Below are 72,089 nucleotides of genomic sequence, written 5' to 3' on the forward strand. Positions count from 1 at the left end.
CAATACCTTAATCCACTTAATGGATTAACTGGGTGGTAACTGGGCAGAGTATGGGTGGAAGGAGCATGTCACTTGAGGTGCGCCTTTGGGTATGTATTGTCCCTGGTGAGCAAAGTGCTCTCTCTGCTTCTGAATCACCAGGCCCTGAGCTGCTTTCCTCTGCATCTTTCTGCCATGACGTCCTGATTCACCTCTGTCCCAGAGCAATGGAGGCAACCATCTAGGGACTGAGATCTCTGCAACTGTGAGTGTGAAATAAACTTTCCTCCTCTAAAATTGTTCTTGTCAAGTCTTTTGATCACTGTGACCAAAAAGCTGACTATGCACAATGGAGGAAAGTCAGTCCTTAAATAATGGCTCTGTGGAAACTGGATATGCATAAGAAACAAATGAGACCCTCAGCTCCCCCCAGTTACAAAGATCAACTCAAAATGGGCTCAAAGCTTAAGTGCAAAACCTGTGAAATTGCCAGAAGAAAACATGGAGAAATACTTTAGGACCCTGGTCTGGGAACAGGTTTTTTGGATATGACCTTGAAATCCTAGGCAACCATATGTATATCCATAAGACACTCATTAAAACAAAACAAAACTATATGTAATTAGCAGAAGATCAGTGGAGTAGAGAGAAGGGAACAGGAGAAAAGGGGAGGAAAGGGGGAAGGACTGGGGGCTGAATTAGAGCAAAATATATTCCCTGCTTTGACAATCATGACAAAATGAATCCTAATGTTATGTATAACTAAAAAGAACCAATTTAAAAAAGAAGAAATAAAAAAGCAACAAATGTAAAAATTGGTAAGTGGGATTACATCAAACTCAAAAATTTTGACACTGCAAAGAAAATAATCAACAGGATGAGAAGATAAGCTACAGAATGGGAAAATATTTAGAAAGTTAATTTAGAAACTATACATTTGAGAAGTGGGTAATATTCCAAATATGTAAATGATTCAAACTCAATGACAAACCAAATAAGCCAATTTAAAAATGGACTAAAGGGCTTAATAGACATTTCTCAAAAAAGACAAATGGCTAACAGAACTGTGAAATACTGCTCAAAAAATTACTAATCATCAGGGAAATGGAAATAAAAACCTTGATGAAATGCCACCTCACTCCAACTGCACAGAGGACAGCATGCTACAGATGTGGAGAAAAGGGGACTCTCACCCGCTGTTGGTGGGAATGTGCACTGGTCAGCTCCTCCTTGCTGTGGCCAGCACCCCTGCTAAGAACAACCCAGAGGAGGAAAAGTTTATTATGGGCTCATGGTTTCAAATGTTCAGTCCAGGTCAGCTGAGTCTACGGCTGTGGGTGGAGGTGAGGAAGAACATCATGGCGGAAGGGTGTGGGGAGAGAGCTGCTGAGCTCAGGGCAGCAGGAAGCAGAGAGGGGGCAAGGAGCCAGGGACAGATGTAGTCCCAGTCATGCCTCCAGAGACTTGCTTCTCCCAGACCCTCCTCGCCTGCCTACAGTTGCCACCCGGCAGTTCCTTCAGATTATTAATCCATCACATGGATCAAGGCCCTGGTGAGATCAGAGCTCATCCTCCGAGCCTTCCACCACTGAACACTCCTGCAGGATGCATGAGCTTTTCAGGAATGTGACTCTGGTTCTGTCTTTCAGACATCCTGGTGACTGATGTGCCTGTGAACAGCCTCTGCACAGAATGTTGTCCTGCTACAAACTTCCTCCAGATCCATTCAGCCATCATATGCTCCTGGGCAAATAAACATAGGCCTATTATTGGTCCATGCTCTAACAACAAAACAGGATAATCCACATACGTCAAAAAGTAAACAAATATAAACAAAAAGTAGCAAAACCTCTCAAACCCTGTGATCTGGAATTTTCAACATCCATAATTTTTGTAAAATCCAAAATGATATCCTCAATATATTGCTATGAAAAAGAACTCACTTAAATTAATGATTGAGATGATTATGGTGTAAAATTAGCTTCTTCTTTCTTAGCCCCAAAAGATTCCTTTATCAGAAAATGTTGCTTTTTGCATGGGACAATAACTTACTATTCAAACATAAAAACTTGTTTATGCATATCCTCATTGTCCTTCACTGGTCATTTATGCATAACAAGATGAAATTTATGTTACTTAGCTGGATTTATTAGTGGAGGTGACAGTTAATTATGGTGCAATTGTGTTAGGAACCAATAGTGGCTATAATTGGAGGTCAAGATTAACTGTGGCTTGAAACTGAAATGACATGTCCCAGGAGGCAGTATACCCTGGGACAGGGTGTATCTGAATGTCACTTGCTACCTGCTCCTGGTAACTGTTTTTCCTGCAAGACTTGGATGGTGTCTTGTACACCTGGTTCCATGGAAAGCAAGACCACTCCACAGAGAGAGGTTGGCCTGAGCACCGGAGCAGAAGTGTCACTCAAAGTTAGGTTTAAAGAAGACTTCATCTGCTGCCAAGAAGACCAAAGCATGGAGATGAGGGGGAGCTGAGGAAGGCAACCCCAGGACCTTTGTAGTTCCATGTCTAAGCCTGGTGGCTGCTCTTTCGTGCTCTGTGGCACCTGCTTCCACCACAGTCCTCTTGGGTCTTTGCTGAATGAGGTTATCTCTTTCACACACAACTATGAAGTGCAAGCTTCACAAGGGTCCAGCACATGCTGGGCTTGTGAACTGACCCATCTGGTCAATTGAAATGAAGCCCAAGCAGTCTAGAACTTGACACGGGTCAGCGTAGAGTGTTATTCTCTGAAAACAGGAGAGCTCGTCGAGATTCCTCTCTTAGGAGCTTGCTCCAGAACACTTTTTACTTAAGAATCTTAGACATAGATATTTCTAAGGTTGTCTGGTTTTACATATCACCCAATTCAGCAGTACTTTTTATAATGTATCTAGGGACATTCCACCCACTTTGGAGACTGCCTTAGGCCAAGTCATGCTCTTCTGCTAGGCAGACAGCTCCTGTGAATCCTGAGGAGGGGGAGGTTCTATGTCCCTTTGAAGATGGGAAGTGAGATCAGGAACTCCCTGCCTGTGTCCTGCCAGCTCAGACCCAGGAAGAGGTGCTGGCCTTGGAATTTGGGAGCAGGGCCATGAAGACAGCAGAGGGTTCCCACGCAGACCCACCAGCCTCCACTGGGCCCTCAGGCCCCCAGCCACCCTTCTATTCTTCTCCTGGATTCTGGTGACTACCATTCACTTTCGGTAAAGCAGTGTCTTCTAAGGCTGCACAGCCCTGTTGCTGCTGCAGCAGTCAGAGTCCACCAATCTCTACCATAGGGGGAGCTCCTCACGTCCCTGTGTCCTGCAGAGACAGGGAGCTCAGTGCTCAGGGAAGCCCAGCTCAGCCTGCGGGGCTCTGGTTAGGGAACCCTTTCTTGATGGCTTCCACCTGCTTTTTAGAGTTTTGCCTTTTGCAAATTTAAAGTAAATGTGTGCCTCCTTCACCTGCCAACTCCAAGTACATAGGGGTGCCAGAAATCAGATAGTCAGGTATATAGGATAAGAGTGAGAGAGAAAAGAAACAGAAATGATGGAGGGGAGAAGTAAAGAGAAAGATGATAATCTAAATGGTTTAAGGCTGCCTTCGGTCCACACTGTGAGCAAAGTCACTAGATCAACACAGAGATGATACGTAATCCTGGTGCCCCTCTGTTGTGGCCCCCTGGAGTCGCTGAGAATCATGTCATCCTGAATACCACCCTCATGTTGTCATGTACCAGGGCCCTGAAGTGTCCATCCCTGGCACTGAGAAACTGATATGACTCCATTTTTGAGAAATCAGCTTCTACTTCAAGACCTGTCCAAAGGGAGGGGGCATGACCTTTGTCCTTGGAAAAAACCCACAGAGTGCTCCTAGGCACATACCCACCTTGCTGAGTTGTTTGTCTGTAAATAACAGGAGAGATCTGCTGAGCCAGGTGTCCCTGACTCAGTTACGCTAGGTGAGGATCCATAGCAACCCCCTAACAACCACCAATCAGCATGACACAGAGAAAAATATCGGAAATGCCAGGTGACCTTCCCAGTAGTTTATCGTGGTTGATAAGATGTTGGGAAACCATGTAGTTTAGTACATACACTTCTCAGTTCAAATGTATCCACCACTTGAACTAACCAATCACCCTTACCCAACTTGTTCCCGCCAATGAATGGGCTAATCAATGTTAAGAGTTGTTGTTTGATTTTCCCCCGGTATGAAATGATTTGCTGTGAGATGTTGTGATGCATAGAGCATCCCCCAAAACCCTATAAATTTTCACTGAACTAAGGGGTCAGGGACTCACTCCTCTGGACGGCTGCATCAGAAACGGTTGTGAGTCCAGGCTTGAGCTTGCAATAAAGACTGTGTGGGATTGCATCAGATTTGGTCCTGGAGGTCTATGGAGTCCCACGAATCTGGCATTACAGCACTTCAAGCTCAGCTGGAAAGGCAGCCACTGCTTCCTGCTATGAAGGGAACGGGCTGCCATCGACCCTCAGAGGCCCCCATGTCCTGCAGTTTGGGTGTTTTGGGGTATGTCCAGGGGCGCTGTTGGCCCCTGCCGTCAGTTCTGAACAGTGCTTTCCCTGCTGTAGCTGTATGAGCCCTTCCCTTGCTGCCTGTGGGTCTTTGCTCAGGTGACAGCTTATCATCAGAGTCTGCTGAGGATGAGTTTGAAATAGCAACCTCACAGGCTGCTGGCTGTTCACATGGCCCGTCCTGGGACACTGCCTTAACACCTGCCCCTCTTCCTCCCTCTGTAAAAGTGTGAGCATCCAGGAATCTTATCTCTTCTGTGGACCAGGACAGCCCCTGTCCCTGGAGTGCTGGTGGTCACAGAGCAGGTGTGCAGGGAACACCTGTGGAGCATATCAGTAGGCAGATACTTCACAGACCCTGCCTAGCCCAGTGTGGCCTGGGGACCCTCTTTCCTTTCTCTCTCCTGCTTCTAGAGAGGATCTAGTACAGCTGGTATTTCTTCCTGAGAGTCCTGCTACTTTCTCAACAAACCTGCTGGAGAAAACCTTTGACACACACCTAAGAACCAAAGAGCCTGCAGCTTCTGTGAGGAGCAAGATCTGTACAGGTGGGGTGGGGCAGCTTGACAAAGGAGTTGCTAAGCAACCAGAAACATCTGTTCCCCTAAGTCACAATGGCTACAGGGATGCCAGGTTGTCTTCAGAGGCAGGGCTGCCCAGAGAGAGTCAGCCCCACTCCCTGGGTGGTCTTTAGAGGGTTCTGAGGATGGAAATAGATTCCCTGGGTCAAATCCCAGCTCCACCTCTTACTGTGTGATCACAGCTTCCTGCTTAGTTTCCTTGTCTCCAAAATAGGAATAAGAGGAGCTTCTACCACATGGACGTCAACCTCAGGATTACACTCATCCCATCGATACCTGTTCAGAGACTTAGATCTCCCGACACTGTTCTGCTTATCAGAGAAATGGAGGAGGAGAAGGGCCACTCTCTCCAGGAGAGGATGCCACAGGAGCAGACCCACAGGTTGCCTTCCCCAGGAGAACCAGCACCCCTTCACGTCGCCTCCTCGGGCTTCTAAGATACAGTTGGCTTAGCAGTGCAGGGACCTCTTTCCAAAGCAACTCTTGCCTGATTTGTCCAGGACATTTCATTTTTTTTGTTTAGTTAAAAAGCTTTATTGAAATATATTTTATATATCATAAAATTTGCCCATTTCCAGGGCACAACTCAATGATTTTTAGTAACTGTACTGAGTGGTGCGATCCTAATCCTAGATGAATCAGAACATTTCTGTACTTCACTAACTCCTGTGCACATTGGGCTCCCACGGCCCGGACCCCAGCCCAGGCAGATCTCAGACCTACTTTCTGGTTTACACTTTGCCTTTTCAGGACTTTCATATCTGTCCAGTCATATGAGATGATTCTTCTGAGGCTGGCATCTTCCATGTGACATAATGCTTTGAGGTCACCCGTGCCGTAGCATGAATCCGTGGCTCTTTTAATTTCTGATGACATTCTGCTGCACGGTAGGCCAGGCTTGCTTATCCACCACGTGGGGACAAGCAGCTTTACTGCCAGCTTGGTGTGCTGCAAGGGCCGCTGCTGCCCACGCACTCAGGGGGGCATCTGTGTGGACCAAGGCTGGACCCCAGCTTGTCTTTGGAAAAACCCAGAGCGCTCCTAGGCACATACCCACCCTGCTGAGTTGTTTGTCTGTAATCTTCAAGATGGATCACAAGTTCCAGGCAGCCTCAGCAACTCGGCAAGGCCCCAAGTGAGGCCCTGTCTCAACATAAAAAGTAGAAGGGTTGGGGACTTGGTGCGGGGTGAAGTGCCTCAGGGGAGGGTGCTGGGTGGATGCAGGGCTGCGAGACATGCACAGGATCAGCTTTCTGGGAGGCAGTTTAACCTTCATTTCCCTCAGCAGCACTGGGGGTCCTCTCCTCTCTGCAGCCTCCCTGCACCCTCTATCATCTCCCTGGTGAGGGTGTCACATGATACCCTGTTTGGGTTTTTTCTGCTTTGTGTTAATGACTGACCATGTCTTTCATCCTTTGCATATTTTGCCATTCATATAATTTATTTAACAAGTTTTTGCCCAATTTTTACAGGTGTGTCTTACTGTTGTGATATGAGTCATTTATAAATCATAAATCCTTTTTTAGGATATATACTTGCAAATATTTTCTCCCAGTCTGTGGCTTGCTTTTGTTTCATTTTCAGATGGTGTAGCTTATGGAACAACAGCTTTGAATTTGATGATGCCATTTGGCACTTCTGGCTATGTGTTTCTGTCCCCTGCCACCTCTGGTCCCCTGCCCCTGGGGTCTTTGTGTTGGGCCTCTGTGATACTAAACTGCAGCTGGTTATTTTCCTGGGGTTAGGGCTTTCCTGGGGAGTGAGCTTCAGGACGAGTCCAAGTCAATTGAAGTCAGCGCCTCTGCATGGGCTTTTCCAGGGAGTGGTCAGCAGGTCAAGCAGTGGCAGGCTCTGGGGATGGAGTGTTTTGAGTAGGTGCCCTGTGGTGAGCCGCTTCTGCCGTTTCTGCAGACTATGGTCGCCATTATGAGATGGCGCTGGCTCCGCTGTGGTATGTGACAAACAACTCCTTATCTGGGAGAGTTGGCACATGATTTTCACCACCCTGTACATCACCCTGTGAGAAAGCTCCACGCGGCAGCTCTGCATTGGGGCTTGGGATGCTTTATTAAGGCTGGGAAGGGCATCCGGGAAGAAGAGGAAGAAAGAATAAGAAATATCAAGGGACCTGAATAAACTGCTGAGAGAAGATTCCCGAGTGTTGCGTCTTCCTTGCGGGCAAGGGGTCGCAACAGTGCCCCAAGGTCAGAATGCCACCAACCCTGCTTTTCCTCGGGCTCAGCAATTCTTTCATGAACAAGCCCTCTTCAGTTTGTGGGCAACCTTCAACTAACTTCCAGAGCTCCCAAAGAAGCTGATTTTCTCAGGATTTCTCATGCTGGTTTGACAAAGCAGGTTCATGGACGTCACTAGTCTGACAATACACTAAGTTCTTAAGGTCGAACCTGACTTGCTGCTGCCACTAACCTTCCTGAGGGACAAGGAACTTTCCATCCCCAAAAGGGTCTCTAGCACACTCCTAAGCACACACTGGGCACTCAGGAGTGTGCTAGAGATCCTTGTGGTCAGACACTAGCAAGTGGCAGGAGTCAGAGCCAGTCCTGGCAGTGTCTCCTTTCTTCTTACTGTTGAGGACAATTCCACCGAGTGGTGGCCTGGCTGGTGTACTCACCAGGGACAAGCACCTGTCCTTCCTCCCTTGACTCATGAATCAGCCTGCCATGAGGCTGGGATGTGGCTTGGGGGTAGAGCACTTGCCTAGCATGCCCAAGGCCCTGTGCTCCACCCCCAGCACCAAGCCTACCATTGACAGGTCTCTCCTGCACAGCAATAGCCTATTCAGTTTCACATAGTGCAAGATTTTTAGTAAGGGATGCGCTCAGATTTTATTTATTTATTTATTTTTGAAAAAAAAACACTGCTTATTTCTCTATTGTTTGAAAAGTATTTTCACTTCAACTTTTGAGTGTTTTCTTTTTCACAAATCATCTCGTGGCTTGCACAGCTTCTGATGGCCCTGCTGTCTTGCTCATTTCTGTCCCTTAGATGTAACATCTCCATTTCCTGCAGTTGCCTTCTGTATTTTCTCTCAGGGTCTGACAAGATGTGTGCGGTGAGGTTTATCTGTGGACATGGCATTCTCTCAATTCCTTGCACCTGGGAGTTGTGACTTTTAAATTGTAGTAAATTATCAGACAATGTCTTCAAACATTTCTTTCTCCTGTCTTGCCTCCCTGACTAGGATTTCTGTGCTACATACTTAGCACAGTTTGATATGGTCTCACAATTTTCAAATTCTTCATGAAGTTTTTCACTTTTATCTTCCTGTGTTTCGGTTTTGCTTTAGAAGTATAAATTTTGTTGCTTACTTTTGAGTTTGCTGATTTTTTCAGGCTGCTAGTGACTCTCTCAGAGGATGTTCTCCTGCCCCACTGCTGTCTTTTTCATTCTAACATTATTGGACTGTTTTTACAGTTTTTCTTTGCTGATATCTCCCTATCCATTTCGCAATGTTGCCAGTCTTCTCAAAAAAAGATTCTTCAAGATATAAGCCAGGAAATCTAATTCCACTCCTTATGTAACTTCAAGGATTTTCTTTTTAATTTAAATGCAATTTTATTGAGATATCCCTGGCATAAAAACCTATACTACCTTGTACTCTATGTGTGTACATGCCACGTGTAGCTGGTGTACAAAAAGATGTTTTGATACAAGTCATGAAATGTCACAATACACCATCACCACAATGCTTATCATCTGCCTGCACGTGTGTGCAAGAAGATTAAATCAACATTCATCTCCCCAGCAAATTCCCAGTGTGCAGGGTGGTCACATAGCTATGCATTAGGCCTCTGGACAGTCACCTTACACACCTGAAGCTGCATCCTGTGTTAGCAGCCCCTCCCCCCTGCCCACTGACCTCAGGCCTTGGAGATCTCTGTTCTCTCTGTTTTGTACACTTGACTAGTTTAGATCCCACATATGTGGGATCATGCAGTATTGGCCTTTCTGTCTCCTGCTTGTTTTGCTTACATGATGTGGTCATCATCCTCTTTGGTGTTTTGTGTCATGATTCTGTATTGAATATCAGGCACTGTATGGAATGTGGCAGAAGAGAAAATGGCAGTTGCTGTTGAGGCCTAGGAAGAGCCCTCCTCTTCATCTTACTGGCCGTGAGCAGGGTTGGGTGGATCTGGTGAGCAACTGGATGGGTTTTTGGTGGTTTTCCCAGAGACGTTCACAGCCCTCAGGTCTCGCAGCCATCCCATCATGGAGCAGAAGACCTGGAGCGCCAGGAGCTTCTCTGTGCACCGCCATCATCTCAGCGTTCCTCAGCCCTCACCCCTGTCTGGGTCTGTGCTCACCCCTCCACGTGGCCGTTACTCATCACTGTTGCCTGGAGCAAAGCGAGCCGGGCTGGTGGGAGCATTTCACATGCTACAGCTCAGGTCTCAGAAGCAGGCCATCCCTGTGCACTTCAGTCCCTGGGAGGAATTGCTCAGCCTTGCTGCCGGCTCCTTCCCAGGCACCAACATGGAACTCTTTTCTCATAGGTGTCGGGTCTTGGTGCAAACCAAGGACCATTCGCTAGTCCTGCGCCACCAGCAATGACAATGTTCTCTGTCCATCAGAGCAGTCTCTTGGGCCTGAGTGAATTCTCTGTCCCTCTCTGGGCAGCAGATGCATTTCACCTACAGTCCATATGGAATCAAGGGAGCAAATTTATTTAGTCAATAGCCCAAGCTGAGCCATTTTAAAAGGCAGGAGAACATTATGTGCTGTTTCCCCTGCGCTTCACACATTGCCATTGAGAAGAGCCCCGGAGACACGGGTAATTTTATTCCTGCCTGGTGATGGCGATTGCTCACCTGCCAGTCTTTGCCTCCAAAATGACCTTGTGACATGGGTCACCCGTTTCTTCTCATATGCACCCACTGGAGATCCACTGCAAAGTGCCGGTGAGCGGGTGCCCACTCCCCCTGCTTGGGGCATCTAAACTGCTACAGTAGCTCAGTTTTATCTTTTAAGAATTAATTAACTTTTTGTCTAATTTTATGGCTGTCTCCTTTTCCTGCTGTGCTTTATCAAAGGCTGTGTCTCCCACTCTCTTAAGTGGGGCTTTTCATTCTGAAATTTAGCTCATCAGTGTCCACTGACATCCTGGCTTTCAAAAATCCTTGGTTATGTTGATTAACCAATTTGTCATCTTATTGTTAATATGAGACCAAGATTCTCAGGCAGCTTTCATCTTCTTAGGGGGAAGCCAAGCTTCAGGACTTTTTAATGGATTAATAGAACCCAGTCAATCATGGCTGTCCTACAGTGCCATGATCAGCAATAGATGCTTCTCATAGAGTTTAAGTTGGAATGAAAACTGCAAAGGGAATGCCAGCTCCTTCGTTCTGAACAGCACGGAGGAGCCAGCACCACAGAGTCGCCCACAAAGGGGTGCTTGGATGGTGTTTGGATTCGTCATTGAGACTACTTCTTCACAATCTGATGCTACCTTAGACCTGTTCACACAGCACTTTTGTCACCTAGCCCTGCTCTGTACCAGGCAGAGACTGGGTGCTGCATCCTGCCAGCACCTAGAAGACCCGGCCACCCTGCACAGGTCACCTCCTTCCAGGGGTCCTGAAGTACAGCATGGGCTGGCAGGGAGAGAGGTGTGCCCTTGGTTCACAAATGACAGCACTTAATGTTGGCCTTGAACTGCCTGCTGGTTTCCATTTGCTGAAACTAGATGAATCCTGGGCCAGGAGAGGAGGGTATGATATGCTCAAGTGGTGTTGAAGGCACATGCTGAGACCTGCCCTGAGACGTGTCGTGTCTCTCCCCCGCCTTCCCCCACTGAGAGAATGAACAAGACAGAGCACCTAAAACAAATCTCCATAAAAGGAGATGCATTTTGCAGAGGCGACAGGAAAAGCTCCTAGTTTTACCAATTGGTGACCCATTGCTGGTTAGTGCTTCTCCTCCAGGACCTGGAAATCTAGAGGGTGGCCTGGTCCTCTTAAGGACCATTTGGGAAAACTCACATTCAAATGTAGCACAGACTCACTTCTCCCCTGAGTGTCTTTTCTCAGGTCAGGGAGCTTTTTCTCAGTGCATAGGGCTGCTCTTCTGTCCCCGACAGCTGCCTTACTTTTGGAAGACAAGATGGTTTTCACAAAATAGAATGCCCCTTCCACTCCACCTGACTCCATTTCTCCCTTAGGTTCCCAGCTCCAGCGAGTCCGGCGGAGGCCTCCTTCCACACCTGAGTGTTTTCCTCCCATGCGCAGGGGCATGTGCTTGGTAAAGGGCCAAAGGTGGTCCACATCTCTGCAGAGGCTGGGGACCTCGTGGCCGGAGAGGCTTCCTCTGGATGTGAGGCCTCCTTTTCCAGCTGGAGACATGCCCCTCGATTGCCCGGAGCTTCACTTACTGGGTTTTCTTCACTGAGTGCGTCCACTTCACTTCCTCTCTTTCTCTGTCAGGAGGAACCTTTCCTTCAACAGTCCAGATGGTTTCTAAAGGTGACCTTGCCTGACAAGCACTGTGGTTCTCAATGTTCACTTATTGTCTGTTATCCCCAGCTTTCCACTCTCCACATCATGCCCTCTCGAGGCAGCAGGTGCATAGGTCACCTTAGGAGAGGTCCTCGCTCCAGTCAGAATGGCGGTCATCAAGAATACAAACCATCGGGTGCTGGCAAGGATGTGGGGAAAGGCCCACCCTTACGTTGTCAGTAGGACTGCAAATGAGCGCAACCATTCTGGAAAGCTATATGGAGATTCCTCCAAAGACTAGCCACCATATGACCCAGATGTCCCTCTCCTCAGTATTTTTCCAAAATAACTAAAATCAGCACACCATACGGATGTAGCCACGTCAGTGTTCGCAGCAGCACAACTCACAAGAGCCAAGCAATGGAATCAACCTAGATGCCCATAAACACATGAATGGATAAAGAACATGTGACAGATATTCACAGTGGAGTTTATCAGCCACGGAGAAGAATGAAACTACGGCATTGGCCAGTAAATGGATGGAGCTCAGTGAAATGAGTCAGAACGCCAAGGGTCCAGTGTTTTCTCTCATATGCATGAGTGAGACTCCAATAAGAGGAAAGGAAGTGAAAACAGAGGAGATCTCTAGAGTAGGAGGGGCTTGGCGGGAAGGGAGGAGGAACAGGACAATGTTGAGTGAAATTGACTAACTCATGCTATGCCCTTACGTGAGTGTAACACATGGTGAATTGCACCTTATTTATATCTATCTATAAAGCACTAATTTAAAAGACTATAAATAAATAGAAGGAAGATCAGGAGAACAGAGGAAAGGGAGGGCAGAGAGGAGGGAAAGGGGAAGTACTGGGGACTTTGGTGGACCAAATTCTATTCCACGCTTGCATGATTTTGTGAAAATGAACCCCCATTATGTGTAACTACAATGCACTAAAAAGAAAAAAAAAGAAAAAAGTTTCTATCAGGAACTTGGAACAAGTCTGCCCATTAGCAGCTGTGTTTCGCATTCATTAGCATTTTAAAGCTTTTTTTTGGGGGGGAGGAGTCCATTCACCTCTCTTTTCTTTCCCCTCTTTTAACTTACTTGTGAAAGTAATTTCCATAATTAATCTTCAATTGCTTTTGAGAATAATGGTGGATTATTTTTGCCAAGTCTGGCATTTTCTTTCACGTGCCCTCCAGTCCTTCCTCTGTTGGGATTCACTCTCAGCCAGGCTCCCTCTGTGTCTTAGAACTGTAGGCTTTTTATTTTAAGAACCATGAGGGGTCCTGACTAGGAGCCACATAAAGACCCGTCATGGAGACTGGGACTGTCTGTATGTCTGTTGAGAAGTTGTCTTTCGTCTTTACAAATGTGGTGGAGCTATTCAGATCACTCTCGAGTCATGGCACACTGAGTGTCATACAGTGTAAAAGGAGTTACTTTGTCGCTGGTCCAGTTATAAGCACAAGGGCTGAAAAATAACTGACCATACAAAGGTCTTTATTTACTTATTTCCCCATGATTCTGCATATGATGGTCGCACGACATGCTTGAGTTGTACTGCAGCTGAGGAGTCATTAACATATGATGAAATATGTAGATCACAGCAGTTGATCACTACAAACGTACAGGTAGCCGGTCCCCATCAAGATGAGAAACACTTAGGCAGGCGTCCTGCCTGCTGTCTCCCTTCAAATCCTGAGCTCCAGCACCACCCTGCTTCGCTGCGTCAGCTGGATTCTTTTTCATCATAAAGCACTTCTGAGGGTATCCTGTGCTGGGTGAATCAGGAGGTCATGATTTGGGCTGTGAATGGCATTCTGCTATATAGATCTACCAAGCTGAGCAATGGTCCACCTCATCATTGGCATTAGAGTTATTCCCAGTTGGTATTTTGTTATTGGTATTGAAGTTGCTACAAATGTCCTCATTAGGTTTCCTTGGCCTGTGTGTGACATAAACATGTGTTACATATATTTACATATGAATAGTTTCCCTTGTATTCATGCTAAGTTGATGAATTGCATAGAGTTATAGAACATGTGTACAATTTTTTAGAAATTTGTTTTAAAAACTGCCAACTAATTGGCAATATAAGACAGTTTTAGCTGATCCACATTTTCACTAACTTTGGTGTTTTTCAGACTTTAAAATGTTGGTTGTTCTAAAAATTAAGTAGAGCTAAGTCACTGTAGTTTTTACATGAATTTTCCCTTTTTTCTCTTTTTGCAGTGCTGGGGTGGAGCCCAGGGGCTCGTGCCCATAGGCGAGCTCCACCTCTGAGTTACGCTCCAGCCCCAATAGCCATTTTCTTCTGCCCGTTTAAAAAATTAGATTGTCTTTTATGCTGGAGCGATAGCAGAATTACCTATCTGTATACGATTTGTTAGGAGATGTACTACAAATTTTCCTCCCAATTTATGTTTGCCCGTTCATTTTGTAACTATATCTTTCATCTGCAGAAATATTTTTAAATGTTTTATAAAGAGCAATTATTTTATAATTTTACTTTAAACAATTTTGAAACATGATTAAGAAGTCTTTGTTAAATCCAAAATAGATTCTAATTTTTCATTTCTAGGTTCTGTTTAAAGCTTTACTCTTTCAATTTTAACCCTTGGGTCTGTGATCTCTCTAGAAATCAAATAGTGAGTTATTTTAGTTCCAACCTTAATAATGAAAAATGGAATTTCACTATTTGCAAAGTGCTGTATTTAGGAGGAATATTTAGGTACATTAAAATGTTTAATGGAACCTAAAAAGACAATTCTGCATATTGAATTATTTTTTTAATCTGAAAAACTGATTTTGATTAGCAATAATATTTTGAAGGCAGGGCACAGAACATGAAGCCTGCCTGGTGTGGGAACCGACGTCATTACTGCTTTCTTGGAGTGGGAAGATAATTTCCCTAGTGGACTTTAAAGCTTTTGGGTTCTTATTTCCCATCGAGCAAGTCCTAGTGTCCTGATCATCTTGAGTAAGCTTGTCCAACATAAACACTGAAACCCAGGTCATATTTTATTCTAATTTTTTTCTCTATGAAAAAAAAAATCTAAAAACAAAGAGCAGAGAGATTTCCATAACACATTGACTTTTACAAATCCACAGAGATCATTGATGAGTGCTAAAAATTTGAATACAAAAAAATTCATATATTCTGTAGTGTTTGTCCAGCCAGGACACAGTGGGGAGAACTGGACAGTGGCCTCTAGAAATCACAGGCCTAGTTGTTAGTTGTGCTCCATTAACACACCTGTGGACTTATCCAATAAGTAGGTTTGGGGCTACCTCACCTCTATATCCTTTGAAAAATAGTGGCATAAACAAAATACCCAATTAAAAGTAAAAGAATAATAAAGAGAAATGCAGCATGATTTCCTAGGGCCTCCTGAGCCGCCCTTCCTCCAGGAGTCAGCCAGCCTCACAGACTCCCCATCTTGCAAATGCTTCCTTCCCCAGACCATTGCAAGGATTCCCAGGCTCCAGGGCCTGGACTGTCAAGCACCATTCCAACAGCAAGGGACCCAGAGAACACCTGTGGTGAGGCCGACCCTCTCTCCACAAACCCTCCAGCCCTGTGCGTGAGAGGGAAGCAGATGAAGACCCTCTCGGCTGCCAACTTGTGGAGACCTCAGGGCAGATGGGTTTGGAGGGTGGGTTCACCCTTGTGGAAGTCTACCGCAACAAGGGGGCAACCAAACACCTCTGTTCTGACTGGCTCAGCCATCAGCCAGTCATAGTCATGGCAGAGCCCCAGGTGCTTCCTCTTTCCAAGTTAGTTCTTAGACTTGTTGTGGCTCAAAGTGAGACAAGATAGAAGAAACTGTAAGTCTAACCCTAAAAGGCCCCATCCCACCTATGGGCCCCAGCCTATTTTCCTCCTGATGTGGATTCCTGAGAGGCCCATGAGCCTTGGAGCACTGTGGGTCCAGTCACTAATGCCTGCAGGTGCTGCCAGAACAGAGCCAAAGGGGAGATGTTGGAGGAGCCACCATGTGGGTACCTTCCAAACCTTACCGCCAGGATGACATCCACCTAGATATCCCTAAGAGAACCACAGCACCGTGCTCCCTGAGGAAGAGAACTGGGCCCACCAGGTGATGCCACTCACACATTTGGCATGGTCACTAAGCACAAAGTATCCCTTAAAAGAGCCCAAGGTCCTGAAAGCACTTATCCTCGAGATAACATCCACTTTCAGGCTGCCCAAGTGCACATTCCTTGTTTCCTAAATAAATCTTTGCTGTGCCTGTTTTTGACACATCCTGGATTTCTTTTCTGTGAGGTATGTCAAGACCCTGCAAGGGCCTCTCTTCTGGGAAACTTCCTGAGACCCCTCGCTGGTGCTAAAAGATGTTCCCAAGGAAGCTACAATGTCCAGTATCTGTTTGCAGCCATTTCAATTTATTTAATTGACAAGCTGTCTCGTTCTCTTATTCAGAAGCTTGCTCTAACTCCATTTCATACCACTGTTTCAATCGCTGTTTATTTTTTCAAAAAGAATTAGAGACTGATTTTTTTCTTCCTCCCCTTCTTTTTCTGACCCTTGATTTCCTGACAACTGTATCTTGAGGTTTAGAGTGGCCATTTATTTTCATGACTGTATTGAGTGTGCTCATTGCTTTCCTATCTCAGGACATATTCTGTGATGTTTTCTCTTGGCCAGAAGCACAGAGGTGAATGTTTTCCTGGTCACTGAATAGATGGATTTCCATCCTGCTAAACACAATCTCATTGGTGCTTTCTCTATTCTTCTTGAGTAAAATGGCAGTTTAGTCTATATCTGTTTTTAAGGAATCTTCTTTTCAAGAATGTCCACACCAGTTTCATATTTGAGTCTAGTGAGTGAAATGTTTTCCACAAAATGTTTATGTGACTAGGTGTTTTAAGTGGGCCCTTTCCCCTTAGGAGTGGACTCTATAATATCCCACTTGGATTTTTAGCTCCTATGTATTTAAAACAAATTTTTTTTTGTGGTTCACATATATTCCCCAATTTTTGCAAAATTCATGTGAATCTTTTTCATTGAAAGTTAATATTTAAAAAAAAAATCTGCCATGCAATGCTGATTTAAGATGTGTCAATGAGAAAACAAGGACTACAGAAAATGAGGATTCAGTTACTTTGTATCCATAAACCATAGGGTGAAGCAGAGAAGGGCCCTGGGAATTCAATCTGGATGTGGCAAGGCTGGTTCCAGGGAGCCCAACTCCTGTCTCATCCAAGCAAATATCAGTTAAATGAGAGAAACCATGTATGTTTCAAAAAGCCTCCCAGAAGTCAAAAACAAAACAATAAACAACTCTCCCCCCAAACAAAACAACAACAGGCATTGGTATAAATGTGCATAAAAACAATGTGGAGCCCATCACCAAAAAGGGTGGCCACATTCACTCACCTGTCAGAAGAGTTCTTAGGCACAGAGAAAGAATTGTCCACTGCATCTGACTGATGTCAAACTATAGGAAAATTAACCATCAAACTCCTACCAGTTCTAAACAACTGTTTGTCCTGAGCTGGTAGATAAAGTCCTTGGTGGAGAACTCGGTGCACTGGTAATGAACGAGTATCAGGTGGTGCATGAGTACTGACCCAGTACTGCAGCAGTACTACAGGGGCCATTCCAGGTGCTCATCCTGGCTTACACACAAGCTGCACTAACTCTTCAGACCACTTCCATGTGCTTAGAAGAGGACCCTGTCCCCTGCCCCCTCACACCAGGCTTCAACAAATAAATCCTTATTAAATCACCCTCTGTTGCTGAACAAGCTCATGGCTCCAGCTGTTTGAAAAACAGAAGGTGCATCAGAGAATTCAAATATAACACAGTATTTCAAGTCCTGGGAGCCCCCAGCCCCATGTCCTGGCAGACCCACTTGATGCTGTCATCACTGTCAAACAGGATGGAGTTGGTGTATGGGCCCCCATCCTCGGGGAGGATAGTGGTGTAGGAAGTAAACTTGACCCTCTTCCTCTTTGGGCCAGAAGAGTTTACAGGTTCATTTTTCATCTCTTTCTCATAGACATAGTCAGAAGGTCTGAGCAGCTGACTGTGGAAGGGCTTCTGGGAACCTCCATTCAGCAGGAAGTTCCTCTCCTCGAACTGCAGCCCCCTGTCTATCATGGTCGTGCACTCCTCCGAGGGGAGTGTGATGTCCACTGGATTCTCCAAAAGCTACACCTCGTTCCCAAGCCAGACCCAGTCGTGGGAGTGGGGGATGTTGCCCTGCTCGCTCACCACAAGCCTTTTGTGTCTGTACTTCCAGGCAAACACCACACAGTTGATCAGAAAGACCAGGATGGCCAGGCAGAAGACACAGAGCAGGGCGTACATGCCAATCTCCAAGTCTGTCAAGCCCCTCGAGGCCACTGTAAGGTCACTAGGGTTACTGGATTCTGGAAACTTCCCCTGGGTGGGGAAGCTGGTGAAGGCATCTGAACCACCACTCTTGAGCAGCTTCTTGTCCTTTCCCTCCCCAGGCAGTGGCAGGGTTGTGCTCCTGTTGGTCCTGTCCTCTGGGCCAGTGGGGCCCCCATGCTGGAGCCACTCCTGGACCTCTCGCCCCTGGATCCCTTCCCACTCTATGGAATTGCTCAGGTGATCTTTGTATTCCCGGTTCATGCCCTTGATGTCATTGCTGCCTCCTCAGTGCTCCTCCTCATTGCCCAGTGCAAACATGACCTTGATGCTTCCTTTACCCACAGCAAGAACACTCTTCCTCTTGGTCTTCTGGCAAGGCTCCCTGATCATCATCTACAACTTGATCAGGGGCCCTCTGCAAACACAACCGGCCACTGGGACTGCAGGTTTGGCTGGACAGACACCACCATTTTATCCAATGACCAGACAGTTATGGAAAAATCCTTGGGATCATAAATGTCTAAGTGTTACTGAATTGAACAAAATTCCAATAAAAAAATCAAAATATTTGTTGTGTCAACTCTTCTTCACATTTGCAAATTTTATCACAGAAATGTTAATTCCGAAGCATTCTTTAAGTGTATATAATTAGAAAAAATAAGCCCCAGTGCTCTGTAACCTTAATCCATACTTGAGATACACTGGACTGTCATTAATAATGATCCACATCCCAGTAACATGACAAACAAACAAAACAGTTTAAGAAGGGCAGGAAAGTACACATAGTTTATTTCATGTCCTACAACTGAATTTTGCTGTGACCATTCTTAAAGCTTTTTGAAAAATTAGGCCATGCATCCAAGTCATTTCCAAGGGCAACTAATCAGCCATCACCCAAGATATCATTTGAACTACGATATGTTAGAAATTCAATACAGATGAAGCCACACAGTGCTGGCTGAAGGTACTTGGGGGAAAATGCATTATAATCCCATCCCACTAGAGAGACACAATGCTCCTGATATCTTCTTAAAGTGATTCACTAAAACTCTGAAAATGTGTAAAAGTTTTAGAATTGTCAATAATTACAGTAAGTAGACAGCAATTTGGTGCCTACTTACAGTAGCTAAAATGGAATTTCTAAGTGTCAAAAGCTGCCTGCTTTCATAAAAATAGAAAAATACAATTCTCTGTCATGGTCTACAGTAGACAGTCAACTGCACAGATGAACTTGCTGCCAAGAAAAAGGCACAGGGACCTGTGATGGACATTAAAAGAGTGTCTGAGAAGAAGTGTTCCCCATGCACTGGGGGCAGACTGGGGAAGAGGCAGGGAGACATGCTGGGTGCCATCTCAGCTGCACATGCCCACTGCTGATCACTTTTGGGACATGAAGACTGAGAGGGACAAGCTCTCTCCATTAGCCAGGGTCTTAAAGGTCTCTGGGAATCTCATCTCTTTAGGAACTTGAAGAACCTCCCAGGGAATCATTCTCTTATCTCTGGTGGAGACTCGAGAAGAGAGTGAGGAGAGAGAAGCAGTCCATGCCTGGCATTTGCTGTGGACCAGCCACACTGGAAATTCACTGTCTTTTTGGTGAAGATGGAGCTAGACAGATGGAGGATATTCTAAAGTGACACCAAGAACTCTTGTCTCTGCTCCTTAAGGTGCCACTAAGTAAAAAGCACCAAAGGTGAAATAGGTGTAAGAAAAATGAACCTCTAAATTACAAGCATGTTTTATTTTTAATTGCAATTTTATCACAATCACTTAAAACACTGTAATTAATGTTTACACCAAAATATTTCCTAATTTACTTTCAAAAGAAAAAGTTTGCTGAAATGATCTTTAAAACTTTCAATAATTGCTTGATTTCACCTTCCAATTAAAGCATTCCTAAAAAGAACAACTTACAGCATTTTTTTTTTGACTCAAAGAATAAATTTATTTTAAAGAGTAGTAACTGTGTGTATGCTTTAAAAGAGATTTTGGTTGATTTAGCAGTAAAGATTATTTCAAAAATGATGCAGATCTTGGTGCTGGATATTCAGAGTAAAGAATCATGGCATTAAAAAATTAATCTGTGTTCAGAGAGCAATGCAAATATAGGAAAGCTATTGAGAAGATGGTTCCATCTTCCCCTCCACCCCATAACCCTCCAAGTATGGCCTCCACATTCATGCACAGAGGTGGACAGTCCCTATGACAGATCTGAGGGCCCCAGGAAAGCACAGCAGGAAAGGGGGTTTTATGGCCTAAAACTACCAATTCATCCAATTTACCTTCTATTTGCAATTTAGTTCTAGAAGACATATTGCATTAAAGCTGCACGTATTAAACAGACATTAGAAAACAACTCAATTGTAGACTAACACTTTACAGTGAGAATTTATAGTTTCATTGACAATATCTGTTGCTCAATTTCCAAAATATCATTCCATCAGTATTAGCTAGAAAATACTTACCACAGGTGCATGAGGAAAGATATAAGATCTGGTAATTTCATATTTTCAGCAAGAAATCATTTTTTCCATTTTTTAAAAATGTTATTAACCAGTGCCCATGACCAATACAGTTAAAGATTTCAATTCCAAGTTCAGAAAATAAAATCTTCACAGTTTCCCTGTCTTCAATTAGTAACACAGAAAGTGAAGGCTTATATTCATAGGAAAATAGCTTTATTCATTTTTCAGCTTAGCTTTTTCTACTAAAAGAGGTCACATTGATGATGTTCATTTATTTTTTCTCAGCATCATCTTGTGAGATAGAAAAATGCAGATCACTGTTTTCATCTCACAGACAATGACGTGCTTGGAGAGGTTAGGGTTCCTGCCTGTGCTACCCATACACCAAATGGCCTCAGAGAACCTTCCACTCCCCAATCTTTCAGTCCCCACCTTGAGCTAACTGAGCCACCATGACATTCCTGAAGGGCATTCATTTCCCTTGAGTCCAAGGAGCTTTGGGAATGTGACTGGATGCCACAGTCCACATTCCGTGGGCAGCTGAGTGCCTCTAATGTCTTCTCATCTCTGTGGCTGCACATCAGGTACTGTGGCTCCTTCTCAATATCAGGATCCTCCTAACTTGAGAGGCTCCAGTGAAATCCAGGACACAGAGTTGTCTTGGTGTTTCCTCCTGCTGCAGATATTAGCCTCCACTCAAAGTCTCACTGGACACCTCTTGGTGACCATCACAGCTCCCCAGGGAAGTGAGGCAAATGCTGGCTGTGGACAGGAGGGCAAAAGAAATCTCCGTGCGGGGCTTCCTGGTCCTTCAAGAAGGGGCAGCAGACACCAGATCCTCCTCATTTCAACTACATCTTGGTTTTGGGAATCAAGGTTGTAAGCAAAGCTCAGACCCAGCAGGGAGCGCTGGGACCACAGGCCCTGGCCTGTCTCCTCCTGGGCAAGGAGCCTGCGTAGGGGGTCACGTGGCTGCTTGGGGTGGGCATGGAGCCAACAAGCTGAGCACACTCCAGGCCCAAGCCCTTCCTTACCTGGTGCATCACAGAAGCCATGGGCCCAAACCTGCAAAACAGTGACCAAGTCTAAAGTCATTTATGATGTCACTGAGAGAGTGAAGAGAGCTAATTCATGAAAAAGGTCACTGAGAGCATTCCAGGTTGAGGAAAATATCAAGACCTTCCCTGTCCCCTGCCGGTAGTCACCTTTGAATGCCCCGCCACAAAACATCCATAGAATGCTGGCTTCTTCTGAGAGTGGCTGGTTCAGGGGAACTTGGTGATCTCTCTTATCTCCAGGTGCACATCTTCTGGGGGTCTGGCCCGTCCTTGGGGGGATGAAGCCAGGCTAAGTCCTGAGGGCTATTAGAGCAGAGTCTTCTGTATTCTATTTGCTGGTATTTAAAGAGACCCACTGGAAGCAAGAGCTTTGGAGCCTCAGTGGTGGAGAGGGTGCTCTGCCAGGACTTCCCAGTCGGGACCCTAAAAAGAAGGTCGCACAGCTACCTGGCTTCAGGAATTGGTGCTTCACCAACCTGGTGGGGTATTCTCTTCCCCCTCTCTCCTTCCACTGTGCTTTCATGTTATTGCTGAAGTCAATGCTGCTGTGTATAAGGAGAGAGCCTTTACTGCCTAACTCAGCAGCTTCAATGTCACAGACATCCTAGAGCAGGCCCGTGGGCACTCCCCACATTGGCTCACGGCCCCCATTGGATGCTCTACTCACACAGCCTGGCTCTGTTCTCTCCCACTCCTATTATTATTATGGTTCTTTTTGATCTGAGGAGCTTCCTAACAGGGAAGATGGGCAGGGTGGCCATCAGCCCAGCCAGGCACTCTCAGATTACAACACCAGAAGCTAAGGACTTTATTTATAGAGATAAGCTCTATAAATAAAGCCTCTCATTCAGTCTTTGATCCCAAGACTGGAGAACAAAGGTGGCCACACACATACAACTCTATTTGCACTTCTATTCTGTATGGAAAACCAGAACCTCAGCCCCCAGGCCACCCTGTTCCCCACTCTGGTTAAGCCCACACACTGAGGAATCTGCTGACTCAAACACTCCATTTCTTGAGCCTACAACCATTCTAAAGTCAAGTGTGTGTGTTGGGGGTGGGGCACGGATCACTTAGCTCTTTATAGTGCTTAGAGAAGTTTTATCTTTTTTTTCTCCTCTCCCCCTTCAGAGTATTTGCAGTGAGGCTCTCACCAGTCTCTCTGAAATACTAGTTGTGGAAATACCATTATAAAAAGTAAGTTGCTGGTGCTAAAAAATGCTGGGGAGCAAGAAATTGCAGGTTCACTTCTAGAATGACCTCCAAAGCAATGAGCCAGCTGCTATCCAAGTGGGGGTGCCATCATAGTTTCACAGGTCAGCAAGGAGGTCATGTGCCACACCAGCCTGCATACCCCTGCAGCTTCAGAGACCACACCTGAACGGGCTCCTTGCCCCCTCCTAGTGGCAGAGGACTTAGCTGGGGTATTGGAGAGGGTTCAGGTTCTGGGTGCGTGATGTGCCTGTTGCTCAGCAACATCTCACCACCACCTGTCTCCACATGGATCCTGAAGCTTGTCACCTAAGGCAGCTTCTCCTGTCTCACATTCAGAACCTGGTCCTGGAACACAAAGGGGATCTCTCAGGCCCGTAGGTCCAGGCACTCAGGGATTCTCCCATATCCAGCATTCCACACCTGGCCTCAAGGATCTTCGCGGTTTCTGTTGGCTGTCCACTGAGAAGCTGCTCTGACCCCCAGGCTTTGTCCTTTCCTCTGACTATGGAAGACACAGTGATGACCACAGATTTTCTCACACAGCAAGAAGAGAGGAGGCTCCTGATTAGTTCCACAGTTCAGGGATGTCACTTCCTATCTCTGCATTTTGTCACCCTGAGAACTTCTGCTGTCTTTTTGAACGTGTTGCCTCTGGCTGCAAGACACGGCCACAGAGCTCTGGTGCAAAGCCTTGTCCTGGTGCCTTGTCCTCTCAGATCCTAGAGGCAGACTCATGGCCAAGGCTCACACTGTCAACCAGAAAACACTTCCCTGAGCCTCCCTTGAGTCCCATTTGCTAACTGGGTGCCAAGTTCACATCTGCAGACTGGATCAGGGGGACTTCTTTCCTTGTGAGAAGGCAAATCCAGGTTTTGGTGGGCAAGAAGTGAGGTTGAGAAGAATATAAAATATAGTATCAAACAGGCCGTGTAGAGCCTACCTGGCCTCCAGACCGAAGAGGCTATGTGGAGAACCCTATGTTCCATCTCCACATCCAGCCTCCAAGGACAGATGGTGTTCACACAGGGACTCCACATGGAACAGTTTTTCAGGAATTTAGGATTGAGTTGAGTTGGAGCCAGCCACAAGATCATCACAGGGTTTCAGTTCAACAAGGCCATTCTTGATCCCTTGGTTGATTCTGAAGGTCTTTCTGGTGGGGTGGACCAGGACAGAAGAGCAGACACCTCCACAGCCTGTGGACTCTGGTGCCTTGACCTCTCAGACCCCAGTCCTTTTCCTGTTATTGGCCTTGGTGCACTCGACTTACACACCATGGTGGAGGTCACCGGGACGTCTTCATGCGCACACACAGAGTGACTGGCCTGTGGTACCAGGAACCTCCTCTTTCCCTCTCTCCCTCCTCACAGTCACCTGCATCTATGTCTGATGCTTCCCATGTTCATAAGATCCCCCTTCTTTCCTTTTTTCTTTGCCCTCCCATCTATATGAGAGAAAACGTACAACCCTTGACTGTCCGAGGCTGTGGTTTCACTTAGTGCAATGCTTTGGGTTCTATCCATTTACCAACAAAAGACACATTTCCTTCTTCTTGGTGGTTGAGTACAACCCCATTGTCTCTATACACCACATTTTCTTTATCCATTTGTCTGTTGGTGGGCACCCAGCCTGGGTCCACAGGTCAGCCATGGTGAACTGTGCTGCTGTAAATAAACACGTGTATCCACGTCCCAACACAGTGTGCTGACTCTAACTCTTCTGCATGCTTATTGAGGAGCTGAACAGCTGGATCATATGGTGGCTCCATTCCTAGTCTTCTGAGGAATGCCCTCAAAATGGTTGTAGTAATTTACAGTCCACCAACAGGGTGTTGGTGTTCCTTTTTTCCTCCAATCCTTTATTAAAATTTGTATTCTTGATGACTGTCATTCTAACTGGAAGGTAGTTTTGAGAAGTATCAGCTCAGATGAAGTGTGATCACTTTTATTTTAATAATCCTTGCCAAGCATCAGACGACTGTCCGAGAGGGTTTGTTTCTGTGTCTTCTGGTGTATTCCATTGGTCTGCATGGCTGGTTTTAGGCTGCACCGTGTTTTTGGTTACAAAGGCTCTGCAGTGAGTGTGAACCTCTAGTGCTCGGGACTGCACTGGCTCTTCTGGGTTTTTTATTCTCCACATGAATTGCAGGACTGTTTCTTCTAGTTCTGTGAAGAATGCCATTGGTATCTTGAAAGGAGTGCTTTGAATCTGCGGATCACTTTTGGTAACATGGCCCTGTTAACCGTATTAATTCTGCCTTTCCAAGAGAGGGAGCTCTTTTTGAACTTCTATCTCTCTCTTCTCAGCTCTGGGAAATGCCAGGCTCTGCTGGGATTCCCTACCTGTGCTGGGCCCTGAAACGTTCTCCAGGAAGTGCACTAGGACGTGGGTCAGAGAGCCCAATTAAAGTGCTTTCCCTGATCCAATGGTCAGCACAGGACCCTGCCTACAGCAATGTCTAAAAACCATTGTTTTATGTACTTGGTCCACTTTTAAGTTGTTGCCTTTGGGATGTAAATTTTGGTTCCTGTTATTCCATCTTGGCCAGATACGTATCACATTTCATGAGCTCTTTCATTTCAAGCATTTTATGCCTGACTTTTGGAGATTAAAAAATAGCACCAACACATGTTAGCTTAGGACAGGATCCAGGCAATGCTAATGCATCAAATGATGGCCCAGAAGGGATTAAGACCTCTTTGTCTGGTTAAAGCTGGACATATGGAGCTAGGAAGCTTTCTCCACCTCTGGATTCACTGAACCATGGGCACACATGCTGGAACAAGCTTAGGTATTCGAGATTTGCATAGGAAATTAATCACAGGAATAAGGAGATCTGCAGGATTGCTTTCCAGACTTCTATGGAAGAGAAGGACCAAGTTAGAAACACCTGCTGGAAGCCTGGTAATGTTGGCTGCAGCCAAGACACTGAATTTCCAAATTTACACTCTAGTGAGTACTTCCATAAAGACTCAGCAATTGAAAGAAGAGCCAGTCTCCAATGGCTCCTGGAGGCAGGCTTGGTGCCCAAGGACACAAAGTATCAAGAAATAAGTCCATAGAATGTGTTCTCTTATTTGATTTTGAGTTCATTCCACCATGGGGAAGGTTATCTGCAACTTCTGGGAATAAAATTCTTGTCCTGAACAATGTGGGAAGTAAAACGCACAACACTCACCAGTGTTATGGAGAATTATAATTGTTCCATACTCTCAATCTCCCATATGATAAATCTAGATTTACACCAGTAATAGATCACCATAACCCTGATGATTGTGTGCAGGTAGAATTTAACTAACAGTGGTGGAACGCAGGAATAATGTTCAAGATCATTATATGAACAGAGTACTCTATGAAGTGCTGGTAGAAACAGATAAGCAGGAACTAAAAACAAAAGCCTCTGTAGGGACAGAACAGGAAACATCAATCAGAGAAGCAGACTTGATGCTATTTAATTGAGAGTATTGGGGATTCCACCTATTAGTCCAAAAACCGTTCCCTTGCCCAGGACATCTTTGTAAGATTAACCTCCACAGAAAACACAGTTCCTCCCCTTGAAGTCCCCAAGATCTCCATATGACCATCAGCCTGTTTCCTGAGACTAGATTGGGAATTACTTTACTCCCTTATATATCCCCCTAGTCTTACAATAATTATTAAAACTGAAACAATCAAACTTGATCCAAACTGATACTTCTCAAAAGAATTTCACAAACAGTAATTTTCTAGTTGTAGCATTTTAAGTGTTTGGCACTATTTCTTTCTTTACAACAATAATTTAGACTCTTATCACTCCTAATTAGAGATTGTCTGATTTCCTGATGGCCAGGTATGACTAATTCTCCATTTGTTCTTATTTGTGTTGTGTATATGTAAGTTGTACCACATGATGTTTTGATGCACATGTACACAGTGACTATGCAGTCAAGCAAATTAACAGATCTGTCACCTCACCTGGTTGTCTTTCTTTCCTTCATATATCTAGAATACTAAAATATTACCTCTCAGCACATTTCTAGCATGGAATACAATGTCATTAATTATAGTCCTCATGCTATACATTAGATTTCTGGAGTGAATTTCTAGCCTTTTGTTACTATCAGGGACTTTGTGGTTTCACCACTAATTTGTGTATCCCTTTCACTTCCTGGTGTCCTCCATGAAGGTCTTATGTTCTGGGAACATCCTTGCACACAGGAGTCCTCTAATGTGGCACCGGGGGCAGCTTCTTTCCTTACCAAGTCCATGTGGCCATGGCTGCTCCTTTCCTCTTCTGGCTGCTGCCTGTCAGTCATCTGTACCCATGCCCAGCTTCCTTCTAAGGTAATGAATCCTCAGGGATCTGGGCCAACAAATGGACCTCAGCTCTCACTCCTTGTGAATGACCACTTGGACTGGGTTATACTGGAGATCTATTTATGTTAAGGACAGTAAGCAGGAAGACCATTCTGGGATTAGAATCAGAATTAGATTAGATGTGATTGGCTTCAACTCTGAGCTGAATGCATCCTCTAATCCTGGCTATGAACAACGTGCTCAGGTTTCCATAGCCCTTCCTTCTTGTTCTCTGCTTCACATTTTTTAGACTCTCCTTGGAGTCTTGTCTCCCCTGGTGGTTCCTTGGCAGCCTCTGAATCAGAACATGTCGAGCCAGAAATCCATTGCCTTAGAATTTTAGCAAACTCTTAGCAAAGTCTTTGCAAAATCTTTGGATGGTAAGACCTGGTTTGCATCCCACTTTTTTAATTGATCACTTTGGTCAGAGACTTGAAGTGCTGACTGGCCAAACTGGACCCATCCCCACAAGGACAGTGGGAAGGTTTATTCCCAATGAGGAATGTGGCTAGAGAGGAGGATGACATGAGGCTAGACAGGCAAACCTCACTTTACCAAGTCTAATCACTCTGAAAAAGCCATCAGACAGGGGAGAAGCTGCTGGCAAAGAGCAAGTGCCCATGTCTACAGAGCACTTACTATACCACTGTTGCTCAATCTTTTTTTTTTTTTTAGATTTCATTTTATTATTATTGTTATGATGATGATGGTGATTTTTATTTGTTCTACTTAGTTGTACATGACAGCAGAATGCATTACAATTAATTGTACACAAATAGAGTGCAACATATCACTTCTCTGGTTGTACATGGTATAGAAATGCACCATTCGTACAATTATACATGGATATAGGGTAATGATGTCCATCTCATTCCAGCATCTTTCCTACCCCCTAACCCCTTCTTCACCTTCCCCTTTGCCCAATCATCCATTCCTCCCATGCCTCCCCCCATAATAGATCAGTATCCACTTATCAGAGAAAATATTTGGCCTTTGGTTTTTTAAGATTGGCTTACTTTGCTTAGCATAATATTCTCCAACTCCATCCATTTACCTGAAAATGCCGTGATTTCATTCTCTTTTAATGCTGAGTAATATTCCATTCCAAAGACAGTTTCTTTGTCCATTCATCTATTGATGGGCATCTAGGTTGGTTCCACAGTTTAGCTATTGTGAATTTAAGCTGCTATAAACATTGGAGTGGCTATGTCACTATTGTGTACTGATTTTAAGTATAGATGCACAAGTGGGTTTACTGGGTCAAATGGTGGTTTCATTCCAAGTTTTCTGAGGAATCTCCATATTGCTTTCCAAAGTGGTTGCACCAATTTGCAGTGCCACCAGCAATGATGAGCGTACCCATTTCCCCACATCCTTGCCAACACTTATTATTGCTTGTATTCTTGATAATTGCCCTTCTGACTGGGGTGAGATGAAATCTTAGAGTAGTCTTCATTTGCATTTCTCTAATTACTAGAGATGTTGAACACTTTTTCATATACTTGTTGATCACTTGTATATCTTCTTCTGAGAAGTGTCTGTTCAGTAGGGACAGAACACGAAACATCAATCAGAGAAGCAGACTTGGTGCTACTTAATTGAGAGTATTGGGATTCCACCTATTAGTCCAAAGACCATTCCCTTGCCCAATGATTGATTGGGTTGTTGCATGGTTCTCTGTGTTAGCTCATTAATCCTCACACAGAGGGGGCAGGTGACATCACCACCCTCAGGTGACAGACAAGGACACTGATGAACGCCAAGGGTGGACGATTCAACACAGATGATGCGTGTACTGGGAGGTCTGTACTCAGCCACGTGGCTCCGGAGTCAGCTCCTGCAGCCACCTCAGCCTCTGCATTCAGCACGGGGGCCCTGATTCCAGGCCTGGTCACTAACTCTGGGGCCTACACAGTCACCCACTTAGCCACAAAGTCCTCTTAAGATACCAATAGTGCTCATTCCACCAGCTTCACAGGACTGCCATAGAGGACAACAAACTCTATACACTCAGTTGATCAGTGAGCGTTCAAGTCACCAGTCTATGGCCCAGCACTGGATGTCCAGGTGGATGAGCAAGCCACTGGGTGAAATGTCATAGTAGGACATGAGGCCCTCATCAGGCTGCTCAGATGACAGGCTGCAAGGTCCATTCACTGCACTAGGTGAAAATTTCCAAAGTGATTTGAATAAAGCCACTTTTTACCTCACCCCTGGGTAGGGGCCAGGGCTGAGCTGGTTCAGATATCCCTGGGCTCCTTTTACACACTGTTGTAAGGTGCTACTGGCCTCTTCTACAGAAATGTCAAAACCTCTTTTGACCATCACACTGGCACAAATGGCACATGGGCATTGAAGGAAGCTGCAGAGCAGACACCTGAAGGGCACACTTCAGGTGGCCATGGAGCAGCAACGTGGCAGGCCAGCCCCTCAGAACAGTGCCTGGGTGTTTGTGGATTCTGTTAGGAGACTTTTCTCTTCAACACAGTGATTGTTTTTACACAAGTGAGAACAACGTGTATTTAGGGAGTATGCAGGAAGCTCACTTTGGCCTGGCTCAAGACTCAGCCGTAGCTGACATTTGACAGAGCCGGGCCTGCTCTTTGTGGTGTGCATCTGTAGTACTCGTGGGCTTTGGGATGCAACTGGTGGGCACCCTGCAGGTGGCCAGCAGTTAGGCTGGAAGCCCAGGGGCATTTGTGCACTTTTTCCAACTTTAGCAGAATCTGATCCTTCTTTCACTCTGCTTGCCCCTGGAATTCCAGAGACTTCTTATGTCACCTCCTTGTGACATGAAGAATAATGCCCTCTGTCCCCCACCCAGAGTTTTTACCTCCTTTCCTGTGAGCTTTGAATGCTGTTTCCAGGCCCTGAGGATTGAGACTGCAGACTAGACTGAGGTTCCTCATCAGCAGACACTGATCCTGCCTTTTTCAGGTGGGCTCAGTGCAGTCGCAGGTGTCTTTCAGGTGGGCTAAAGAGAGGGAAAATGGACAAGCAGAGGGCCGGAGGCAGGAGCAAGAAGCCCCTGGCTGTGCTGCTCTAGGGTAGGGAAAGGCCTTATGAGCCAGGAAATCTGGGCTGCTACCAAAGCGAGGAAAGATGAGGAAATACGCTCCCCAAACAGCCCAGGGAAGGAGCGGGCTGCAGACAACTTAATATGAGGCCAATGTGACTAACTTTCAGACCCGCGACCTCTGGAACTATCCAAAATTACTTGGCCCAGTCATCTCTTGGCTCTGGGAAATGTGAATGATGTTAGAGTCTGACCCACAGATGGATGAATTTGAAGGGTCAAGTGAGATACAAGAGAAAATACTGAACGGGGTTCTTGCCATAAGGAAATGTAAAAGTAGAATGATCTGCCTGAAAGGAAGTAAGGAAATAGTTTATTCTGAGCCAAGTGTGAGTAACCATAACCCAGAACATGATTTGAGTTACCACGGGTTCAAGTCATGACATTTTCCCCCAGGGAAACTTTTGCAGACTGTGAGAAAAGAAAGTCAATCAAGACATTTGCTAACGACACTGGAGAGGGACCAGGTAGGCAGCTAGAGTGAGACGGGGAGAGCTCTTCTCCAGGTTGCAGATGGGAGGAGACAGCACCCCTGGCCTCAGGGCTGGTGGCAGCTGAAGGTGTACTAAGCTTAGTGACGCCTGCCAAGAAGTTTATCCAGGCATCTGAAGAGAGGTTATGAGTGCAGATACAGGAGCTACCAGGAATGGCTATCAGGGGCCTGAGATACCCAGATAGCAAGGCCTGAGACAGGACCTTGACCTACAACATCAGGTCTCCCTATAATCACACTGTGCTCAGGAGATTTTAAATTATGGGACCATCACACCACTGTCTTAAGGGTTTATTTCAGTCCAGGGCCAAGGAAGTCTTCCAGTCATAGCAGCTTGTGAATTTATGGGCTTAAGTTCACATCCAAGAGGCAGAGTGCAGACAAATTTTCAGTGATGCCAGAGAGCTGGGGACAGAGGACTGCTTAGGGCTTGTCTCCTGGGGGCCCAAGAAGCAGGAGCCTCTTGTGTGTATGCATATTTGCATAGGGGCAGCACATAGGTGGATGGGGAAAGTCCTTTTCCAACTGTGAGCAAGTTTCTAGAACAAAGACTCATTTTCTGGCGTGACAGAAAGTCGAGCTAAGGCCCCTCCTCCTCTCCATCACTCCTGGCCACCCCACTCCTGCTCAGTTTATTAAACTCTAGTACCAGAGCAGGTGTATGTGCGTGTCTCCTGTGATACAGCCAGGATGTTGTATAGAATGAGGTCTACCTTCTCATTCATTTCTCTTTTTATTTGTACCATACAGGAATGGCATTTTTCTGCTTCACTTGAAGGTAATTCTTAAATTACCTTCTAGTAATTTAACAATAACAATCACCACAATGATAATATAGCAATTCAGAGAGACACCTGGCCCTTCTGGGGAGCCTGGGTTCTCTCTCTCTCACGCCAATACCCTCCAAAGCATCTGTCGAGTGACCTGAACATTCTTAGAAAACATGCACTGACGACCTGTGTGGAGGACACCCTCCCAGCCAAAACGGCAGTGCTCAGGGGCCCGGGGTGCTCAGGCTTCCTTCCCTGAGATCTGCCTCTTCCTGCCCAGTTCTAGCCCACGGGCGGCAGTGGACTCTGTCAGGCTCTGCTGCTCTCACCCAGGTAGGTGTGCTCATTGATTACTCTGCTGATCTCTCCTTATCCTAAAAACGGCAGGTCTAGGAGACCAGGACCTTGTCCATCACTGCCACCCCACATGACACTTAGAACATAATCTATGCATACTCAATTAAACACCATCAGAAGTGAAGGCATGCATTCCCGACCCCTACAGGATCCATCTGTGACCATACGGGTGCCAGTGGATGGTGCCATTCATCATGGAAGACTTGGGAGTCAGGTGGAGTTGGATTCCAACACTGGCTCAGCTCCGGCTCTCTAGCAGATCTTCTCTATAAATTCAACCCTTAAAAAACAACTTGGTACCAAGTCTCTTTCTTAAAGCCACTACAGGTTAACCCAGGAAATCCACTGCTATCTCAAAGCCAGTGATGCTTTTCCAAAGGCCACATGAAGTCTCCTTCCAGCCCACAGCAGGCAACTTCAGATGTCCTCTGACAGCACATCCATCAGAAGACACCTGCCTACCCTCACCTGTCACAGACGGAGCTGGAAACAAGCAGCTTTCCTGGGGCTGGATGGCCTGAAGACGCCGGTGCTCATTATGGGCCCTTGAACACCTCATTAGTGCCTCGTCCAGCTGATAGCGAAGGCTGAGAAAGTGAGTTACTGCAGAAATAAACTGGCAGACACCATCGCCAAGGTGAGCAGGAGTGGGCTTCTCTCACTCCATTAGAATGAAAGAGAGCGTCCCCAGCTAATGAGGGATGATAGGCTTCTGAGACACTGAATGAACACCATGATTTGCTGATAAACAATACGATTGCTAATACATGAAGACGTGAGCCCTCCTCTTGGTCAGAAAGTCCATGTTCCTATATCACATTGTCATCACAATACAGAAGTCAGGATCCTGCTCCTTCTTCCTGTAATGACAAGGAAGCCATCAATCACCTGCTTCTGAATGCCCAGCTGGGGAAAGACAAGCACTTTGCTGTGAGTTCCTTTGGAACCAGACACTGGGTTCCTGTTTCCATAAGAACAAGGCCTGTGCTCTATAAGTGGCACTCCATTAATACCTAGTGGTCAAGAATGTTGGCTCTGGAGCCAGCAAAGCAGGCTGTGTGATGTTAGCCTCTTGGTGTCTCTGTTCCTTCACTATAAACAGTGTGATAAGTAGTATTAGGTCCTTTAATAGCTTGTTAGATGGTTTAATTCAGTCAGTATGGTTATAATAGTGCCTGGCTCATAATAAATGCTCAATAAATACTAGTCTATTGAAATCATGAGTTAGATTATAGCTGGGTTAGGAAGAAGCCAAAGATGCTCCATAATAGCTCCCAAAACCCCATACACATTGCTCTGTACAGAGAAAGTCATCTCCTATCTACCTACCTACCTACCTTAATGTGAAATCACCTCTATTCACTGAAGTCCTAAGACAAGTGTGTGTCTGGTAACCCCATCAACAGGGACCATCTGATGCCGTGCACTCCTCAGCGGCCCAGTTCCATACGCGCTCACCTGCAGTGGCTCAGCCACACCTTCCGCCTTCTCACACTGCAAAGGCGTTCTCTTTGGACCTGCTTCCTCAACTTTACATTCTCTCCTTCTGATTTTACTACATTAGGCTCAACAGCCCAGACTGTTGAATCTTTTTTTCCAAATTGTGGATTCTTAAAAATGTCTTTCTCTGTCACCCCAAAGGATTATAATCCTGGGCCACACAAAAGATGCGCTTTTCATATTACTGCCACTGACATGGGCATTGTTGAGGCTTTCTCCCTGAGTAATGTGCAAATCTCCACTGTGGGCAGTATCTCCTTATATGTGCTGTGCAGGGACATTCAGCCTCTAGAACCCTCCCTGGGAGGGGAACAGTCACTGCACTTTTGAAGAGCGGACCTTCTGAAGGATGCTGATGAGCACCACAGAGTCCTAGAGGAGCCAGGATGGAGCCAGAGAGCTTCAAAGAAGAACACAGCTCCACCCAATGATCAGGTCATCATGGTATAATGTTCCACCAATGTGGACATTAAAGTGATGACACCGCGGCTCATTAATTACATCCTATCCGTTGACACTGGCCCCTGGGTCTGCAATCTGGGGTCCTTCAGCAGAGTGTTCACATGCTCAGAACCTGATGGTCTGCGGACCCTGGGGTTTCCCTCTGAGCACCAGGCTGACTGCTGAGAAGAAAACCCCATTTTTATGCAGCGCACAGGGGAAGAGGCAAGAGCTGTTTGTTGTCTTCTGAAGTGAGGCATCTGCCAGGATCCACAGGAGACTATGAAGCACACTTGGACCTCGGCTCTTCAGGTTCCTGTCTGTGGATGTGAACAACTAGTGGATCCAAAGTATTTTTTATTTTTAGAAAAGCAAAAGCAAATAAATCAAACAAACCAATAAAAACCCATTTCCAAACTGAACATAGTTTTTTTTTTCCCTTTTTATCCTCATCCCCTAACAGCTATCTATACAGCTATCTATACAGCTTCTGCATCTTGTAGGTAGTGTAAGTAATGTAGAAATGATTTAAAGTATGTGGGAGGATGCTCACGGGTTATGTGCAAACACGACAATGTCTGATATAAGGACAGGAGAATTTGTAGATTTGGGTGTCTGTGGAGGTCCAGAAACCAATTCCCTATGGACACTGAGGGAGGACTATTATGGAAACAAGGTGTATTAAAGATAAACAAATAGATAAATAAAGATGCCCTTCAATTTATAATGTGATTATGTCCAAAAAATGTGGACATAAAAATAACCTAAGTTGAGATGTGCTTGCTACACCTAACCTAGGGATCTCTATAGCTGGTAACACGATACTCCATGGAGACTGCTGTGGACTCTCATGATTGTGCAGAGCTCTACATAGCTGCCCAGCACTGAGATACTACTGCCAGCCTGGGAAAGATAAAAATTCACAACCTGAAGTACAACTCCTACTGAATGAATATTCCTTTTATACCATCATAAAGTTGAAATATTGAGCCATCGTTGGGGACAGCCTGGGTATCAACAATTATAAATATACACATATCTACATATATATATATATATATATATATATATATATATATATATATATATATATATTTATAGATAGATAGATAGATAGATTATGAAGAATTTACTCATGTGGTGACTATGGAGAATGTTTAACTGGAGACCTGTGAAGCTGGTGGTGTAAATTCCAGTGCAGGGTAAAGGCCTGAGAAGGAGGAGTACCAATGGCATCAGCCTCCTAAGTCCAAGGGCAAGTGGTGATGTCAGAGTCCAAGCAGTCAGAGAAAGTCAGTGTGAACTCCTTTCACCTTTCTGTTGTAGCCAACCAGGAAGGACTGAGGGTGCTCACCATATGGGGAGGTCCATCTTCCCTACTCCATGGTTCCAGAGCAGTCTCCATGACCCGCCTCCTCAGCCACACTCACCTGCCCTCAGATGCCACCGAGTCAGTCCACTCAGACGAGGACGGACTGAGAGGCCACAGTTCTCCAAGACAGATCATTTTGTTACAGAGCAAGGGTCCAACATGAAGCCACGGCTGCTGAGGCTGTCCTGACCCCAGTTCTGCTGAGCACACTGGGAAAGCTTAGCTGTGGCACTCAGAGCAGTGGGCCTGAGAATTAGGTGGGAGAGGAAAAGGGACAGTCTCACGGGAGACAGTGTGTCCTCTTGGAGATGAAAGGTAAACCTCTTCTTCAGGTTTATTGGGGCCCAGGGAAGTTTCTGGAGAGTCCTGGTCAGGTCCACCTCTTGACTTCTGACTGACAACAGGACTGTCTCAGACTTTCAAGTCCCCACTGCACGTGGCCATACCCCACAAGGGGGGATTTGACATGCTGAGGATCCAGGCAACTCTGGGTGACTGTGACCCACACTGACTGGTTCTAATTATTATATCTGCCTGAATTCTGGAATCTGCTCTATGTAAAGGTCACAAAATATTCACCCTCTTGGGGCAACTTATGTTCCTCTTAATGGCAGGGAGGAGCTTTTCAGGCCTCAATTTCTTTTAGGAATTTTTTTTTTTTTTGGCACTGGGGACTGAATCTACTATTCTGAGTAATGAGTCTAAAATTGTTCCACTGAGCCTCATCCCCAGTGTTTTTATTTTTTATATTGAGACAGGGTCTCACTGAAGTTAATTAGGCCTCACTAAGTTGCTGAGGCTGGTCTTGAAGTTGTGATCCTCCTGCCTCAGCCTCCTGAGTCAATGGGATGAGAGGCATGTGCCAAAGCTCCCGTCAGGTCTGCTTTCTTCTGCAGATAATATGTTTTTGCTGAGGAATTTAGTGTATCCTATTGACTTAGGATGGGCAGAGGTGCAGGTAAATTGATTTTTTGAAAGGAAGTCCCAGCTTAGTAAGCCCAGCGTGTAGAACCTTCTCCTCAACCTCAGGATCCCACTGCTCACTTCTGTTACTCATTAATGTCACTTTTGACGTTAACACAGGAGCTTTAGGGGACACCTCAGGCTAACTCTAAGTTCCCATGGTGCTAAGAACAACTAGTTAACCATGGGTGGACAGGCTTCTGCACCTCTGCAGAGGGCCTTGCATAGTCTGGTGGAACCTGGCTCATTTTCGTGCCCTTCCATTTGTGGAAGGCCAGCAGTGATACGGCGACAGCACAGAGACTCCAGGAAGCTGGTGAGTTAGTTCACCTTTGTCCCATGACAAAGTTAAGTCACAACAACCAAGAAACATGTCATGGTCAATTGGGGTTTCCAAGTAAAATTATTCTTCAGTATTGATTGTGAAAGATCATTTTTTTCCTGTACCAAGACAACCTATTGTTCTGAGCCAGGCTGTACGGGCAATGACCAAACAGACTCCATCTTACCCATCTTACCCTGAGACTCCACGTCAGGTAAGAAATGCTTCTCCCGTGGGAAGGCCCGCCTCAGTGCCCACCTACAGTGGCTTAGCTCAGCAGGTTTGGCAACACAGAATGGTAATTCTTATACAATGTAAAAGTGTTCTCTCTTTAGTTCCCATTTTTCCTGGACAAGCTACCTTGTCTAGAGATGGATTGTCCAGACATTAGTAACCATTCTGTAACTTGTACTCAACTAGAGACATTTTGGCTCACTTCCTTTTCTGCTTGTGATTTCAGATCTCATGACGTTTGTTTATGGTTTTGAATCATAGCAACAGCCACTTATGATTAATGTGGGTTTGGGCTATAATAGATGTACTCAAACCCCAGGAGGGGGTCAAAGGGTGCAGACTTGCATCCTGCCCCTTGGCCCACCAGCTGGTGGATCCAGACCACTGGCTGGTGGATTAAGTTTCCGTCTCCTGCTTTAAGATCAACTTGGTGATTTATTGCAATCTCGCCTTAATACTATAGCTTAAGCAGCAGTCACCTTCCTAAATCATTAGCCCTAACGTTAGACTATGGGTAGAAATTAACTCCTCTTAGATCTCTTCTATGGAAGGAGAAACCTTTAAGGCTTTTCTGCCTACCTTGAAGTCCTTGAGACGAAAGCAGACTTCAACTCGACCACTGCGCAGAGCAACAGAACTGGGTGTATTTTCTTCTAAAGTGAATGACTAGATGGAGCCCAAGGGGCTTTTTTAAATGTTGAAGGAGGAGGGCTGTTTCTGAGGACTCCACTCTGCACTGGAAGAGCTCACTTCTGAGTTCTCTGCTACACAAGGAAAAGACCAACCAGTGTGTTAAAAAAATAGGCAGAAACACAAAGTATCACGATTAAAACAGCGTTGAGAGCCCGAAAGAACTGTGGACTGCATGCTAATGAATTCACATATATGAATCTGGTCAGCCAGAATCAAGAAGCACCAGACGCTCTTATGGCAAGACGGAAGTGTGTTAATATTCAAGTTAATGTCAAGTGAGGACATGGATACCATTTCAATAAGCTGTCTATTTTAACATATTAAGAAATCTAAGGAGTCTGATTCTGATTGTTACAGGGATTTTGCGATTACGGAATTAAGTTAAAGATTGTTGTTAAGTTAAAAAGTTAAAGAAAACTAACAAGAAAGCGGACATGCACATCACCTATGGAAACAGCCTGGGGGTCTGGGGGCATGGCTGTGAACACAGGGTGGGCACTCTCCTCATCAGGAGGGCCACACAGGAGGCTCCTGCTGCTCCAGATGAAGGGCCAGGGCCCCCTTTCCAGGCAGCTTGGAGCAGCAGCACCCTATCTAGGAGAGTCTCTGCTGTCAATCGTCCCCTCTGGGCAAGGTCACCTGGACCCAGCTCTTCAGAGGGCTTGCTGAGCCAGACTAGTTTTGGGAAGGGGCAGAGCCATGAGGTGATACGCATACCATGTCCTTGGCCATAGGCCTGATCTGAGAGCAGAGCCAACTCCCGCAGTGGCCATGATCTTCAGAGTCAAGTAGCCTTTCTCTTGAGAGTTGACCCTGTTTGAAATCCCCATGTACTGAAAAGAACAGAAAGGTGCACGGCAGCAGCCTCAGGGTTAGTGGGGAGAGGGTCGCTGATGCAGGGGCCAGCCGTATGGGCTGTGCCCCACCTTGCATTTAAAGATCATCTGTGTGAAGTCCCTGAGTTCACAGCACACGACCAGAGAAGGCCCCTGGATGGTGTCCCCCCATGACCTGGGATGGCCACAAGGGACTGCTCTGTCTGGGTGATCACGGGGAGCTCCCGGTTCCCTGCTGCACGTACCCTCACCTTGTCCGCAGAGCCTTGCGGTCCTCACACGCGCCCCACTCAGCACAATCAGCCTGGGTTTGTTTATTGCTTAACACTTTTCAAAATGGCTCCAGAACATTTGCTTTGGAAATGACCATCTGCTCGGCTAAGCTTACAATAGAGTAGAATGTAGCACTGTTTTTGGCTCAGATTTAAAAGCACAGACGCACAAACAAACAAAAACAAAATAAAGGAAGGCCAATCACAGAATATAAACATCTCCACCTCAGGATTCCCCACCAGATTCCAGCAATCTCCTCTCCCCGCTTCCAGACACAGTCCAAACCAGGGAACTGTAAAAAGTTAACCATCTCAGTTTGTCCTTGCCAAATGTCCCCCAAATTAGGCTCCTAGCATCCAGTCTTTCCCTACACGGCATTTGCAGAATTTGCAATTCTAAATAGAGCATATTTGTTATCATTTTAAACATTTAAAAACATGGGCCTGCGAGCTTCACCAGAACACACACGTGCATTTCTGGTCCCAGTGACTCCCGGGCCCTGGAATCACATCTGACACTTCAGCAGAAGGTCAGAAGGGAGGTGAAGCACATAGCCCTGGGGCCAGACTGGCTGGTGGTGTCAAGGCTCAGCCTGTGTGACAGGGGCTTGATTGGGTGAATTAAACCAGGAACTGCAGCAGCCTCTTCTTCCTCCCACCAGCACAGCAGTGTGGAGGAAGGACAGGCGGGCCTTGGTTCAGTGCCACAGGGCCGGAACAGCAGCTTGCCACCAGCCTGGGGATGCTCTGTGGTGATGTGGCGGCAGCCACCATGCCCAGTGCTTGTGCCTAGTCACAGGAGGAGGAATGGGTGGGGGGCAGAGGGGTTCAACATGCCCATCCTACTAGTTCTCTCTGCCTGGAATGGCACAGCTTCCCCTGGACTGTTCTCTCCCACGTCCCACTCTGTCTCTTGCACTTCCCTAGGTCTCATGATGACTCCCAGGTGCAGTGGAGTCTGAGAGGTGGAACCCCTGGGGAGGAGCTGGGCTGGCACGGCTTGTGCACCGTTGGCCAGTGTCCATGTGGCCATCAGCTGCAAGTCAAGCCCTGTAAAGTGTGCTTTTTAGGTGCCTGTGTCTCCATTTCCTCATCTTGGAAATGGGGATCACAATAGCACCCCTCCTCCAGGGGTGCTCTGGGTCCTGAGGGGCGACTTGGTGCCCAGGGTACTCAGCTCGGCTAGCACATAGGGAACATGCTCAATTTTAGCTACTGCCATTATCACAGGCACTCAGAAAGACTGCTCCAGACCCAGAGTGATGGAAAAGGTTCCAAAGGGCTGGGTGCAGCTGTGCCTGCTAGTGCCTGTTTCTGTGGGGAAGAGCAAGGGCCAGAGCAGCTGGTACACCCCAGGCACTGTGGCCCCCGTGTGACAGGGCACAAACACCCAACGGTCTGCTCTCCCGGCTCCGTGGAACAGGTAAGATGTCCAACACATCTGCGTTGACCCAGGGGCCAAGCATGCCCCCACACCACTTTCCAAATCAGTATGCATTCCCCTCGTCCTCCCATCCCAGCCCTAAGGAAAGAAAATGAAGGTGCTGACAGCACAGAGAATGATATTTTCTATAATACCTACGATGCTGTGTACCCAGAACAGATCTGAACGTTCCATGTGTCCACAGCTTTGCCACTCTGAAGACACTGTGGATCTGCCTCGAGGTCTGCTGGATATATTTAGATTTCTCTCATCATTCTTACAGTGATCCTGAAGAGGTAAATACCATCACTGACTAATTCTACAAACCACCTGTTTGTCATTGATTTTAAAGGTGCAATCAATAGCTCCTTGTCAACAGTGAATAGCAATTTTGAAATCAGTGTTTGAAAACAATGACAAGCTAAGAAGGGAGAGGTATGGGCAGAGGAAGCCCACTTGCCCGTGCATCTGCCTACTTCCCCGTGCACTTGGTGTTGCTCACTGAATGCGTCTCCTTCCAGGGTCCCCCCACCCCGGGGCATGCAGGGAGCAAACACAAAATAAATACAAAAATGGCCTAAACCCATCCATTTCCAGTCTCCCCAGGGAAACGTCGGGTGCAATGTGAATGCTGAGGTGGAGAGGAAGCAGGGAGGTGAGGCAGAGGAGAATGCTATCACTGTGGTACCCTTACCTCCGTGGAGCAGCGCACACTTTGTGCACAGGCAACTGAGTTGTAACGATGGCCTCCTGACCTCGGCCTCAGCCATGCTATTGGGAGTGACTGCCGAGCTCCTGCCAGGCTGCCCTCTATGTCCTTAGCAGCAGGGTGGTGCTCCTCCATCAGGTGCTGTTCTTCTTCCACCATCAGTGTGTGCAAGCTAGGTAGGACAGCCACTGCCATCGACACAGACATGGTGCATGACCATAGGCTGCTGGATCCTAAATCAGGGGTTCTATTCTCTTGACCAAGTGGCAGGTTCTGGTGTGATCATGTGACCCAAGACACACCAGCTATGTTGAATCTCAGAACTTTGGCTGGAACTGTTTGAGAAAAGACATATAAAATTATCTCCCCACTGGGCTTTCTAAACTAAGGGCACAGGTTGAGAGATGCTAGGAACATTTCCAGGCAAAGAACTTCCTGGGAGTGAATTCCAAGCCAGGAAAAGCAGGCTGAAGAGGTGGAGAGAGTCACTCCCTGTGAAGACCCAAGTTGCTGGATCACACTGTACCTGAACCTGCTGCCCTAGGCATGTTAGCTTCAGGAGTTGCTTTGTTTAAATCAGCCTGAAATGAGGTTTCTGTCATTTGCAACTTAAAGTACCTTGACTAGTAAGTTCTGTACAAAAGCACTGCGCTGAGCTTTACTGAACAGAAAAATACAAATATTAGGTTTTGCCCCCTAGAAGTTTCCAGTCAATATAGAAAAGCTGCATTAATTATCACAAACTCCAAGTTTCAAGTTCATGTTTTTCAGGGCATCTGGTAAAACACTCAGAAGAGACTTGTCTTACTAGCACGGGATAATTATCCTTAGATGTAGAGCTGCATTTGCCCAAAAAATGTATAAGACAAGATCCAAAATGGTCAACTTTTCCCCTTGTACCTTAACCTTGCCCCAGAACAAATCATAAGACTATTTATAGGAATCCAAAAATATCTAACACAAGGTGAATCTACAATGTTCTACATCCAATTAAAAATTACCAGACATGTGAAAAATAAAGGAATTACCACCCCCCTAAAGAGGAGAAAACTCAGTCACTAGAAATCAACTGAGAACCGACACAGATGTAGGCAACAGGACATCATGACATCAAACTTCCAGGAATGAAAACTAGAAAAAAGTATGTGGGATTAGCGGCCGATTAGACAAGATAAAAGAAAATATGAGTGAACACAGACATGTCAGTAGAAACTATTCAAACTAGAACAGAAGGGAGCCAGGACTTACAGGTGTTGGCAAGGCAGAGGGGGCAGGAGGAGGGAGCAAGCGGAAGCCACAGCCCACTTTGAACACCCGGGTGCACATGCAATTGCATGTCTAGAAGAACAGAGGGAGACAGAGAGAAGGCAAAAACTTGGAAAAGTAAAGCTTAGAGTTGTTTCTCTCCTGCTCTAGGTGCCCCACTTGCCCAGGCCCTGCTGTCCTCTCAAGGGGGCTGCAACATTAAGTGGTAATTCTGAGCACTTACCCCTAATCACTCCCATGGAGAAAGCCATGAGAGCATTTCAGAGAACCTCTGCTTAATTTCGCCTGCAATGCCCCCTCCCCGCTAAAGTATTCCCTTGTCATCTGGAAGAATCTCCTTATCCAGTCCAGGCTGAATTAAAATTTAATGTAACATCGAGTGGCCGCAGAGCTAGCAAGCACAGCACTGCTGTTTAATTACAACTCAACCCAGATCAACCAGCACAGCTGAGGTAAACACTTTGGAGGAAATCTGTAAGATGGTTGGAATCCAAGGCAGCAACAGTGACTCTGGAATATGAATTAACCTTCCTGTATGGTTGTCATGAAGCTCTGGTGACCTCACTGACAATGAGATCCTTGTGGAGCACTTCAGACTGTTTCTCAGTAGCAAGAAAAACTAGTGATTTAGGAATGAGGCAAAAGACCTGAGTAGACATCTCTAAGGAAGACATGGGAAGATGTTCAGTATCCTTAATGATGAAGAAAATGCACAGCAAAACCAGAAAGGGATATTTTATATATATGTAAATATAAAGGGCTGGGTACCATCACACATGCCTGTAATCCCAGCGGCTGGGGAAGCTGAGATAGGAGGATTGAGTTCAAAGCGAGCCTCAGCAATGGCAAGGTGCTTAGCAACTCAGTGAGACCCTGTTTCTGAATATAATACAAAATAGAGCTGGATATGTGGCTCAGTGGTCCAGTGCCCCTGTGTTCAATCCTCGGGTTAAAAAAAAAAATCAAATAAATAAATAATAAAAATATAAAGGGTTTTCTAGGCTACGAGGGCACAGGTTGGGAGACGCTAGGGGCCTTTGCAGGTTTATATATGGCATTTGAATTTTGTAAAGCTGTGGGGAAAATGGAACCCTTGCACACTGTCGGTAGGCTATAGGATGGTGAGCCACTGCAGGAGACAGCACAGGAGCTCTCCTGAGAACTCAAGAGAGCCAGCAAATAAGCCAACAATGTCACTTATGGGTTATTTCTCCCAAAGAACTGAGATGAGGATGCAAAGAGATGGCTACGCTTCCAGGTTCCTTGCTGTCCACTGTAGTCAAAAGATAGAGACAAACCTGGTATCCGCTGCAGATGAATGATAAAGAAAATGTGGTACATGCATACCATACAGTACTAGCCAGTCTTAAAAAAGGGAAAAATTCTTCCATGCACAACAGGGGGATAAACCTCAAGGACGTCGTACTATCAGTCTAGTTGGAGACGTGCAGATCCTGCATAACTCCACTTAAGTGAGCTGAGTAAAGCAGCAGTCATGGAAACAGAGGCTGGAATGCTGGCTACCAGGGCCCGAGGGGGAGGAGTGGGCTTCAGAATCAGGTGGTGGAAAGTTTCAGCCAAGCAAGGGAAGAAAGCTCTGGAACCTGTGGTAAAATGTAGTCATTATAGTCAATGGCACTTAAAATTAGTTAAGAAAGTAGATTTCACAGTTAATCAAACAAAGAAAACATAACAGATAAAAAGCACAGCCGTCTGACTGTCCACCGCGTGGCTGTGTGGGCTGAAGCCCAGGCAGCTGAGGCAGTGCTGCCGGGCCTCACAGGAGCTACTGGCCTCAGCCCCACTCCTGCTCCCACCCCTCCAGGCAGTGCTCATCAGGCCCCACTCCAGGGCCATCTCTCCTTTGCCCCCACAGGTGAGAGGCTTCCTCAGGGATGTGCCCACGCCAGGGGCCCACACAACAGTTCACGTGGCTGCATCTGTGGCACTGAGAGCTCCCGTGTGCACAGGAGAGTGTGATTTAATTTTGCATTGCTAAAAGAGGCCTCAATCAGGAGGGTGTGTGAGGTAATTAGCAAGCTCCACACTATCAGGAGCTCCCCTCAGTTGACCTGGGTGGTCTTGCCAAGTGTGGGTGTGTTTAGGGGACAAGGAACGGGACTCCAGCGGGGAAAGAGATGTTTGGAGGCCTCCCTGGGTCCTTTGAACTGGGCCTGCAATGATCCACCCCAAGCCCCAGAAACTAGAGCTCCCCTCAGCAGGACTTCTTTGGGATAAAATTTCCATAGGAGTGTGAACATAATTAAAACAGGGTTAATTTATTTATGGATCAATATGACAGAAAAAAGATATGATGCTTTTCTGGTTTCCCCTACCTACTTGTGGGACTACTCGTGTCAGAGAAGGCTGGGGAGGCTCAGCAAGGCTCAGGAAGAGCCTCTGATGGTGTTGTCCTTTCTCTGGCTCCTGCCTTATGCTGCGTCTTGCAAAGGAGGTACCACGAGGTCTTAGGAAGGGCTCAAAAGATTCATCCACTGATAAACCCAGCCATTCAGCTTAAAAATGACCTAGGTGCTTTGTTCGGTTATTATAACAACTTAGCAAGTAATAACTTTGCATCCGGACACGCGTGGAGCATTTCAGGACCCACAATAGAAACTGGTGGCTTCAAAGGTGTTTCTTTCACAATGTGAGACATTCAACTCTCTTGTTCTATCACCATCATCCACACAGGTGGACTGTCCTCCCCTGCTCATAAAGCAAGGCGAGAAGGGCCAGCCCTGACTCAGCTTGGCAGGAAAACACAGAACAAATTCCATGGCCCCAGCTTTATTAAGAACAGCTTCAACCTCACCCACCCTTTAATAAAGATGTCACTAGTTTGGAGAAACAGTTTGTTTTCCTGTTTTACGATGAGTTTTTGCACTGCAGGGCGTTCCCATCCTCTGTGCCTCCTGTTATCCAATGGCATTCACACTCAGGTCACTTATTTTTACTTTTTAAAATTTTAATTGACAAATAATAATTGTAGATGTTTGTGGAACAGAATGAAACATGTGGATGTGCGTTGACACTGTGGAGTGATAAACAGTCAAGTAATGCAGCCATCAGCCCACATGCTCATTAGTTTTGGGAAATCATTTAAAATTTACTCTTAGCAATTCCAAAACCTGCAGTCCTCTGAGGCTGCATAGCAGTCTCAAAAATGTCTCTCCTCTGCCTAGTTGAAATGCTGTAGCTTTGTTCAGGGCACTCTTAAGGGGTCAACTTTGCTCTCTAAAGACCTGTCCCAATGATGGGGCCCTCCTAGCGTTTCCAGCAGAGTGACCCTCTTTTCTCACAGGCTGCCAGTCAGCGCCCTGCTTGGATGCATGCCACCTGTGGGACTCAGGCAGGAAAAGAATCTCCAATTGGAGTCCCCTTTCTGATGACACCTCTCAGCACCATATCCAGAGGATTACTAGATGGCATTCAATAACAGCAATACTAACTCTGTTGAACTCTAGGAAGAAGGAAAACAAGAATATCTGTGGTTAAATGGCAGCAGGTCAGCAAATTCCATTTGGCAATTTCTTTTCCATTAATTTAGTTTAAAATACATATGACGGGGTTTTATTTTTTCCCTAATGTGAGAATTGAAGCTCACAGACATAAACTCTAAATTCTATTTGCAGGGGAGACTCAGAGGCAGCGGGGGCATCTGGGTGCAGCTCACCTGCTGTGAGGCAGGAAGGAAAGGTGCCCAGCCCTGGGGTACTTCACCTGCAGGAGCTGTTTCCTGTGCTGAGGAGACCAAGTGAGGACTCCAGAAGAGAGACCAAGGAGTTGTCCCCACTCGTCCCCACTCCTCAGACTGCATGGTCCTGGGCTCTATCAGGCACTCACAAGGTCCAATCTACACATTCATTTGTCATGATAGAAGCTGGAACTAGATTTTGAAGGTCATAAACCCCAAAGACAGCAAGAAAGCAGGGTATCATTATTTCAGCATAGGGAGACTGTCCACACCCAGATGAACATGGCCAGGCCACATAAGCCTGTCTGTCTTAGTCCTTCAGCCTGAAGACTTGCCCACCGCTGACCAGCGCCCCAGGTTCAGTGTGGGACCAACCCAAAACAATCGCTCCCTGGAATTTTCCCAGCCCTTGGATGGGTTCAAGACTGGAATGAGACACAAGTGACCCCATCAGGATGAGTGTCCCAACCCCTGCCACTCAAACATCCTCTCCTACTCACAGGCCTCCCAGGGACCCCACTTCCCTGTGTCTCTGATTCTACCATAGAGCCCACGGCTACATTTCATATGTGACAATGCCAAAAATCAGAGCTGCTTAGTCTCATGCCCAAGGACAGACAGCCAGGGAGTGTCAGGGCTGGAATCACCCGGAGCTTCCTCCTAGCTCTGCACCGTCAATGACTCTAAGTGTCAAAGGAACTGAATGTATCAGCCTCTCGTCCAATTTGCAGGAGACACAGGGAAACCTTCAATAAGCACTAGCAACAGTTCAGCTGCTGCCTAATTTACATGGGAGCTTCTTTTAGAAACTCAGTTTCATTTTCAGGCAGGAACACTTCCCTGGATTTGCTGTGGCTTCAAACCAGCCACTTCCATGCACCAGCGGCTATGACTCATTTTGACAAAAGTGTGTTGCTGCCCACCTCCCAGGTCTTATAAGAATCTGCCTCCTTCTCCCAATATAGCACACCTCCCACCTATGGGAGCCATAACAACCCTGGGAGGCAGGCAGGGAAGGGGTACTGTCATTTACCAGATGAAGATACCAAGGTTCAAAGAGGTCCCCTGGCTTAGACAAAGTCACACAGCATATTAAGGGTGATCCCGGCAAGTCCTGAGCACCCAATTCACCCACTGTCTCTTCTTCCCCGAGCACTCACCCTCTCCTGCAATAAAAGACCCTCCTACAAACACACATGACTCTCTGTCCTATCGTTCTTCTTGCAAACACCCTCTCGCTTGCTAATCCTTGGATCTGCTCAGGATGAGCCCACATGTCCTCACCCATCACAGCTGCCATGGTGGGGCACAGCTGGGCAGGACTTCTTTGCACAGCATCTGAAATACCAACTTCAGAGCCTCAAGGAGGTGCCCTGTCCTCCTGCCCCCATGGTCCAGCACCTGAGTTTCTAAGCTGACACCTTCTCTGGGGGTGGGCACACCCAGGGCTCTGGAATGTTTGTGGTCCTGATTATCAGCAGAGACCTGCCTGTGCCCCTGGTCCCAGCCAGGGTGGATGGGAAGTGGAAACATCTCAGCTTTTTATAAGAATGGTGTGTATTTGCAGCTGGAATGTGACCTCACCTGGTGATCCAGCCCCAGCATGCCTGCTGCAGGCCTAGCCAGTGACAGCCACGCTCACAGGCACACCTCCTGCACACTGCTTTCCCTGCAGGGCCACAAATTTTTCCACAAGAAATGGAAGGAATCCTTGAGCTCTCCACAGAGCCACCTCCTGGAAGTTCCTTTTGCTGAGTGAACACAGGTTCATGGCCATAGCCCACAGGATGAGCCATGATCTGCCCCTGCCCCCCTCACTGCCTGCACACTGCTCTCCTTCCTGGGCCTGAGCCATGTGGGCCTGTCCCTGTCCCCATCCCAGGACTGTGAGCACTGCAGGATGTCTGCCTTGGCTGTGTGCACAGCCTGAACACTCTCCAGATTGCAGGTTATGGTGTGGCTGTATTTTTCTTATTTGGGTCTTGATTTACTCAACTTTCAGAGGGGCTATGCCTGACCACCTACCTAACCTCACATGGCAAGCCATTATTCTCTCTTTTTCATCAGTTTATCACTATGTGAAATATTTTGTTTATGGTGCCTTACTCACTTTCTACAGCCTTCTCTAGAGCAGGCACAAGAGGGTACAAACCTCTCATTTAACTGTTGTGTCCTCTTCTCTTACAGCAGTGCTTAGCTGAGACCAGCACTTGAAACCTAAAAGAAAGATGCTTGCATGGAGGGATGAATGGATGGGAAGATGGATAGGAGGATGGACAAATGGATGGGTAGATGGATGGGTGGATGAATAGGTGGGCAGATGGATGGGTGGATGGATGGATGGATGGATGGGTGGATAGAAGGATGGGTAGATGGATGGGTGGATGGATGGATAGATGGGTAGATGGATGGGTGGATGGATGGGTGGGTGGACGGATAGATGGGTAGATGGATGAGTGGATGGATGGATTGATGATGGATGGGTGGATGGATAGATGGGTAGATGGATAGATGGGTGGATGGGTGGGTGGATAGGTGGATGGATAGATGGGTGGATGGGTAAATGTATGGGTGGATGGGTGGGTGAATGGATGGATGGGTGGATGGATGAGTGGCTGAACAGATAGGTGGACGAATGGATACAAAGATGAATAGGTCGATGAGTGAATGAATTTTCAAGTGGATAATTCAGTGGATGAAGTAATTAATGGATTGCTTATTTTCTGCCTATAATACCTTGATCTTTAGGCCAGGTTTTTCTAACAACAAAGTCCTTTGGACATAATGATGCTTTTCTAATGACCCATTTTTTGTAAGGATAACTAAAGCTTTCTTCCTTCTTTCAACCTCCCTAAAAGGTAGAATGGATTTATATGCTACTAAAATAAGTGAGTGGGTAAATAACTAAACGAATTTGAAAATTAAAAGAACAGCACAACCCTTCTGACAGTTTCCCAGGCACTGTGCTGAATGAACGGCTTCCATCTGTGTTGTGAATGTCACACCCTGGCTGTTGAGTGGTATTTGCATCTTCCTTTCCCCATGTCACAACGTATGCCTCCCCAAGTCTCTCACAATTGGCTATGAGATCTCAGTGGCTTCTGCAGACCTGAATCCCCCACCTGCCAATCCCCATTCTCACCCAGGCCAGACTCAAAGAGCTTGATGACATCCCCCTGTAAAACCTTCCTCTTAAATCTTGTTTATCTTCCAAATGGCTGATCTGCCTCAGGCCAGACTGTCTAGTTCTGTCCACATCAGACTTTATACAGAAAACATGGATTTTTAAACTTCGGGTTCACCTGTTACCTCTCTTGAGGGGAAGATGGAACAGGGCTGGCCACTGAGGTACAGATGGCAGAGCACAGTGGAAGGAGAGATCAAAAGGCACGCCTCAGGTCACCTGAAAGATCCAAGAATCTCTGACAGCTTCTGATGCCAACTCCAGAGATGAGAAAAACAGGTGGGCAGGCACAGGAGGTCAGGGGATGTGTGTCCATGTGTATGTGTCTGTGAGAGAGAGAGTGTACCGACACAGGTAGGCAGGTGCAGGAGGGTCGGGGGACACATGTCCATGTGTACGTGTCTGTGAGAAACAGACTTCAGGCAGTACATACAATCATCTGTCCCGGGAAGCAAAACCCCTCCCCAAACTGCTCGAAAAGAAGAGGAAGAAGAGGTCACTGGACACTGGTCACAGGCAGTCTCAATCATCTGATAACAGTCCAGTCCGTGAATCAACCCTGGTCACCTCACGAGCCAGAGTCCCGGGCTGGTACAGGACTGCAGGACACCTATACCAGGGCCTGTTGTCAATGACCTGTCTGGATTCTCAGTGTCTGCCTGGTCCTGGTCTCTTTAATCCCCTCCGAGGACCTGCCCCATGGCATTCCTGTTAGAGATCACTAAGCTTGAGGAGGGAATCTGCCCTGTCCCCTGCCTCCTGATGGATGGGCATGCCACCCTAACCTTTATCAGGGTGCATCTCAAGAGCCTTATCATGACCTGGGGCAGTGGGGAGAGCGCAATAACAACATCCTCTCGACTTGGCCAAAATGCTGCATCACTGGTTTCAGCCACAGATTCAAGTCTGAGAAGCTGGAAATCAGCTCAGATGCCCAAAAAGCAGCTTGTGAAGCCAGAGGACTTCCCACCACGCACCTCTCTCTGCCTCAGAGGCCTCCCACAGCACTCAGCCCCTCCACCCATGTACACATGGAACTCTCCTTCACCTCCTGTGGCCCATGGTGACCAGGTGTGTCCGTGGTTATCTGGTCTCCCTGTCCCTGGGGAGTTCAGGGACTGAGTGCTTCCTTGCTTTGTTCTCTTTGTCTCCAGAGAGCCCCACAGAGTTGCTGGCACCAAGCAGGCCTTCAGCAAATGGGTGCTGTTACTTCATGAATTGCTACTCTGGGCCAATACAGAGAAGGTTCCACCCCCAGTTCGGTGCCATTGTGGACAGTGACAGCTCTTCTATGCACATGAGAAAAGGGACCCTTTCTAGAGATGCCTCTGTCTGACTGAAAGGTGTCATAAACTGCTGATCCAGCTGAACAGGTCGCTGGACTGCCATCTGCTGTAACCGTGAACTACTGAGATCTCAAACTACAGGCTCCATAATGTGAAGGGGCCATTCAGATGTGGTTCCATGTGTTACACCCAAAACCCCAAGTGTGCCCAGCAGCCCAGCAGGTCCAGACACACTCAGAGCTGCAGCTCACTTGGTGGGAGAGAGGCTGACACCTCTGGCTGGAGTCTGGACCCAGTGGTCTTGAGCTGCCTTCCTACTGAGCCTGGTTTACTCCAGTGGAATCCTCCTCCTGCCCAGGGAGCTATCCATGGGCAGGCTGTGGCCTTTGTGCAGTACTAAGGTTACGGTCGTTAGTTTACTTCTTTTTAACTGGAAAGAAATTTATATAGACTATTCTGTCACATGGTGCTTTAAATGAGCTTGTTGTTAGCTTTTTGGACTCTGTGATCACAATACCTAACAAGAACAATTTGCAGAAGGAAATGTTTATTTTTGGCTCATGGTTACAGATGTCTCAGTCCATGGTTGGCTAACTCCATGGCTCTAAATCTGAGGTGAGGCAGAACATCATGGCGGAAAGGTGTGGTGGAGAGAGCTGCTCAGTTCATGGTGGCCAAGAAGGCAAGAGAGAGGCAGGCACCGGGGACAAAACAAGGACACCCTAGTGACCTACTTCCTCCCCTCACACCTGACCTGCTCCCCCGTTACTACCCAGTGCACTAGTCCTTTCAAATGATTAATTCTTCAAGTGAATGTATCCGGTGATTAGGTTACTGCTCTCACAATCAGTCCACCTCTGGACATTCCTGTGTCGTCTCACACAAGGCTTTCTGGGGACACCTCATATCCAAACCCTAACTCTTGGGTGTTCATATATACTGTAAAGAGACAAGAACTGTAATGGAGACTCTGGGGAAAATAAGTCAGGTTGCTGATGACAAAGAGAATAAGACATGGAGCGGCATTCAGGGAAAGGTGTGGAATTGGAGGCCGTAGACGTGGACTTGCTTCCTGTCTCCATCGTCTGCCTAGAGCTCCCTTCAAGCCACAGGGGAGCAAAGTGAAGATTATGCACCAAATAATGCTGTGAGCTGCCAGGGCCCTTGGGCATGTTCTGGGGTCCATTGGACACTCATCTGGGGACTCCAACATCACCACTGAGTCCAAGGACACAGGCAGATCCCAAATCATTCTCTAGATGCTGGTGGCCCAGGATTCTGCATTCCAAGCCAGAACACCAGCCTTGGTGCTGCAGTTCAATGATGCTAAAAGCTAAAAGCCACCACCCTAAACTAGCAGTTTCCAGGGTCGGTTCTTCTGTGAGCCTCTAATACTTGACAGACTGTAAAGAAAGATCCCTTTTACTCATTAAAAATTGAGTCCACTAAAGGCCTGGGTGATTTGTATATTTCAAGCAGTTTAAATAAGAGTTGGATGTGAGAGAATGGAAGCCATTTGGGGATGCCTAAGTATGTGATCCTGAAGTGTTCTGGGAAGTCCGGGCTCTGTCCCTAGTGTCCACCCAGCCTGCTGCAACATGACACATGCATTTGCTGCCACTCCCTCTTCTGCCTGAGCTTTCTCTGTGGATGAAGGAGCCCTGCTCTGTTTGAAAGGGTTTGCTAAGTGGAGATACAGTTTGGGGACCTGCTTCTGTGATTAGAAGACTCTGGGCAGCCTCACTCCCGTGTCCTAGAGCTCGGAGGCAGGTGCAGGAGCACTCTCCTCCTCAGCAAGGGAGACTAGCCTCCAGGTTCTGGCAGCTGTTTCAACAGACTGCTCGCTGTCACAAGGAGTGCTTTTTCTTAAGATACACAATGACAAACAATATGTCACAACAGCTGCCAAAAGTCTGTCTGAGACAAGACTTTCAATATGCAGCAGGAACAGCTTCTTCCCAGGGCAACATGCATCCTGCATGCTGGAAAGGGGAACCCGGTAGCAGGGTGTCTTGTTCCTAATGCACGGGGCATCCCAGCCTGCAGACACCATCCTGCCAACCAGGGTGCGCAGACCTGAGCCGGCACACGGGGGCTCGCCTGGAGAGGGGTCTTCCCCTGTTGGAACTTCTGCTGCCTCTTGCTAGGACCAGCAGCCCCAGCTCACCAGCATGATTACTGAAGCCACACCAGGGTCTCCAGCCACTCTCCCACCACCTGCTCTGTTGCTGATTTATTTATTTTTAACAAGAATCAGAGCATCCTTCTCCTTTGCCTGGAAGTCTTCAGTGAAATGAGCCAGATGCAGAAAAGCAAAATACTACATGATCTCACTTACATGTGGAGTCTATGAACAGCTGACTATGCAGAAATGGAGGAGCAAGGTGACTACCAGGGAAGGGGGCGGGGAGGAGGTGGCAAAGGCACAGCAGGGGTGTCTACACAGAATGGGTGCATCTACAGGTCCAGAGCACTGCACAGTGACAGTAGTTAGCAGTTCTGTGGTGCAGAGTGGAGATTTTCAGGGACAGTTGACTTGAGGTGCCCCTCCCAAGAAAACAGTAAAATTGTAAGGATGTGTTGTATGCATATTTTAGTTTGTTTGATGGTAGAGATATTTCGCTATGTTTATCAAAACGTTATCTATTTCAAATGCATACAATTATAAAAAACTTGAGTACCTTCTCACTGATCCTAAAGAAGCATCCCGAGCCCTCTCAGCACCCTGAGGAACCTGCATGCTTGAGCTCCCACCTTCCTGACATAACTTACGTGACTCTGTCTTGAGCTCCGGTCAGCATCCTCAATCCTGGCAAGCACCCAGCCTTTCCTTTCTCTAGGGTCTCCACACCTGTTCCTACTGCTGTGAGCTCTTCCTCCTCACAGAACATTGCCATCTCCTGGGCCTTCAATTTCCCATAAATTTCAGGGAGGAAGGTTCATGCTACAGGGTAAAGCCATAAGGAGGAGTGAAATCAAGTCCTCTGGACCAATGAGAATGTTTATTAACACAGAGGGGAAGAGTGATGTCAGGCATGGTCACATGGACATCTGGGTTTGTAGATATGCACGTGTAGCATACAGAGCTCACCTGGAAGTACATAGTGAGCTGGCTGCAAGCATGCTGAGGGACCAAGTCATGCCCCATCCTCACCTGTCCCCCTGCAGGGACTTCCCAGAAAAGTGCTCATCTCCTCCAGCGAAGCCATCAGATTCGGAAGATTCACGAACTTTTTCAGGCAGTTTTTCCTCTGTCTCTCATATATTCTTGCCTCATTGAATGGAAAATAAACCCTGGGAAAAGGTTCTCTGTAATCCCAAACCACAGAAAACCACCTCTACTGGACACCCCTGTCAATTCCCCAGAGAAGCCCCACTCCTAGGGTTTGGCCTGATTTGCTGGCTTCATTCTCTCGGTGAAGAAGTCCGACATCAGCAGGAATGGGGACAGGCACTCTTACATCCAGAGTGGCTGTTTTCTTCAACAGTAAAACCAGCATTTATACATGCCAGCTGTGCCCACTCAGAACGTGAAGTGAAGGGGCTGGGGACAGAGCTCAGAGGAGAGTGCTTCCCTGGCACACACAAGACCCTGGGTCTAATTCCCAGTACCAAAAAGAAAAAGAAAGAAAAGAAAAATGAAATTAGGAGAGTAATTCCATTTAGAATGGCATCAAGACACAGGCATCAATTTAAGAAAAGATGTGCAAAATTTGTACTGAAAACTAGAAAACATTGTTGAAAGAAATTAAAATGTAAATAAATAGAAAGGCCCATGCTCATGGATAGGAGAAGACTTGATGTTGTGAGAGACAACAATCCTTAAAAAAATAATCTATATATTTAATATAATCCTTTTTAAAATTCCAGCTGGATTTGTTACAGAGATTGACAAGTCTCTCAAAAGAGTCCTCTAGAAACTTCTAAAACAATCACCATGTGATACCTCTCTCACAGTCAGCTTTATGCTGAGCAGTATTAAAAGGCAACCAGATCGTTTCCCAAGAAGAAATGACACAGGGTTTCTGTCTAGAGCACCCTTTCCCTCTGAGAAGATGAGGTCTTGGTGGAAAGACCCTTGCTCACCACAGGAGATGCATGCCCATGGGCAGGGCACCACACACTTCCCGTTACTGCCCATGTGGCCTTCCTGTTGCTCTCAACTGCTCAGAGTACACACAAGTCATATCTCCACATAAGATTGGAGGGTGGATGGAGGCACCACCACCACAGTGTTCCCCGGACACCAGGAGGCTTTCTTCTCACAGCTCTAGAGCCTGAAAGCCCAGACCAGGGTGCCAGCAGCCTCTGTCCCTGGTGTGTGGGCTGCTCCTTGCTGTGTCTCAGCCAGCAGCCCCCGTGCACACACTTGGTGGCCCTCTGTATCTCCCCACTTCTTCTGTAAAAGGATGCAAGCTGGACTGAGTTGCAGCCCACTGTAATGACCTCACCTTAAATAACAGAGACACCTATTTCCAAATACAGTGACATTCTGAGGTGTGGAAGTTAGGACTTCAGCCCTTCAAAAAGTATGTCTGTCTCCAGAAAGAAGTGGCCTCCTTGTGGCACGCCAGGAGAGTTCACCCTCAGTGTGCTGACGCTTGGCAGTAGCTCAGTCATCCAATCCACATGGCAGTCCATGCTGGGACACAGCAGTTCATGCTGGGACATGCTGAATGAGCCTTCCTCACTCTATCAGTGCTTCACATGAGTGACCTGGAGCATTTGCACTTGAACCAAGAACAAAATGATGGATTAGCGAGCGAGCAGCAAACAAGAGCAGTGTGTGGCTAGATCTGATGGGCAAAATGCACAAGACCTCAAGTAGAGCAGTAGCAGTTCTATGATGGTGACAGAAGAAGGGCCATATCATCCTGAGCACTTAGGTGACTTAACATGGTGGTCATCAGGGACAGACAGCAGGAAACAGGACCAACGAGATGGCCCAACATCATGGAGGTAGCTCATGGGGCCACTTCAGAGGGCTGGCTGCAGAGGTCAGGCAGCCTCAGACCTGCTTCCTGTAGAGAAGAGAGGAAGCAGAGATTGGAAAGCAGGGCCAAGCACAGAAACAGCCTTGTGTGCATTCAGAAGTATTTATTAAGTATCTCTGATGTGCCAAGTCCTGGAAATGTAACAGTGACCAGGACACCACAGCCACCACCATCACAAGACCAAGCCAGGAAGCATGAATGCAGCATTTCAAGTACAGAAATAAATAAGTCTTTGTTGGCCAGAGAATGTCACCTGCTGTGAGCTCTTAGGATGGCTGCAACTAGGGTGGTCAAGCCTCATCCTGGATGACTGCGGAGAGAACGGTGAGATCCTGCAATGCATACAGGAGGTGGGGAAGGGGATTAGAGACACCTAGAATGAGACACAGAGACTTGGGAGCAAGAAGAGACCCTCAGAAAGCCAGAGGAGAGTTCTGCATCCACAAGAAGAATGGGGTGTTCACAGCCAAAGCCATCTCCGCAAGATGACGGATGTTTGAGTTGTCCTGTTACATTTTGAAAAAAAATGTGACTGGTGACATTCTCCTTAGGAAATGACCCATTTTGTGTCGATCTCTCTTACTCTGTAGCAGTCTGTCACCACCCTGTAATAAAGACGTATGCCAGTACAGCTGCTCCATGTGGGACACTGTCCTGAGGACCCTTCCCCCTTCTTGGCAGGTCTGAGGGCCAGCAGTGGTCCTAGAGAGACCTGGAAGACAGGAAACAGGGACAGTTTTCCTGCAGAGCCACTCCACCTCCCTGCAGGTGCGAGTTGGCTTTGTACATGACTGCCTCTCTGCTGGGAATTCTGAATGGCCCCCAAGGGACCCACACCAGAAAATTCTATGTGGTTGTAAAATCAGCGTGGCTGCATAAATCTCCCTAGAATCAGACTGGGTTCTGTTCCATTAGGTTTCCTACTGCCTGGGCAGAGCACTGTGCTAAATCTCCGCCTGTCTCTCTGAGCGCTGGCCCTGAAGAGAGCAAGATTTCACCGTCACCATGTAAATGAGCTCCCTCCACAGCCACAGATAACATTTCTCAGAGGAAGGCGTGTGTCTGGTAAGACTGAAATGACCAGCAAATCCGAGGTCCTGAGGTTCCTGGCAAATACTCTTGCTTTTTTGCTTTTGTTCTTCTAAAAGTTTCTCATCCTTTTCCTAAGCACTGGAAAGATCCCAGTTCCTCTCCCCTGGCCCTGAGAATGTGAAGGCACAACGACTTCCCCTTAGGGTAGCAGTGTTTTAAGCTCAATCTTTAATTATGAGGTATTTTTCATTTCTCATTAGAGAAATTTCTGCCAGAAAGTAGAATTCTGTTGCTGTGCAGAAGACACTTCCCAGGGCCTTCATGAGCTCGCCGGTGCCAGCAGCTGAGACCGAATGCTCCTCTGGGCCCAGCTCCAGCCCAGAGCCTGGCACCCAGGCCATCAATCCATGATCACTGAACACAGGACTGGATGGAAATCCCTTGTAATTACAGAGCAACTTCCTTTTTAAAAACATGTTGAGATTTCCCTTCCAATACAGTAGAAAAACTGCACAATCTCCATTTTTGTCCCCAGGGTCACACCAAAATCATGATGAAGGAATGAATGTCTTATGCACCAGTGTCTCTAATGTCACCGTACATTTATTTAAAGTATGTCGATTTCATTTTGGATCCTTCATCTGTTTTTTTTAAACATTCTACACATTTTAATTTCCGAACAAGTAAATATCACTCACTGTAACCACCGAAGCAAAAGCTTCTGAGGTCCTTTCTTATTCTTACTATGAAAGTCAAAAAGGTCCTGAGGGCCAGGAAAAATGAGATGACCCCTGGGAGTTATGGCCAGGTGTGAATGGGCCTTCCTGCTCTGATTTCACAAGGAGCCATTGTGAAGGAATTTCACACACGGGCCACATAAAAAGTGGCCTATGGCTGGGCTTGTGCCCCTCAGTACTGGGAGCCCTTGGTGGTGACCTGTCAGGCTCCCAGATACTCAGTGCATTTGAGGGGTGGTGGCTGGTGGTTATAGTTTTTTGACTTTGGAGTTTCATCTTTTCTTTTCGCCAATATCCTTGGTTGGGGCTCCACATCAGGATGAGTAGGGAGTGCAGTCCGAGTCCTGTAGTGCTACAGGTGCCCAGCTCCTGTTAGGTGACCATCTCCACAGACCACAAGCAGGTCCCTAGGAGACCAGGCAGGGTGTCTTTGCTCAGATGAAGCTTGCCCACCATCTTCTCACCAGGACAGAGGTGGCAATGAAAGTCCTGCCAAAGGTCGAGTGGAACATCCCCGACCTGTCAGATCTGAGGGTGGCCATGGGACATGGAAACATGACTCTTCCAGGACATTGAGACCATCAGAAATATCAGCGTCATCATGGAGCTTGTGGTGGGGGACAGCTGTGGCAACACACCCCCGAGGCTTGTCACCTGTAAGAGGAGGTGGCCCAGAGACTGTTCTGGTAGATCCTCAGAGCTGTGGGCCACTGCCACAGGAAAGGCGTCACACACTTAGGCCTGAGGTGGACAGCATCCTGGTGGACGTCAGAGGCAACTTCAAACTCATTGACTTCAGCATGAGCACCAGGCCCACAGCTGGGCAGAAGCTGACCAAGTTGCACTTGAAGTCGTCCAGCGGAAAGAGTGTGAGGGCCCTGGTGGACATCAGGAGCCTGGGGGTTATTCTGCATGTGATGCTCACAGGGAAATGCCCTGTTATGGTGACCACCTCTAAGAAGCTGAAGAAGCAGATCATGCAGGGAATGTAGGGCATTCCCTGTGCATTTCCAAGGAGTGTGGAGCCTCGTCCATCAAAACAGATGGTGGCCCATGCACAGTAGAGTCAGGGTGAGGAACACTCACCCAGTCATTCTAGAAAGCCACTCCCCAAACACTGGGACCCTGCAACTTTGACAATCACATTGACATACGTTATGATCCCTATAACACCTGGGTGTCCCTGGCAAATCAAAAATACAATGAAGCAATGACTACACACCTGGTATCCAGCACCACACCACCCAGGGGGAGCTGCACACACCAGCAGAGGCCTGAGCGGGGGTTTGGACCTTCCCAGTCCCTGCAGGTCCTTCTAGAGTCCCTGTCTACCCAAAGAGGAGTCCCAGTGAGCCTGCCCTTCCCACCTCCCCTGGCCCTGAGAGCAGCAGCATCCTGAGAAGGCCACTTAGCCCTGGCAGAAGGATGGTGGAAGTGCCAGCTGACCTGCCATTCCTCCTCTTCCTGCACACAAGGACCCCTGCTCCAAGCACAGGTTTCCAGCATGATCCTGGGTCTCACAGGCCCAACCCCTGGGTGCTCTTCAGTTGCTGGGTCTCAGGACACAGCAGCAATTCCTCCTGAGGTATCTCCACAAGGCACCTCATGACAACAGCGAGGGCTAGAGTGAAGTCCAGGAGGACCACCACCTGCATTCGACAACCGTGTTGTGACAGCTGTGCCTTGGTGCACCAGCATTCAGAAAAACACGGCTCTAGAGAGAAGGGGGAAGCCAGAGCTCACAGCAGCCAGAGGAGCTGAGCTCTGTGGAACCTGACGTCCTGGTGCAGGCTCCTGTCAGGCATGGAGTCCAACAGTCGTGGAAGCAAGGTATGAGATGGCTGCGGCTTCTCCAAACGGATTCCAGCCAGGAACACATCTGCATCCACCTGGAGTCCCCTCTGCCCCCACCTTGAGCCAACCAGACAAGGACTCTCTCTCCTTGAAACCCTGGAGATGGCTACCCACTTGCCTTGAGGCCTTGTAGATGGAGGCTTGCTCCATTCAAACTGGAGTAGATGGAGATTCTCCCCTTGATCCAGTGTAGACATGATTCAGATCCTTGTCTTCGAGTATAAAAATGAATCCTGTAATTTTATCAAGAACCTTTTGCAGAAAGTACTGAGAGTAGATTATGTCCCCTATTCTATGCATTTGTAAATCTTCTTATGGAGAAATGTTCTCATACGCCTGAAACGAAGGTCTTCTAATGCTCACAGTTGTTTTAAGATGCTCTTATCTGAGGGAGCTTTTGCTCTCATCTTTCTATGTTGTTCGGACATTTTACAATGAGGACTATTTTCAGAAAGGTGTGAGATTCAGAAACAGAGTGTGTCCAGCGAAGATGCTGAGTGATGGGTGACAGCTGAACCTGCCACGTGAACCCTGGCATCAGAGCTGTGCTGAGTCTAATCACAGGGTTCAGATACTCAGCAGCACCAACCTCGGGTGGCTAAATCCCCTGGGCAGGGGGCCATTACAAGTGTGGCTGCCCACTCTCCAGCCATCGTGCGATGGGACAGTTGGAAAGCACAGGGTGTCGAGTCTGGTCAGGCAAGGATGACTGCACCTGCAGAGTGCACCCAGTGGATGCACATTCCCCTTGTCAGTCACTCCCTTCAGGAGGGTGACCCTTGGTAACAACTCTGGTGACAGCAGCTGCAGGACATCTGGACATCTGGGTCCTAAGAGAACACAAAGGTGCCGTCTGCCTGGAGTTGATCTGGAAAGTCCAGCACCAAACAGCATGTGGGCCACATGATTACATGTGGGCTCAGACGAATCCTGACCTGCCTACTGTGGGGGAGAGATGCAAGCCGCACCTTTGTGGCCTTCTGGAGTGGGGGCTAAACCAAAGTCAATTCCAAGTGTACCTAAGACCTGAGTTCCTGTCCTCATAAATGACCCAATGATGCCACTGAAGACACAGGTTTCTTGTGGAGCTGGAGCTGCAGACCTGTTGGTCTGTGGAGTCAGGATTCAGAACAGTGGTTGTCACTGGAGATGGGTTCCAGGGGCTGATCCACCACGCAAGGTAGAAATGGGATGCAGGACCTCGAGGGCAATATGGACATCTCTCCTCCTGCAGCTACAGCTAGGATGCTCATCAATCCCGCACCCCTTCCTGGGAGCCTCCACTCTGCCCTCCAGTCTGTCCCAGCCCTGCCCTTCAAAATACCACCAGCTGGCAGACTTCCCACCCCCATGAGATGAGATTTAACAGGACTGCATTGAGGCAGCAAAACACTGATGATGGAAATAAATTAACTGTCCAGAAATAGGAGAAAAGTCAATATATGCTGTTGTGTCTGTATTATAAAATACTACACAACCGTTTAATAATGAGGTGAGGTCATTTACACTGGGAAGAAAATTCCTCAAGATACATTGTATGCAAAGAGTAACTCATCAAGAATACTGACTTTTATTTTAAAAGTCACCCCATGCCCCAAACAAGCCATGTGTGAGTTATCCAGCTACACAAGTATGTAAATACATCAAGAAAGATCTTGAAGAAAGACTCCAACAGGATAGCACTGCCAACTTTAGACTGGGGACTGGAAAATGAAATGGGTGGCCAGAGGAGTTGGCATTGTCTGCAAAGCTTCTCCTTCACCATAGTAGAATGTAGGCATCGATTATTCTTGTAATTAAATTTTCATTAAAAACTTGAACATCATCAATAAAAAGCGGGACTAACCACCAGCCTTATAAGTTGCTCATGGCAGGGTAGCATTTCCTCTCACATCCCAATCTGCAGAAGATCTGAATGTGTTCCTGCCTCATGTGGCAAAGGGGATTTTGCAGATAGGATACCATTAAGGGGATGGAGGAGATTATCCCGGATTATCCAGGCAGGCCCAACAGAACCCCATGAATCCTTACAAGTGGGGAACCTCCCCAGCCACAGTCAGAGAGAGGCACATCTGTATGAGAAGGATCAGAGATGCTAACCTTGAGGACAGAGGAAAGAGCTATGGGCCCCTCATTGCTGGCAGCTGCTGGAAGCTACAGAGAAGAAGTTCTCTCCAGAGGGCCCTGGAGAACCATTGCTCTGTCTACATCCTGATTTTAACCTAATGAGACATGTGCCAGAATCCTGTCCTCTAACTATAAGATAAAAAAAAATATATGTGTGTTTTTTTTTTTTTTTTTTTAACAGCAGGAGTGGAAAATTAATACACACCTCTTCAAGTTTTCAGGAATGCCCACTGTCTGATCAAGATTCCCCAGAGCTGTGACATACTGGGGGAGTGGTGTGCTGCCCCTGCCTTCTTCAGAGTAAATGGTCCTTGCCCAAGGTGGCTCACTGCAGGCTGTTTCCATGGACAGAGGCCATGAAACAAACCCAAGGGGTCAGTCCTGAAGTCAGAAGTGGAAACCAGGCCCCAGGAACAGAAAATGGGGACTTCACAGCAGGGAGGTCACCTAGTGGTCTTTCTAGACCACCATGATCAGATGGGATTGGAAGAAGGACCTGCGTGAAATACCAGGCGTGTCTACGGTCAAGAACTTTCAGTCTCTCCTGCCTGGCAGCCCCAGATCCTAAATCCACTTTTAAGAACTGGAAACAATGTGCCAACAAATTGAGGTTGAGCAGAAGCAGCCTGCTTCAGGGCTGTGCCAGGTGCAGAAGGGTTGCCTCTGCCCCGACCCTGCAGGAAGCGCCCAGCAGGAACAAGGACAGAGGAAAAGGAAAAGTGACTTTCAGGCCTTGGCATGCAAACCCCGGCCAGACAGAATGCTCTGAGGCCCAGGATGCTCTGTCTCCCATCTGATCTGTGCCCTGGCCTAGAGCACACCTCCCACTAAACCCCACACGCCTCCTTGCCCTGCATTTGGGTTCTAGAATGTTCCATCCCAATGCAGCTTCTTGAGTGCCATTAAAATGACTCTGTTCTATGTACCAATGAGATGTTTATCCCTGGCCAGGTACTGACTAACCTGGAGGCTGCTGGCTTTTGTCACTGCCCCTCTGCTGTGCTGGCCTTGGTGCTCACTTGGGGTGTGGGCTCTGCTGCCCTCACCTCATGGGGAAGTAGCCTGGCATGGGCTGCCAGTGATTTCTCCAGGTTTGGCTCTAAACAAGCATATGGAGGCCCCTGAAGGACTGGAGGGGTCTCCTCTGAGGCAGGGGCAGGATGCTCCCTCAAAGGCTATCTTCAGGAGGCTGGTGGAATTTGGGAGGCAACCAAACAAGGGAGGTCTACCGGGTATGGAAATGTAAGATAGCCTTGGTCCCTTGACATGGTTTCAGAGGCAGTTTTCATCATGGGCCAGGAGGCCAGCAACAGCACAGGCACCACCAGGAGCTCTCATGGGGCAACCAGTAAAGAGGAGGATATCAAAATGTAGCTTTTCTGATTAAACAGCTTCCATTAGGTCCATGGGAATTAGCAAACTAAAACCGCCTAGTGTTCCTCTTAATAATAAGAACTGAAAAAAATCCTTCTGTGGCACCAGCTTTTTAAAGCTGTCTTACCATTTCAAAAGGGACAGTGCCCACAGAGGCTGTCTAACTGATCACAGCACAAGCCAACCAGCTCATTCGCCAAGTCCTCTGCCAGCCAGCAAGTTGCTGGGCCCAGACCAAGCCACTGCCACTGTCAGCTCCAAAGTTCACTAGATTGTGGAAGGAACCACTTGTCCTGGAGGACAGCATCACGGGTCCCCAAGACTGCCCCCATGTTCAGAGATCCACTAGAACCACCCACGGTAACCTTGCAAGAAAGGCTATATAAGGATTACAGGTCTTTCTCAGCATGTGATGAGAACTTTGTTCTTCACACAAAACTTAAGATCAAACTGAATGAAATGCATGCCCAAGTCACTCCATCCCAGTGAGGATAATTAGAGTCAAGTTCAGCCAAGCACAGAGCAGTGTGAGGAAAGCCTAATTCATAGAGTCCTTTGAAAGCCTGCAGGATGAGCTGTTACTGCAGGGCTTTATGCAGAAAGGTCTCCTCTCTATTAAATAAGGAATTTCTGCTTTCCAAGGCTGAAGCCACAGTACACAAGGACAGCCTTGTCCTCTGTCCTACACACACACACACACACACACACACACACACACACGCTAACATCCAAGGACCCCACATGTGAAGTGCCCCCATACTATGTTATTGCATGTCAGTATCCTGAGTCCCCAGGCACATCCTGGGTAACGGCTGCACCACTTCCAACTATCTGGGTAGCAAGACCAACCATGTGACCACCTGCAGGCTGGGATGTGGGTAGCAGTCCTGAACTCAGATTAGCCTCAATCTTTAATGGTTCACAGGTCTTGAGAAGGGTATGCCTGTGTTGGGGAACGGGTGGGAGGAGGAAACACGGAGAGGAAAGCACAGAGAGGCTCTGAGTAGCCTCATGGGAGAATTCTTATCAGACAGGACTTGTAAACTGGTGGCTGAGCTTCACCTTGACAAGTGATCAAAATGAAGAGAGGGGAATTAAAAAAAAAAAAAAAAAAAGACATTCAGCACCATATTTGTGAAAAATGCAGCAAGAGAGGAAATGGAGCATGACTTTTTCGATATTGGCCATTTAATCCTGCTAAATCCACACTGTGGGCTCTTCCTTCTCCTCTTTGACTTTTCAGTTAAGCCAATGACAGGAACTCCGCCAAAACACAGTGTGCAAGGACAATCAGATTAGGCCGGGATTACTTTTTATGTATTTTAAAGTTATATTCTAGGAGCCAGAGAAAAGAGACCTTTTAAAATTTTGGCAGCTAGCATGCTTGCTAGTGAAAGACCCCAGCCCAATAACTTTAGGCCCAGTAATAAATCACCAGGGCTTGCTTCCGCACCTGCACAGACGTCAGATGTATTTTTCAGAAAATCAGTTAAGTGTAACCGATTAAAAGGGAAAAACAGGATGGTTGGGAAAGAGCAGAAGAATAGATTCCAGGGCATGCCTGACTAAACAGGGGCTAATAAGCAGGAATAGAAAAAAAACAGAGTGTTCATATGTAACTGTCATATGGTGTAATTCCAGGAACATAAAATGAAAAATAACTTTACCCTTTAGGTAACCTGTATGTTGGGTTCAAAATAACCAATAAGAAACCTGTTGCTTACCGCGCGCGCGAAACCTGCTCCTTGACCCTATAAAAATTCCTGTACCCCAAAGCCCGGTGTGCCAGTTCACTGAAGCTCCGGCTGAGGTTTCGCTGGGCACCCGCAGGCGCCTGTGTATCAATAAATCGCCTCTTGCTTTTGCAGCCAGTGCCTCGTGCGTCTTTCTTGGACAGGGAATCGGTGGGTCTTTCATTTGGCGAGCCAGCCAGGAGAACTCCTATAACCCAGTCCGGATCCCTGCCCGAGGAACACCCAATAACCACTGGGAGGTAAGCTGGCCAGTTCGTGTCATTTTGTGTCTCTGTCTGTCTGGTTGTTATCTTGTTATCTGTTCATGCGCAGCGTCTGTACGATTACGCGTAATCGCTCTGTATTCTGGGCAGCTTGAGAAGGAGTTGACGAACTCGGACTTCTCCCCTGCCACCCTGGGAGACGTCCCAGGGGCTCAGGGAGGCCCATCTTGGGGGGCCTCCAATGTTCTGTAGAGTACACTGTACTCGTGGGTGACGGAGGTGACGGTATCCCTCCTCTCCCTAATCCGTCAGGTACGTTCGGTTTGTGCTCGAGCCGCACAGCGTTCTCTGTGTCCAGTCTGATATTTGTGTCTGTGTTCTTGCCTTTGCCCGAAGCCGCGCAGCGTTCTTTGTGTTTTGTGTCCTGTCTGATTTGTATCTGTCTCCTTGCCTCTGCATTTTCTCATTCCACCTGAGACTAACATGGGACAACTCCCTTGAGTCTTACCCTTGACCATTGGCAGGACGTCCAAAATCGGGCAGACAACCAGTCAGTAAAAATTAAAAATAGATCCAAATATCTTTAATTCACGTGATTCAAACGGTTCAATTTAGATTGGGTAAACAGATAAAAGTAAAGATGTCCTCAAAATTAAGCTTATAAGTTTCTCTAGGTGTTCAAAAAGGCCCTAATAAAATGTTAATTCTGCTTAAATTTAAAAGTTTACAAGTATTGTTTCAAAATGTGAACAAAAGGAGGTTTATATAATTATGGTGTTATTAATGTGTTCATATCTTCCAGGTATACAAGTCTGTAAGGTAGAAGCTTCAAAAGAACATTATATCAAGCTGGTGTTCTAAAGTTGTATGGTAATTTTAGGCTTAAAAAAAAAAAAAAAAACGTTAGAGATTCAATTATATCATTTGTGTTCTATAACTGAACTTGTTATCAATAAGATATGTACGGTTCCATGTTACTTTCTACTCTGAGATACAATTTATGTATTTTTAAGTTAATGAGAGCCTAATCTGTGTAAAGGTTTTATTGCAAAACACAAAAGTACATTACTACTTTTTTACAAGAGGTTAAAAGCTTTCAGCTTTTAATTCATGTTTTAGGTGTGATATTATGTTGTGTTAGCTAATGTTCATGTAAACTTGAACAACAATTTATGTAAACTTTGTAAAATGATCAGCTTCAGAACTATAGTACTTGAGATTTATAAAGAGCCCTGCCTTACTTGAGATAAGGCTCTGTCCCATCTCACTACATGTGAAAGTGGCTATGAAAAAAGTAAGCCAGATTTCAGTACAGTTAAAGTTGTGTCCAAAAATAGGTTTGTGCCAAGATTACTAGGATCTCAAACAGGAAATTATGATGTATAACCCTGCTAGAATTCAAGGTAGCTATTATATAAGCTAAATATGTTTTTACCCTAGTTAATTTTGTTTTGTAGTTTGCTTATAGATGGTTTAAAGATTGCCTGTTAATGTTTTAAAGAGGTATTGCTTTAAGAACACAACCTGGGTCAACATAAGATAAGGAGTTATCACCTACAGGATAGAGAGATAGACATTAAAGCCCAGTGCTCTTAATATAAGGCTGTTAACTTATTTGCTGGATTTTTAAGATCAAGTTTTTAAAATTAGTTAAATTAAAAGGGGCCAAGAAAACCAATATTCGGCTCTTGCCCTCTGAGTCAGTCTGAATCAGGGAATAAAGGACTTCTCCAAAGGGCTCAGCAACTCTAGGCCACATAACCTCCTGAGCAGGGAGATTAATGAGACCAGTGGAGGACAGAAAGCCAATCGGTGCATTTGCTGTAAAGAGGAGGGTCATTAGAAAAGGGAGACATCCCTGATGCTTCTGAGGGAAGCCATATGGTCAAGCAAGGCCTGGACCCATCCTAGCGCAAATGGCACTAGCAGAACTGAAAAGCTGCTATAAGTTCCCGAGGACTCCCAGGATAACTCAGCTGACTGTAAACAATAGGTAGAAACAAAAGTCAGTTTTGACTTGCTTCATCTTAAACACTTAGCAAAGACAGTCAAAGCCAAAGCACAGCTGTTCCTGGACATCTTAAATGATGATAATAGTTAAATGTAACTTCCATAAATAAGTAGACTGAAGGCTACAAAAAAGATTCTTAGACAGAAATGCCTGATAACTGTCAAAGGGACTGCTAGAGTAGTTTTAGTCTAAGGCCTTTATTTCTAGCCAACACAGGTAGGCTTGATGTTTGCTAATATGGTTATCCAGCCCTAAGTAACAGAATTAAAGATTTCTCTATTAGACACAGAGGTTATACTAGTAAAAGGATTTTGCAGGATCAGATGGCATTAAATTATTAAACTATATCTTAAAGAAAAAGACATCTGTAACCCTACATGTTAGTTGTTGTGTTGACATCCCTGACATTTCTGACAATGTGACAAATATCTTTAAAGATTTACCTGCTCAGATGGAAGCCATGTCCTCAGCAACTTTTTCGTGGAAACAATATCCTAGCTCCTAGTTCCTGGTACTGCCTGATGGAAAACATTGTTAATCTTTGTCTTGGCCATTATACTCATTGGCATATTCCTGTGCTGTGGCATTTATTACTGCATCAATATGGTTCCAGTACTAATAAGTTCTTGTTTCTCTTATAGACCACCCATCACTCAAATGGCCCTCCAGCCTATTACTTCTCAATTAGACTTTCATCATGGACCACTCGATAGACCCAATATTTTTAAGGGGACTCCAAACTGCTTGCCCCACGCCGTCCCTTTTCAGCCTGAAGAAGCCAGAAAGATTCTCTTCGTCCCCCTTCCTCACAGCAGTAAGGAGTTCCCAAATTTAAAAAATAAATAAATAAATAAAGCCAGATTTAAAGTTAGGTAGTCAGTGTAGTTAGATAAATCGGGGGTCTAATATCAAGTGACCAAGTCTATCACTGCCTTAGAGAAATCTCTCTCTTCCCTCGAAGAAGTCGTGCTACAAAATAGGAGGGGATTAGATCTGTGATTCCTTAAGAAAGATGGTCTCTGTGTGGTTTTAAAGGAACAATGTTGTTTTTATGCTGACCATATGGGGGTGGTCCGGGAAACTATGAAAAAAGTCACTGAAAGGTTGGCAAAAAGGCAAAAAAAAAAAAAAATTTGAAGCACAACAAGGATGGTTTAAACAAATCCCCATGGTTAACTACTTTGCTATCCACCATAGCGGGACCTTTAGTTATTCTGCTAATAATCCTAACGTTTGGACCCTGCATACTCAATAGATTGGTGCAATTCATGAGAGAGACTTTCTATAATCCAAACTATGGTTCTAACTCAACAGTACCAGTTGCTTAAACAACAAACAGGGTCACACACAAGCTTAATCCAAGAACCTGAGCAAGCAGAACAATGGATATAAGATTCTATCCATGATAAAGAAAAAGGGGGGAATGAAAGACCCCAGCCCAATAACTTTAGGCCCAGTAATAAATCACCAGGGCTTGCTTCCGCACCTGCACAGACGTCAGATGTATTTTTCAGAAAATCAGTTAAGTGTAACCGATTAAAAGGGAAAAACAGGATGGTTGGGAAAGAGCAGAAGAATAGATTCCAGGGCATGCCTGACTAAACAGGGGCTAATAAGCAGGAATAGAAAAAAAACAGAGTGTTCATATGTAACTGTCATATGGTGTAATTCCAGGAACATAAAATGAAAAATAACTTTACCCTTTAGGTAACCTGTATGTTGGGTTCAAAATAACCAATAAGAAACCTGTTGCTTACCGTGCGCGTGAAACCTGCTCCTTGACCCTATAAAAAATCCTGTACCCCAAAGCCCGGTGTGCCAGTTCACTGAAGCTCCGGCTGAGGTTTCGCTGGGCACCCGCAGGCGCCTGTGTATCAATAAATCGCCTCTTGCTTTTGCAGCCAGTGCCTCGTGCGTCTTTCTTGGACAGGGAATCGGTGGGTCTTTCACTAGAAGTCCATTTCCATGTAATTGAGTCTATAAATATTAATTTTGTCTGTTTCTGATCTGTTTTTGAGAAGTCTTTTAAATTTAGGGAAGTGTTTCATGATACTCAAACTTTAAGAATTACCAATACCCTTTAATGAATCCAGAGTACCTTTTCTGCCAATAGATCTTTTTTCTGTAGAGTAGGGAAGTGGTGTGTGTGTGTGTGTGGGGGGGGGCTTTGTTGTGTAGAGACATCCCTCTGTGCTTGAATTTTGGAGAGCTGACATTTGGAGTGAGGTAGTAGCACAGCTTGCCCCACTAGGCCTTTTTCCAAAGGTCTGCTTCCTCAAAACCCATCTCTGTGAAAAACACTTCTTCAGGGAACAGGGTCCTGACAGACCCCGAGGTGGCCCTGAAGAAGCACTATCTGCTTACACATGGTCACAAGAGGGACGAGGGCTGGGGGTAGAGGGGCAGGAACTGTCTCTTGGCTCAGAACTCAAGCTGATGACCACAGCTCTATTCCAGGGAGGGATAAAGGTCCTGCTATGTTTTCCAGAAAGATGTGCCAAGGATGAGGACTTCTGTCCTTCCCCAAACTTCCATGCAGTGCTGAGAGGCCAAGCTGGTAGAGCCAAGCCTTGCCCACACAGGAGGCTTGGGAACTTGGAGAGGAAGTGCAGTCTCTGCATTCCAAACCTCCCATTTCCCCACAGGGGTCCACTGGCAGTTGATTGAAGGGAGGAAAGAAATAGAAGAACTCCTAGTAAAGGACAGGACCAGGACAGCAAAGGGGGTGCCAAGGCCAGAGCACCCACCTGAAGGCCAGGACACTGGCTTCTGCCCTGGCTTGCTCACGAACTTGCTTTGGTGCCCAAAGAAGTCACCTGGCTTAGGAAGTTGCCGTTTTCCTCAGTAATGGTAAAAACATGAGTCTCAGCTATTTTTTAAGCTAAAGATCCTTTCTTCAAGTGAAATGTTACATAAAATAAATGTATGTCTACCCTACAAACATTTACCCTAAGCAAGGGAGGAAGAGAGAAGGAAGAGGAGGAAAAAGAGAAGGAGGGAGGAAAGCAAGAGGTGGAAAAAGGGAGGTGACAGAAAACTGCAGATAATGATTTAAGTGGCGTGGGACGGCCAGCCACGATCTCAGGCAAATGTCAGGTCCCAGACGGAGTGAGAGGGAGGATGGTCTGTGGTTCCCATAATCCACTCAGTTTCCAGGTATTTCTCATGGAGTGAGGATCCCAGTGCACTGAGTGTGAGCCTGATGTTCAAAGCTGTGTGTGTGCATGCGTGTTGTAATATGGTGCACCAGGCAACTATTGCACTAACCCAACATATTTTGAAACACTTGCAGGAAAACTGGCTGTGTTGACTTAGGGAAGGGGGACGTGTCTTCTAAGGGAACTTCTGACTGGGCCCTCTTCACAGGCCACTGTTGACACTGCTCCCACAGAGGAGGAGAAGTGACATGCTCATCTGAGGAGCCTCCTCCTCACTCCCAGAGGTTTGGGAAGCACGGAGGGCCAATGTGTAACTTGAGTTTGGAGTGTTACTTTATATTCTGGATCCTAGGAAGATGTCAGATTTGACCTTTGCAAACTTATTTCCCCATTCCACAGATTGTCTTTCCATTCTCTTTATGTCTTTGCAAAGCAAAATATATTCACTTTCCAAAAGCTAAATTTACCAATTTTCTTTTTATGGGTCATGTTTTCTGTGTCATATCTAAGAATTATTTGTCCAATTTGAGATCCGAAGCTCTTTCTCTTGTGTTCTCATGTTCACTCACAGAATGTGTGTAGTTTCGGGTACTGGATCTAAAGCCTGTGATAAAATGGGAGTGAATTTTTGGAAAGGGAACGTGTTTGGAACACGCACCAAGACTCACTTTTTGTATATTTTTATATGTAGCTCTTCCAGCACCATTTGGTGCAAAGACTATATTTTGTTCATGAAATTACTTTGATACCTTTGTTGGAAGTCAAGTAACCATGTGTGGGCTTATTTTTAAGTGCATTTTTAAACCATTGGTCTATATGTCTATCTTTTTTACCAATACTACTAGTTTGATTTTTGACATATTATACCAATAATTGACATATTATATTATACCAATAATATTATACCAATAATTCAGAAAGTTGAAGACTTGAGACCTCCAAATTCATTGTTCTTCAAAATCATTTCAGGTAGTCAAGACAATAGATAAATATTTCTCTCTCTCTCTCTCTCTCTCTCTCTCTCTCTCTCTCTCTATATATATATATATATGTATATATATATATATATATATATATATATATACACACACACACACACACACATTTATATTCAAAGTGAAATTGGTCTGCAGTGTTCTGGTCTTGTAACTCCTGCCTTTGTCTGGCCTGGGGACCAGGACAATTTGGTCATGTCAGGTGGGCCCCTCTCCTGTTAGCTGCAAGATTCTGTACTGCAGGGAGTGCTGCTTTCCTATATGTAGGGCAGCATTCACTGACAAAGTTGCCTGACTCTGGGTGGTTCTTTTTCTGGAGGCCTTAAAACTATGAATTCAGTTAAAATACAGTACTATCCAGTTGATCCTCTGCATGAGCTTTGGTGTTGTTTCAATGTATCTGTCCATCCCTCTAGGTGACAAGCTGTGGGTGGGAAGTTGTTCATAACATCCTCTAACTACTGCATCATTACCTGTGGCTGTTAGTAACGCTTCCCCTGTCATTCCTGATCTGGGTAGTGTATCTCTTACTACTGTTCAGTCTGGATAGAGTTTTGTCAATGTTATTGATCCTTTCAAAGTAGAAGCTTTGGGCTTCCTTTACTGTCTCTATTTGTTTTCTATAAAAATGTCATTGATTTTTGCTTTTTTCTTTATTATTCATTTATTTATGCATGTTGCAGGTTTAAATTCCATTACTCTTCTTACTCTCTTTGACTGTCACAGATCAAAACCCTATGTAGGTGATTTTCTTATATAAGAGTGATCTTGACCTTGAGCACAGGTTCTCTCTTACTGATTGGGTTAACGCTGTCTTAGCAGAACACCTGAAACACAGTAGGGCCCTAATGAAAGTTTGGTAAGTGAATGGGTGAGTGGCTGGACCGATGGACAGGCCTTGAATGCATGCTCTGCACCACCTCAGTCCTCATCAGTGACACGGAGATGATGGCAGTGCCTTGGTCACAGTGTGGATGTAGGTACTAAGTGAGGTACTTTGACAAAGATCAGCACTCACTGCTTCAAAGATAGAGTCAATTATATTTTTTAAATTTTAACATTGCATAATGTTAGAACCACATCACTTCATGAAACTGAAAAGACATCAATCAAAAGGAAAATGAAAATTACACAGCAGAAGTTATCCATCACTCATAGAACACAGGGCATCGTATGTGTAGTACGTAATGAATAGAAGCAAAGCAAAACATAACGCAGCAACAACCCAAAGGAAGGACCAGAGGACAACGCAGACAGGTGGACTCACAGAGATTCACACGGCAACAGGCACAGAGCAGTGGCTGCCCTACCACCAGTCAGTAGGATGCACATTAAAATAAGGAAGCACCCAGGACACCCACCACATGGCACACCATTTAAAATCTGGCTATACCAAACACTTTAAAGATATAAGGAGATCAGAACTTCCATCCATTGTTACAAAATGTAAGTCAATGCAAGCACCTTGGAAAATCAATTCTATAACATCCAGTAAAATTGAAGGTACATGTCATATAAAGTAGTCATTCCATTCTGCCACATGATGCAATTTTATTTATATATGAAGGTTTGCCTGTGTGCGTGATGCTTGTATGCACAAGTCTATACACACGTAGAAGTGTTTTATGTTTTAGAGGTGCACCTTACACACACTTCATAAACATGAATGTGTGTCAAACCTGCCATCATCCTCCTGAGCCATCTCCCTCAGGCTCATTTGATTTTATCAATGTCTTTCATCAAAACCAGAGTGCTAACTGCTTGCCAACGTTCTCTTTGCCTGTTTCTCTGACCTCTCAAAGCCATCTCCAGAAGATGACAGCACACACTGATTCACACTGTTACTCAAACACAAGTTCCAGGAATTGTCCATCTCTGCCTCTTCCTGCTGCACATCCTGGATGTGGAGCCGCATGGACTGGCAGGCTCGGTCGTTTCTCTGCAGGCCTCTCTAGGGCAGCCAAGCGCACCCTGATGAACTTG

General features: G+C 46.3%; 1 long non-coding RNA gene and 1 pseudogene across 2 annotated transcripts; one reads left to right on the top strand and one right to left on the bottom strand.

The window, feature by feature from the left end:
* Nucleotides 1-17,372: 17,372 nt before the first annotated feature.
* Nucleotides 17,373-46,697, bottom strand: LOC114105490 (transmembrane protein 132B-like; annotated as a pseudogene).
* Nucleotides 46,698-63,935: 17,238 nt separating this feature from the next.
* Nucleotides 63,936-67,357, top strand: LOC139706846 (uncharacterized). Of its 2 annotated transcripts, none has more exons than XR_011708478.1 (3): nt 63,936-63,978; nt 64,745-64,812; nt 66,595-67,357. It is a non-coding gene; the product is annotated as an uncharacterized lncRNA (long non-coding RNA). The 2 variants fall into 2 exon arrangements; XR_011708477.1 differs by lacking the exon at nt 63,936-63,978 and adding an exon at nt 63,985-64,254.
* The last annotated feature ends 4,732 nt before the right edge of the window (nt 67,358-72,089 follow it).

The sequence above is a fragment of the Marmota flaviventris genome, chromosome 1 (assembly GCF_047511675.1).
Source record: "Marmota flaviventris isolate mMarFla1 chromosome 1, mMarFla1.hap1, whole genome shotgun sequence".
Classification (NCBI taxonomy): Eukaryota; Metazoa; Chordata; class Mammalia; order Rodentia; family Sciuridae; genus Marmota; species Marmota flaviventris.